Consider the following 72,089-nt stretch of genomic DNA (forward strand, 5'->3'; position numbering starts at 1 on the left):
GTCCCTCCTCTTATCATGACTATTGAAGACAAATATACCATTTGTCTTCTTCACTACCTGAGGTGAAACTTAGCAATTAATGGCAAGAAGTGGTAGATGTGTACCAGAGGCTAACACAGATTGTAATAACACTGGGTACTGGGGTATATTGCAGCAGATAGTGTAGTATACAAGAGAGACTGCAGCTGCTGGGAATCTGGAGCAATGAGCACAAAAAGCTGGAGGAACTCAACTGGTTAGGCAGCATCTATGGAGGGAAATGAACAGTCGATGTTTCAGGCCAAGACCCTTCATCAAGACTGGAAAGAAAGAGGGCAGAAGGCAGAATAAAAAGGTGGTGGGAATGGGAGGAGCATGAGCTGGCAGGTGATAGGTGAGTCCAATTGGGAGGGGGAAGGTAGGTAGGGGGAGGGGGGGGTGAAAGGGAATGATGTGAGAAGCTGGGAGGTGATCAGGTGCTCCTGGTGCAGCCTCCTCTACATTGGTGAGACCTGACACAGATTGGGGGATTGCTTCATCAAGCACCTTCATTCCATCCTCCATAACAACCAGGTACTCCCAGTGGCCAGCTGTTTTAATTCTGCTTCCCATTCTCACACTGACATGTCTGTCCATGGCCTCCTCTACTGCCACATTGAGGCCAGACACAGGTTGGAGGACACCTCATATTCCATCTCAGTAGTCTCCAACCTGACGGCATCAACATTTTTGATTTCTCTAACTTCTAGTAACCCCTCCCCTCTGTTTTCCTTCTCCCCCCTTTGTTTTCCCTCATTCTTGTGGCCCCTTCACCCCTTCTCTTTCCCCTCCCCCGCCCTCACGACCTGCCGACCTCCTTTCCTTTATTCCATGGTCTACTGTCCTCTCCTATCAGCTTCCTATCCTTTAGCCCTTTGCCCCTTCCACCTATCACCTCCCAGCTTCTCACATCTTTCTCTTTCAATCCCCTCCCTCACCTACCTCCTTCCTCTTCTCAGATAATGTAGTACATTTTTGTCAGGAGGAGACACTGCGCAACTGATTTAATTGAATTTATCAAAGAGGTAACAAAATGTATTGGTGAGGGAAATGGGGGGGAAGAAGGCAAATGAGATACTTGCCTTCAGGTGGACTAGTAAGGCTTTTAACATGGATCCACATTGGAGAGTATTCCAATAGGTTGGAGCCTGTGGGATACAGACAATCTGGCAAATTGGATCCAAAATTAGCTTGTAAATGGGAGACAGACATTGATGGTACAGGGCTGTTTTTGTGATTGGAAGCTTGTGACAGGTGCTGTACCACATGGATCTATGCAAGGACACTTGCTGTTTGTTACATACATTAATGATCTGGATATGAATGTGGAAGGTACAATGAGTAAGTTTGCAGATTCCATGAAATTAAGTGGTATCATTGATAGTGAGGAGGGGAGTCACAGGCTACAGGATGGAATTGATCATTTGTTAAGGTAGACAGAGAACTGGCAGATGAAAGGTAATCAGATGGAATGGAATGGAATGGAAAGTATGAGGTAATGCACTTTTGGAGGACTAAGGGTGCACAATGACTGAATGTATACAATGAAAGGTAGGGCTTTATGAGAGTATTGAGGAACTGAGGGACCTCAGTGCACAAGTGCAAGTATCCCTGCAGATGACAGCACAGGTAGATAAGGAGGTGAGAAGGCATATGGGATACCTACCTTCATTAGTTGAGGCATAAAATATAGGAGCAGGGAGGTTCCTTCTGCTTAGTCAATGTCCATATCCCTCATTTCCTGCACATTCGTGTGCCTATCTGAGAGCCTCTTGAAAACCCTTATCGTATTTGCCTTCACCACCACCACAGGCAGCGCATTCCAGGTACCCACCACTCTCTGTGTAAAAAACTTACCCTGCACATCTCCTCTGAACTTACCCCCCCTCTCAGCTTAATGCATGCAGATAGTTCAGCCCTGGGAAAAATATACCACCTATCTTCTCTATCTATTCCTTTCATAATCTTATGAACCTCTATCAGGTCTCCCCTCAGCCTCCGCCACTCTAGAGAAAATAACCCAAGTTTGTCCAACCTCTCCTTATAGCACATGCCCTTCAATCCAGGCAGCATCCTGGTAAACCTCTTTCAGGAAGAATGGTTCCATCCAGAGGGTGGTTGGAATCTGGAACTCATTGCCTGAGTACTCTCACAACATTTACAAAACATCTATATGAGGACTTGAATTGACAACACATAAAAGCTGCTTTTATGGGTTGTCTGTTTGGACTTGGTGGGCTGAAATGCCAGTTTTGGTGCTGCATGACACTATGACTTTATATTTTTTCTCCATAAAGGAATCCAGGAATACCCATTTTCAAACATAAATGGATTTCCAAACTTTGAAAAGTTCAGTAAAAGCACAAAATAATTAAGTTCAGTGTTGAGGAAGTTGTGCATGCATAGTTTTAAACTTTTATTTTGAAGTTATAGTGTGGGCTAAAATGTAGCCACCGATAGGGAGAAGATCTTAAGAGGCAGAAGAGAGAAAATTGGGGAGAAAGTACAACAAGTGGTTGAGATAAGAATTATAAAGGATGAGAGTTCTGAAAAGAAATCTGTGCAATAGTAATCTTCCATTGTAAATTTATCTTTCTGTTGCAACACCAAGTGCATTGTTTCTAGTGTTCAGCTTCTAGTGCTCAGGAAATTAATTATGTGGCCCCAAGAGCTTCAGGATGTTAATAAGATACATATCACTTTACTAGTTCACTTTGCCTTGAGTTTGATGGAACTGACTCATCTTTTTTCACTACACTACACTTTATAGCACTTTCTCTGAGTTTCAGCATTGCAGATTTCAAGAATTAACCTTTTGTTTTATAGGATGATATAGTGCACTTTGGAATTGTGAGCTACTGTAATATGCCTTTCACAGTACTGATATAATTTAGTACAACAATGAATCTTAGAACTGGGAAAGGTTAGACAAGGGTAGGGTTGGAAGGGAGAATAGAGAATAAAGGGAAGGTCTGCAGTAGGGTGAAGAGATTATGTGATAGAAAGGAATGCAATTGGTAAATTGATTTATTAATGTCACATGTACTTTGTTTTGCATGCTATCCATAGAGATCATTTCATCACATCAGGACATTGAGGTAGTACAAGGGAAAAACAGTAACAGTGTTGGTATTGGTATGTGCTTATTATTGTCACTTGTACCGAGGTACAGTGAAAAACTTGTCTTGCATACCGATCGCACAGATCAATTCATTACACAGTGCGGTTACATTGGGTTAGTACAGAGTCCATTGATGTTGTACAGGTAAAAACAATAACAGTACAGAGTAAATTGTCACAGCTACAGAGAAAGTACTGTGCAATAAGGTGTAAGGTTACAACAAGGTAGATTGTGAGGTCATAGTCCATTCATTGAATAAGGGAACCTTTCAATAGTCTTATCACAGTGGGGTAGAAGCTGTCCTTAAGTCTGGTGGTACGTGCCCTCAGGGTCCTATATCTTCTACCTGATGGAAGAGGAGAGAAGAGAGAATGACCCGGGTAGGTGGGGTCTTTGATTATGCTAGATACTTCACCAAGACAGCGAGAGATAAGGACAGAGTCCAAGGAGGGGAGGCTGGTGTCCATGATGCACTGGGCTGTGTCCACAACTCTCTGCAGTTTCTTGCAATCTTGGGCAGGGCAGTGTGCCCTGCCAAGCTGTGATGCATCCAAACAGGATGCTTTCTATGGTGCATCTAAAACAGTTGGTGAGGGTCAACAGGGACATGTGGAATTTTTTTTTGCTTCCTGAGGAAGTAGAGGCATTGGTTCACTTTACTGGCCATGGCATCTATGTGGTTGGACCAGGACAGGCTATTGGTGATGTTTAGTCCTTGGAACTTGAAGCTCTCAACGATCTCAACAAACAAAAGAGCTGGACATTGACTTCAAGAAGCAGGTGGCGCAATGCTCCTGTTTACATCAGTGATGCTGAGGTTGAGATGGTCGAGAGCTTCTGGCTCCAACTTTCAAGCTTCAAGCTTCGAGTTAGTCATGGAAGATAATGCAAGGCAAAAGAGGGTGGTAATGGGATGTGTAAAGAAAGAAAAGGCATGGAGATGGTGAGAATGGGAGAAACGGAATCTGATTTCATGAGCTTATGTTGAGGTTCACTGGGGCAATGGCTGAGATCAGAGTGGGAATGGGATGGAGAAGCATGGGGTTTCCCAATCTGGGGATAGGTTATCAAAGTAAAACGTTAATAGAAACAGAAAATACTGAAAATATTTAGCATGTCATGTGAAGAGTTTTCCTTATCATTCTAGTGAATTAGAAGATACAGATTGTCAGTATCTTTTCAGTACCCTGAGGTACCTGCTGTTGATTGTCCAGGTTTAAGAAGCATAAAGGAGGGCCAGGAGGAGAAGCATTCAAGATGGAATTGAGAACCTCGAGTCAATGCAACAAATGGGTAAACAGAAGAAGGAATTCATCACCTCACCTCCCTGCCTGCCTGTCCCATCAGGCACCGCCTGGCCCTTCCATAGAAAAATCACATTGGTCTCATTAACCACCTCAGAACCCCAAAACTGGGAGTGGAAGCTTGTCATCCTCCCTCCTGAGAGCAAGGAGAAGGAGAAGGAGATTAAGATGAAGATGAAGATGAAGAAGAAGACACAGAATATATTCCAGTTGTCGTACTTCAATGCCCATAATCAAGACGCAATTGCTGAAATCATCACTGAGTGGACTGGTTGAATCTTGAAAGACACAAATAAAAAGCAATAAAAACCTGCAGATCTTGGAAGTATGAACTAAATAACAGAAAATACAAAAACAGAACTCTTCATCAGAACATGTTGAGAACTTCATCAGAACAAAGTTTCATTCTGATCTGCTGCCTGACCAGCTAAGATTTCTAATATTTTCTGTTTTTATTTCTTGAAAGGCACAGCTGGAAGATTGGGTCCATGGCACCTGGTGAGATATCCATTATGAACCTACAACTCTTCATGCTCGCCATTCTGCTTTTTCCATTTACATCTATCCATGACAGTATTGATAGGAATGACCAGTACACAAACTTTATGGAGACAAATTCCTATCTCCACATCCAGGATACCATCTCGTACCACAGTTCCTCCGGGCCAAATCAGATAGACCAAACAGCCCTTGTTTTCTAAACACAGGATTCATTAAGTGCCCTGGGGCATCAGCAGCAGCAGAATTACAATCCACCACAATCTGTAACATCATGGCCTGGCAGCTTCATTATTCTGCTTTTCTATCAAGCCAGGGAACCTTCACTGATGAATGCATGCTATTTCATTCCACTCACAGCTCCTTAGAAAATGAATCAATACATGTTTACAAGTGGCAAGACATGTATAGGCTGAAATGTGACTAACTGCATTTGCACCGTACATTGATGTCCTCCAGTAAGAGAGTAAAGCCATCAATATTCAATGGTATTGTCATTACTGAAGCTCCCACCAATATCATCCTGTGGTTTACCATTTTCCAGAAACACATAAACACAATGGGCGGAAGAGTAGGTCAGGATCAGGGTATCCTGTGGGAAGTCAGTCACCTCCCGACAGCCCAAAGTCTCTTTATCATCTCTGGTGCATGTTAGGATGGTGTTGGAACATTCTCTGTTGTCTACGTCAGTGCAACTCCAACGATATTCAAGAAGCTCAACAACCTCTAGGATAAAGTAGCCCACTGATTGGCAGACCATTCACCACTCCCACCTCTAATGGTGAACAATGGCCCCAATATATACAATCCTCAAAATGGACTACTCCAACAGAACACCAAAACCTGGCACATCTACCAACAGGAAGTTTAATGGTTACAGGCACATGGGAGCAAAATATTGTGTATGATCCTCTGAGTTACAAACACCTTTGATAGTATATTACTGTTCATTCATTATACTGGGCTAATTCCTGGAAGTCCCTTCCCAACAGCATTCCCAATTGTGGGAATGCCTTCACCACAGGGCTTGCACCAGCTCAAAAAAGATCAGCACCAATTTCACAAGGGAATTAAAGAGGGATGATAAAGTTTGGCCATGCAAGTGACACCAACATTCCCAAAAGTGAATTTAAAAAAGTGATGGTGTGGGTGGAGGAAGGAGGAAGGTGTTATGGTTTGTGGAGCTTATGGAGAGAATTTGTATGAGTTTAATATTTAACATTTAATATAATTTGCAATGCAGTTGAATGTGATTGTATCTCCTTGACTAATAAAGGTTAAAATGATTACATGCAGATTATGCTATCAAAGTCATGAAGCAAAATAGAATAATTCTCAGCATTTTATGAAAGGAAACCATTCTGGGTTTTTCCTTATTTTGTAGAAACATGAACATATATGTGGCTGTGAATAAATTCCAGCATTTGTACCTTCATGCATGTTACTAAAAACATCATATCAGACTGTGAAATCATGAAGTTACATTTCAGGTAAGTGGTCATCTATTGTCATTTATAATATCCATCTGGTCCTACCTCAAAGATCTTGGGGAATCCAGCCTTCACAGTAACAACTGTGCTCAACCCACCAAGCTCAATCTCCACCCTCAGAATCCACGTTCTTTGTGAATGGCTAGCTGTTTGAGTTTGCATTTTAAAGTAATTGGCTCAGCTCTCTGAGCCTATTTCCCATGTGGCTTCAGCAAAGTAAGGGAAGACTGGAGACCTGCCATGACTTCTCAATGTGTCTGCTAACCACATTAGTGTGCCCCTGCTACAATGAGTCCAGTGAAAAGATCATTCTCTAAACTTTCAAGTAGATCTGGCTTATCAGAGTGTGGCAGGTGAATTCACCAAGATCTCTCATCCATGAACTGTACTGCAATGAAATATAAAAATTAAATACCAGAATGTCCAACTTATAGCCCACAAGACTAAGTTCCCCATGTTGATCCAGAGTGATTCTTCCTGATAATGCAACAGTCATTTGTGTTTTTCTGAAAGCATTTTAAGCAGGATTGGTTGCTTAGTGCATTGATAGTACACTTGCCGAATTTTACTGCAGTTCCTTCTTGCACATGCACAAAGGATGCTGGTCACATCAAAAGGTGTGGAAAGCTTATTTTGGTGGCACCGATGTAATATCGTTCCATGCAGACAAGGTTCCCAAACAGTGTTGGCCTCTCATGTTGAAGCATTTCTTAACTGGGGGGTTGAAGCATGCATTTGGTGTTACTTCAAGTGGCCCACCCTTACTTGGCAAGTTGCCTCCTGGTAGCTTCTAACTTAAGTCTTCTTTCTTAGTGATTACTACTTGTGCCTCTTCCCTGAGCTGCCCACCACACAACAGACTGTCTGAGACATTTCCAATCCTCCTCCAGCAACACATGCAATTCTGTTCTTCATGGTTATTATATGTACTGACGACCCAAACCTTATGATACCTTGATTCCTTCAAAAATAGTTGTCTTTAGAAAATTATTTCTCCATGGTTCCAGAAGAAAACTGCTCCCTATGTTAATGTGCAGTACCACATAAGTGTGTATTTCTCTGAATCCATACAGCCTTCTGCTTCATTATTCAGACCTGGATGAATCTCTCAGTTGGCTAGTGAACATCATGATGTATGGATACTTTTACAGACGGAAAATGATTACTTTGAGCTAAAGTTCCAATATGCAGCGCACTACAATAGATTTCTTTCTGTTTTGCATTTTACCTTTCGGAAACAACCATGAAAACCCTTACACTTTGCAGCAGAAGGCCGAAGCATTTGGTGGCACTGAGATATATTCTGTAATTCAGAAGGCAGATGGCAAATGTTTTTTTACAGTCAATGCATTTACAATAAATGGAGTCAACCATATATTTCATTTAAGATGTGACATGATGTTACATATGGTTCTGTTCTTTTCAATGTGATTTGAATGTGCACTGATGCAGAAAGTTTTATCCTTATTAATTATACCTGTTTATTACAAACTGTTTCAATGTAGAATAGAATCAAGTTAAATAAATATGCCTGACAATCCAGACACATTGTAATATATGATCAGAATAACTGGTGACTAGACAGAACTGCATTAATTCACTAACAATAATACGGAACAACAGCAAAATCCATCAGATAGCACCAGTTCTGTCAACTAACACCATGAAAACATGGTATTCAGTTTTCCCTGCTTTACCCAATAATCCACACAGATGGAGCTCTAATTTAACTTAATTGAAAAATGGCACTACTTAACAGGTTAACAAGTTTTTCAACTTTGAAAGCTCCAAAATTTTCTGCAACCGCCAACTGGGAGAATAGGGCAGGTGGCAGAATAATTGTTTCATTTCTCCCATGGCAGTAGGAAAAAGTTAACATAAAGAACATTTGCTCAGAACCCAGTCCTATGCCTCTGGCTTCATCTAACTTATCAATTGCAGAGAAGAACTGGCTGTTACTTAACAAGCTTGAATTTAATTGAGTGTGCTCATTGCTGGCACCAAGTAATGTTCTCTGCCTGGAATACTACAATTAATTGTCTTGACATTCCCCAAGGATACCAACATGAGCCTCAGTGGGTCAAATTAGATCACTTTGTCTGATTTAATTGAGTTATTTTTCCTCCTGATTGGACTGTACAGACCTCTACTGGAACAAGTACAATACTCATAATAAATACAGAAATAATTGTCAATCAATTGCTGATCTTGGGGGAATGGTTTATTGATTGAAGTAAGGATTTTTTTTATTTTGCAGCCCAGTGTGATCCTATTGATTTGACTATACCGGCAGTGTATTCCAGCTTCTCCCATACAATGAAAATGCTGCTGATCGGAGCTCTTCTCCTCTTGTCTTGTATCTTTCAAAATCCTTACAAGTCATTGTTTGACTAGGCTGGTTGCGTCATGCAATGCTTTATCAGACATGTAGCAAGATATCTGTGGCCTTTTGTTTGTGTGCCAGCGCTCCCAATATTGAGGCTTGTGACTCTGGGCACAACTTCTAGCAGACGCAAAACTGAACATAAAAGTAGATGTGTAGTGATCATGGGTTGACTTGTTTTGTTTTCTTGTCTGATGATTTAAAGTGTTAATGAATGCTTTTACAGTACAGTTAGAATTGAAGCAACTAACATTGAATTCCACTTCAAAAGTGGAATTTTAGTCTTTGATTTTCATTTTAATTATTTAACTTCTTTAAAAAAAACAACAAATAAAGAATCTTCATGTTTTGCCTTCTCCTCTGATTCTAATGTTCATGATGACTGTAAGTAGAACTTCTCTCTGCTCCTTTATTGTATGCAATCTTTATGATTGGTTCTAAAATATGATAGTTGTTAGAAATAACATACCCATTATCTTAAAAAGATATCTAGGACGATGATATCTTTCTCAATGTCCTCAATATATGGTCTTGTCCTTATCCTGTTCTATCTAATCTATCCAAGTTCTACTTTCAGACCAACACTTCTTGAAAATCTGCTCTTATTTACCCTACCCAAATGCATGGTGATCGATGCTATTCTTGCAACTACCTATTGCTTCTATATCAAACAAAATGCTGCAGGTTGCTGGTCTGCTGATATTCTGCAATCTTTGTTGCAAACTGCTGGAATTTGCTCTTGAGTTCTTGGTGAGCTATTTATAATTGCACTGCATGCATGTAAAACCCATGTTGACCTGGAATCGTATAATACTCAGTTTCCAGCAGATCAATACACTGATCTACTGTATCAAACTATATCAACAATGTTCCAGTACTCCTTTTCATTATCTCATGGTTGTCCAAGGCATTGAGTTCTACTAAACTCTTTCTGTCTTTATATCATTGACTCATTCACTCGTTATTCATTTTTTGTTGATCATGCTTCTCCAAAGTAACAAATTTTTTTCAGATTGCTCATACTCACAACACTCACTCCCTGCACTTTTAGAAGCTGAGTCTTTACACTCTGATCTTATTAAAACACATTAGATTCTGCAGAGGTTTTGAAACACTTAAGATTTGAGGGATCTTGAAACATATCAGATTGTGAGGGGATTTGACTGGGTAGATGCTGTGGTGATGCCTCCCTGGTCATAGGGAGCATAGAATCAGATTAAAGAGCTGAACACTTAAAACAGAGGTGAGGAGGAATTTCTTCCCTCAAAATGGTTGTGAATATTTGAAGTTTCTACTCTCAGAAAGATATGAATGCTGAATTCTTAAGTATATTTAAAGCTGAGCATAAATATTTGGACTATATATTGCACATGACTTCCAAAACAACATGCATTGATCATTGCATTCTAAACCTAAATGCACAAAATCCAATTTCTTAGTTATTTACGTGTTTCTCTCTAAAGTTCCAATCATTCATTTAAAGGAGGATTTGGAAGACTTGTGGATTGTGATATTCTCGGTACCATTGTACGATGCATTATTTATGTTCTTGGTATTTTGATTAATACCTTCAAATCTGGTTATGGTGGAACAAATGAAGATAAGATGTTTAAGAAACTTAATTCAGATACTTGAAGTAAACATCATGAAATCTAAAGGAAAATTATATACATCACATGATATACATCACCTATTGCTCTACTACTCCCCACCCCCAACCCCAGGCTCCCCCATGGGTGCCTTCCAGCTTGGTATTGAAGGCCTTTTATTACAACATAATGTAGGCTGCTTTGAGTTCCTCCCTTTCACCTATTGGATTTTCAGATGAATTCTTGCCTTTGATGTACTAGCTTCAGACTGTTGCATTCCACCATGGGTGTCCCAGTCTGGGATAGGTGTCTGTGGGGAAAATGGAAAATAGGAGTGTAAAGCCTCCAAATATGAGAGGAGAAATGTTGACTTCTTGAGGGATGTCAGTACTGTCATGTTCCACAAAGCCAGTGAAACTCTTAGGGGGATGGGTGGACATTATAATGCTGATCTGCTGTGACTCAGATCATACTCGTCTCATCACATCCTCCAGATCATCCACATTCAACCAGCACATTATGTATCTCAGCCATCTGAGGCCAAATCCTTCATTTTTCTTCCTGGAGCACAGTTTGCAGTGGCTGGGTAATACAACCATATTAACAGCTAAAAGTACAAACTGTGCTAGACTAACCTGGTGCAAGTTACCTGTCCAGTTGTACATATACAAGATTTCTAACGCAATCCTGATTCTACTCTAGTGATTCCTCATTGCCAACACTCACAATAGTTGAATCATATTACCATTGCTGCTTCTCTTAGCTTTCAGGCTGTGTTCCTGGTCATGAGTGTGTTAACTAAATCAGCTCTGTTAGTGCTTTGTTGAGGATAAACTAGTTACTACAGTTTAGTTATTGAACAGTGAGCCTGCAATGAGACCTAATATTAAGTTGCATGTAAACTGACAAAAATGAACTCCGAACCAAATCAGAGTAGGAGATGGAGTGGAAGAGGCTTCAGCTGGAGGGATGAGCCAGGCTGTGGCACACACTACTGGTGATGTGAGACAGGTTGTGACACACACTACTGGTGATGTGAGACAGGCTGTGGCACACACTACTGGTGATGTGAGACAGGTTGTGACACACACTACTGGTGATGTGAGACAGGCTGTGGCACACACTACTGGTGATGTGAAACAGGCTGTGGCACACACTACTGGCGACATGAGACAGGCTGTGACTCTTCCTTTTTGAAGAAGAGATCCAGGATTAACTACCTTGCCTGCCTCTTCCTCTCTTGGAGCATTTCTCTGTCACAGGGGGTACTATTGTGTACAATACTGTTCACTGAGGGGCTGCACTCCTAACCCTGATCATTCTCAGAATATACTTCCTCAATATTTGTGACGACTTTTGCCAGAATTTAATCTGAAATCTGAAGGTCCCAGGTTCCATTACAAAGACTTGGCTGTACCAAGGGCAGGACTGGCTGCTTTATGTTCCAGGGTTTAGATGTTTCAAAAAGTATAGGGAAGGAGGTAAAAGTGGGAGGAGTGACATTGTTAATCAGGTATAGTATCACAGCTGCAGAAGAGGAAGAAGACATCATGAAGGGATCATCTACTGAGTCAGTGTGGGTGGAAGTTAGAAACAGGAAGGGAGCGATCACTCTATTGCAAGTATTCTATAGGCCCCCCAATAGCCACCAGGACACTGAGGAGCAGATAAGTAGGCAGATTTTGGAAAGGCGCAAAAATAACAGGGTTGTTGTCATGGGAGACTTCAACCTCCCTAATATGATTGGCACCTCCTTAGGGCAAAGGTTTAGATGGGGCAGAGTTTGTTAGGTGTGTCCAGGAAGGATTCCTGACACAGTATGTGGATAGGCCGACTAGAGGAGAGGCCACACTGGATCCAGTACTAGGTATGAACCTGGTCAGGTGCCAGATCTCTTGGTGGCAAGCATTTTGGAGATAGTGAACACAACTCCCTGACCTTTCGTATAGCCATGGACAGGGATAGGAGCAGACGATATGGGAAAGCTTTTAATTGGGTGAGGACTAATTACGATGGTGTTAAGCAGGATCTTGGGAGTGTAAATTGGGAACAGATGTTCTCAGGGAAATGCACAGAAGAAATGTGGAGGCTGTTTAGAGAACATTTGCATGGGTTCTAGATAGGTTTGTCCCACTGAGACAGGGAAAGGATGGTAAGGTAAAGGAACCATGGTTGACAGGAGAGGTGAAATGTTTAGTCAAGAGGAAGAAGGAAGCATACTTGAGCTACAGGAAGCAAAGATCAGGCAGGGCTCTTGAGAATTATAAGGTAGCCAGGAAGGAGCTTAAGAAGGGACTTAGGAGAGCTAGAAGGGGACATGAGAAGGCCTTGATGAGTAGAATAAAGGAAAACCCCAAGGCATTCTATGTGTACTTGCAGGACAGGAGGATGACTAGAATGAGGATAGGACCACTCAGGGATAAAGGGGGTAATACGTGCCTGAAGGTGGAGGAGGTAGGGGAGGTCCTTAATGAATACTTTGTTTCAGTGTTCACTAGGGCAAGGGACTTTGATGAACATGAGGTCAGCATAGAACAAGTTAATGTGCTGGAGCATGTTAAGAAAGTTAAGAAAGTGGTAGTGTTGGAGCTTCTGAAAAACATTAGGATAGATAAGTCCCTGGGACCAGATGGGATATACCCTAGGTTACTATGGGAGGCAAGGGAAGAGATTGCTGGGGCATTGACAATGATATTTGCATCCTCCCTTGCCACAGGAGTGGTACCAGTGAGTCTTACGTCAGTGGTGGGCAAACCATTGGAGAAGATTCTTAGGGACCAGATTTATGAGCATTTGGAGAAGCATAGTCTTATTAGTGATAGTCAGCTTGGCTTTGTGAGGGGCAAATCATGCCTCACGAGCCTAATTGTGTTTTTCGAGGAGGTAACAAAACAAAGAGATGAAGGTAGAGTGGTGGATGTGGTGTATATGGACTTTAGTAAAACATTTGACAAGTTTCCCCATGATAGGCTCATCCAGAAAATCATGAGGCATGGAATCCATGGAGACTTGGCTGTGTGGATTCAGAATTGGCTTGCACACAGAAGGTAGAGGGTGGTAGTAGAAGGAGAATATTCTGCCTGGAGGTCAGTGATTAGTGATGTCCTGCAGGGATCTGTACTGGGAGTCCTACTCTTTGTGATTTTTTAAATGACTTGGATGAGGAAGTGGAGGGATGGGTTAGTAAGCTTGTGGATGACACGAAGGTTAGAGGGGTTGTGGATCATGTAGAAGGGTGCAGAGTAGGGCAGAGAAGTGACAGATGGAGTTCAATCCGGAAAAGTGTGAAGTGATACACTTTGGAAGAACAAACATGAAGACGGAGTACAAGTCTTAATAGCAGAATTCTGAGCAGTGCGCAGGAACAGAGGGATCTTGGGGTCCACGTCCATAGGTCCCTCAAAGTTGCCACGTGTTGATAGGGTGGTTAAGAAGGCGAATGGAGTGCTGCCCTTCATTAGTCGGGGGATTGATTTCAAGCGCCGCGAGGTAATGCTGCAGCTCCATAAAACTCTGGTTAGACCGCACTTAGAGTACTCCCCGGGTTATGAACGAGTTCCGTTTTTGAGACTGTTAGTAACCTGATTTTGTCTGTAACTCGGAACAGTGTCCGCGCATGCGCACTTGGCCCGGGGATCACGGCCGCGCATTGCCCCAGCCGCACATATGCACTTGGCCCGGGGTTGGCCCAAAGAAGGTGTACCGCTGCTGTGGTAGGATCGGGGGCTGGGCCCACTTATGAACCGAAGGTCGTTAAGACCACGAAGGTCGGTTCGTATGTACGAGCGTTTGTAAGTCGGGTGTTCGTAAGTCGGGGACTTCCTGTATTGTGTTCAGCTCTGGTCTCCTCATTATAGGAAGGATGGGGAAGCTTTCAAGAGGCTGCAGAGGAGATTGACCAGGATGCTGCCTGGATTAGAGAACATGTCTTGTAAGGAAACGTTGAGCGAACTAGAGCTTTTGTCTTTTACAGTTTACATTATATTTCATTTTAATTCTCATTTTATGATCACTGTTTAATAAATAATACTCTAATGCTCTATGTTTAACCTCAATAAAACACTCATTTATTACTCAGAGGTGAAAAAATAATGTTAGTAACACATCTCCATATATATAATGGCGTAATGTCACCTTTCAGAGTGGATTCAGTTAACACTCCTGTGCTTGAAAACACATCTTGAGTGAGGTCCCAGTGTATTGCACTTTCATTAGCCAAGCCACAACCGAGCAACTGTGAACAAGGTGGCCATGCTCAGAAAGCTGGTGGGCGGTTAAAATGAGAAGTTACAATGATCTGATGGCAGTGGCTTATGCCTCCACTTTCGAGCCAGTTTTGAGACTTGCTCTGAAGTTGGTTTTGGATTGAGGAACAATGGGATCTCATTATCAAAGAAAATATCAATAGACATTGATCTGAAGTAGCAGTACAGTGCTTGATATTTATTACATAATTTGTCAGCCGATAGATTCACCAGTTGATGACAAAAACCACACTGATATTACTGTTAGTTTTGTAAGTTAAGGAACCAAGAAAATTTATTTCAATTTTCTTTCTTCCACTGGTAAGCATGCTTCCAAGAATTATAATTCATGGAAAACAAAAAGAGGACAATAGGGGTGTTCCCAAGCTGGAAACCATGGATGAACTGGGAGATCCACTCCTTACTGAAGATGAGGACTTCTGCATTCAAATCAGGTGACTGTGATCTTTACAAGAAATCGAGATTTGACCTCCAGAAAGCTATCAGGAATGTCAAGAGACAATACTGGTTCAAAATAGAGTCCCAGACCGGCCCTCAGTTGTGGCAGGGCTTACATACTATGACGGGCTACAAAACGAAGTCAGGCAGCATAGTTAACAACAACGCATCCCCTCCTGATGAGCTTAACACATTCTATGTGCGATTTGAACAGAAGGGGAGTGGATTGTCACCACCCACCCTGACAGCCTCCAATGCAACTGAACCCGTGGTCACCATCAAGGACGTATGATCAGTCTTCTGGAGAGCGAACTCGAGGAAAGGATCTGGCGCAGATGGTGTCCCTGACCTGTGTACTCAGATTTTGTGTTGATCAGCTGAGAGGGGTATTTGCAGACATATTTAATCTCTCCCTGCTTCAATCTGAGGTTCTCATTTGTTTTAAGAAGACCTCTATCATCCCAGTACCCCTGAAAAACAAGGTAACATGTTTTAATGACTACCGACCAGTGGCTCTGACATCCACCATCATGAAATGCTTTGAGGGGCTGGTCATAGTACGCATTAACTCCAGCTTCCCAGACAACTTCGACCCAGTGCAATTCGCCTACTGCCGAAACAGGTCTACAGTGGATGCCATCTCCCTGGCCCTACACTCCTCTCTGGAGCATCTGGACAGTAAAGATATCTATGTTAGACTATCACATCAACAAACTCTGAGACCTGGGACTCAATGCCTCCCTCTGAAACTGTATCCTTGACTTTCTGACCAATAGAGTGCAATCAGTGAGGATAGGCAGCAATACCTCCAGCACAATTATTCTCAACACTAGTGCCCCACAAGGCTGCGTCCTCTACTCTACTCCCTATATACTCATGACTGCATGGCCAGATTCTGCTCTAATTCCATCTGCAAGTTTGCAGATGATACCACTGTAGTAGGCCGTATCTCAAATAACGATGAGTCAGAGTACAGGAAGGAGATAGAGAGCTTAGTGACCTGATGTCATGACAACAACCTTTCTCTTGATGTCAGCAAAGCAAAAGAGCTGGTCATTGACTTCAGGAAAGAGGGTGGTTTACATGTACCTGTCTACATCAATGGTGCTGAGGTCAAGCAGGTTGAGAGCTTCAAGTTCCTGGGAGTGAACATCACCAATAGCCTGTCCTGGTCCAACCACATAGATGTCACGGCCAAGCAAGCTCACCAACACCTCTTCTTCCTCAGGAGGCTAAAGAAATTAGTGAGGATCATAGGGCACATGCCATATGATCCTCACTAATTTTTATCCATGCACCATTGAAAGCATCGTATCTGGATGCATCATGTCTTGGTATGGCAAGTGTTCTGCCCAGGACTGCAAGAAACTGCAGAGAGTTGTGGACACAGCTCAGCATGTCGTGGAAACCAACCTCCCCTCCATGGATTCTGTCTTTACCTCTTGCTGCCTTGGTGAAGCAGCCAGCATAATCAAAGACCCCATCCACCCGGGTCATTCTCTCTTCTCTCCTCTCCCATCAGGCAGAAGATACAGGAACCTAAGGGCACATTCCACCAGGCTCAAGGACAGCTTCTATCCCACGGTGATAAGACTATTGAATTGTTCCCTTATATGATGAGATGGAATCTTGACCTCACAATCTACCTTGTTTGACCTTGCATCTTATTGTCTACCTGCAATGCACTTCCCTGTAGCTGTGACACTTTATTCTGTTATTGTTTTTACCCTGTACTACCTCAATGCACTGTGTAATTAATTGATCTGTACCAACGGTATGCAAGACAAGTTTTTCACTGTACCTCAGTATACGTGACAATAGTAAACAAATACCAATACCAATAACTCTTGGGCTCTTTCTTTGAGGGTAAAAGTACAATTACAGAAATGTTTACTGGATCAGTAATCCAGCTGCCTGGAATAATTACCCATTGATGAGATTTCAAGTAATGCCACAGCTCTTTAAGAATTTAGCTTGGACATAAAATTATAGCTTCAGTTCACAATCCAAGAAATTGCTGGATTATTGAAAAAATTCTAAATAATTTGCTAACCTTGAAGGAAACCTAACCTGAACTGCACAAGACTCCAATCTCACACATAATCGGATTGATTCTGAATTGCTCTCAGAACTGCTTTAGAAAGCTGTACAGTTGAATCAACTTCTCTCAAACTCGGTGACATTGACAGCCATTCACTGGGGATATTGAAATAGTGACTAACTGGATGAAATAGTATACATGATAACACTGTGCATTAATTGTTACATTTAAATAACCCTGCACATTGCTGCTTTCCACTTCTAAGTCAATTTTTGGTTCTACTGCCTCACTTACATGGGAAAAAGTTATTGGAGACACATGAGACTCCAGATGCTGGAATTTGGAGTAAAAGTGTGCTGCTGGAGGAACTAAGTGGGTCAGGCAGCATCTGTGGAGGGAAATGGACAGTCAACATTTTGGGTTGAAACCCCTCATCTGGGTTGACAGATGAAGGGTCTCAATCCAAAATGTGGACTGCCTATTTCCTTCCACAGATGCCACCTGACCTGCTGAGTTCCTCAGGTAGCTCGTTTTTTTGCTCATTGAAGTTCCTTTCTGTGTGGGTGAAGTTCTGAAAGCACATTGCCTGCTCAGCATGCATAATTTCAGTGGAAGTGCCACGAATGCCTAAAGGAGTTTTTAAAAGCTGCCTAACGTGTTTCTTTACAAGTTTATGCAGGTATTTTACCAAGAAATACATGATCTTCAGTCTTTGCTCTTATTTACCAGGAACCAAATAGTTTGAGAGCTGTCTCACTGAGTTTGGACTTGCATGAAGGTGATCTATTGGATATCCTGCTTACTTGTACACTGTTGTAAATTTAATACACAGGCTGAAGAGGAACACTGAACCTGTTTAAAAGGATGCAGACAGAATACAGGATGAAGTCTGCAGTATAACCTGATCTTTACAGTTGTATATTTTTTCTACTAGTTTCTAAATGGTTCTTTAATGTACTTGCAGCTAAAATTACACAAGATAATTGGAAAAATCACAAGAAAATTGTTTCCTAGTTTACTCAGTGGCTTTCAGCATGTTTTTACCACTGGTTTGACTTAACTCTATAATTTGCTGAGATTGAGTTTGGAACCTGTTTTGATCACCCACATGAGTTTCTTCCATGGTGTCTGCTTGGATTTGCCCTGGTGCTTATATTTGTTTGACTTCTGGTAGTGTTTCTTAACTTTTCACTCTCAATGTCAGTCACAACCATTATTTAATATGCTTTCTAGAGATCAATCAATGTCAAAAAAATCTGTTCCACTAAGTAACAGATTGCTGAAGAGGAAATATAACTGTGACTGTTGTCAGTTTGAAAGTACCTATCATAGGAAGTTAAATTTAATACATAACCAGTAACATGATGATTAGCAGGGCAGAAAGAAAACCTGTCTTTTCAATGTAATAAGAACGCTAAACACTGCAATCTGCTGGACTTTTGTCAGTATTACCAAACCATGAACCCATTTACACAAGAACATCTGCAGTCTTTTCATAAATTATATTTCTGCTGCATAAAAAGGTAATGCAGCAAAATAAATCAAAGAAGTCATAGTTTGGATATTGAAGAAATTAGAACACAACGTCAATCATTAACATGTAATAACATGTGCTTTCCAACGTTAATGATTTGCTTCTGGGTGCTCTGTGCATCTGCCATACTAACGTATGGAGATTGTCAGACAGGCACAGTGGCATCCAAAATTATTCAGTGCATGTTTGGATACCACTTCCACAAAGTCCATTCACTTATTTGGTCCATGGATGGTACAGGCCATTTATGCAACGGCAGGTCTTTACAATGTGAGCATGTTAATTGTGCTCAGGTGTTCTATTATACAGGATGCCTTGGGTCATGTATTCTGGTCCTGCCTACTCTGACTCACCAACATACTGACCTGACAGAGCAAAGAAAAAATTACAGATATATCATTTCAATGCTTAACAATCAGGACACAGAAACACAAACAAATCCTGCAGATGCTGGCAACCTGAAATAGAAGAGATGAAATACTTGGCATGTCAGGCAGCTTCTGTGGAGAGAAAAATAAAGTTAATATTTCATATCAATGACATTTCATCAGAAGCAATAAAAAAAGGTGTACTTACAAACACTGTCAGCAATAAGAACTTGCCATATGTATTCCTAATTACTTTTCTTTTCATCATTGGAGTGTTTAAAGTATTCAAAGCTCGTTAATAGCTTTAGACCTTGCCAACAGAATTCAGATAATTCTTTTTAACTATAGTAGTATTGTTAAAAAAGTGAGATCCTTAAATCCCAGCAGAGAAAGAAATAATGGAAGTATCTGTAATATTTATTATACATTCTCTGCACCTTCTTGGTATTGGTATTGGTATTGGTTTATTATTGTCACTTGTACCGAGGTACAGTGAAAAGCTTGTCTTACAGATCAATCTTACAGGTCAATTCACTACACAGTGCAGTTACATCAAGTTAGTACAGAGTGCATTGATGTAGTACAGTTAAAAAAATAATAACAGTACAGAGTAAATTGTCACAGCTACAGAGAAAGTGCAGTGCAATAAGGTGCAAGGTAACAACAAGGTAGATCATGAGGTCATGAGATCATAGGTCATAGTCCATCTCATTGTATAAGGGAACTGTTCAATATTCTTATCACTGTGGGGCAGAAGCTGTCCTTAAGTCTGGTGGTATGTGCCCTCAGGCACTTGTATCTTCTACCCGATGGAAGAGGAGAGAAGAGAGAATGTCCCAGGTGGGTGGGGTCTTTGATTATGCTGGCTGCTTCACCAAGACAGCGAGAGGTAAAGACAGAGTCCAAGGAGAGGAGGCTGGTGTCCGTGATGCGTTGGGCTGTGTCCACAACTCTCTGCAGTAACAAAAGTTACAAGTAACTTTCATTTTTATCCAAAGGTAATTCAAGTTCTCTTCAAAGATATTACTGCAGAGAATTATTCTCCAGGTAAGGACGAATGTAGTTATTGAGTTCTGATACTTTGACTTTCTTGGTACTTCGTTTATATAATATTCAGGTGAGGAAGGGAGTGAATTGATTATTTCTTCATGATTAGAATATACACCCATTATGTTGCCATCTCCTTGGCATTCGCTACAATATTCACAATCTTATAATCAATTCTACGAAGTGTGTATATGGAAGAAAATCTACGGGAAACATTGCTCAAGCTTCCAAATAAGAGATGATTTAGGACTTCGTGCAACGGGATAATCACTACTCCAATATATTCCAATCAAAAATAGTTGAAATGAAAACATACATTTCAACATGTATTTGCGGTCAGAGGAGGAAAGTTTGAAGGAGATGTCTGGGGCAAGTTTTTACACAGAGAGTGGTAGGTGCCTGGAACGGGCTACCAGGGATAATGATGGAAGCAGACGTGACAGTGGCATTAAGAGGTTGTTTGATAGACACATGAGTATGCATGGAATGGAGGGGTTTGGATCATGGACAGGCAGAAGAGATTTAGTTTAATTTGGCATTGTTTTCAGCACAGAAATTGTGGGCTGAAGAGTTTGTTCCTGTCCTGTACTGTTCTATCTTCTATGTTCTAAACTAAATGGAAGGACTTTCAACTCCAAAAACATGGTTAACTTGGTGGGAGGTTAAACGTTAGAAACCTTAAACAGGATTCTGGTTGCCATATTATGGGAAGAATGTGATTAAGCTCAAGAAGGTGCAGAGAAGATTTTTAGTTTCTTTTCTGGGGTAGGGGAGTCTAAAACTAGAGCGCATAGGTTTAAGGTGCAAGGGGAAAGATTTAAAGGGGACCTGAGGAGTAAGATTTTCACATTGAGGGTGGTGAGTATATGGAACGAGCTGCCAGAGAAGAGGTAGAGGTGGTGACAGTTACATTGTTAAAAAGGCATTCAGACAGGTTTATGGATAGAAAAGATTTAGAGGGATATGGGCCAAACATAGGTAAATAGGACTATTTCAGGAAGGCACCTTGGTCAGGATGGCCAAGTTGGGCTAAGACGCCTCTTTTTGTGCTGTATAAGTCCATGACTCTATGACAGGTCATGTGCAGAAGGTACTCCACTACTGTTCTGCAGGGAATCCAGGATATTAGACCTTAAAAGTGCTATTTTTAACCCTTGCTTGCTATCTTGGATTTGGAAATTCCAAGGTGTGAAAAGAGGTAGGAATGTAAGCCTTTGGGTAATGAGTAACAAGATTATCCTTTAATCCCCTGTGACCTGGTAGTTCTCTCTCTGCTAACATTCAGATTGCTACCAAAAGCATCACCTCATTCCTTCCAACTACAATATACCTCCCCTAACAAACTCCTCCACCACCACACCACATTGCCACATCCTCTGTCAATTTTCCAACATCTCCCAAATAGTTATCTTTCTCCTCCTTTAAAAAAAAGCATCTATCTCCTCACAGTTCCTGGCTACACAGCAAGAAGCATCAAGAAGGCACAGCATTTATCACTTGGTCTCCACTGTGAAACTTGTATTTCTTTTTTTGCCAATACAACTTCTTTAACCAGCATCATTGGTAAAGTTTGTGGGGTTGGGATTGCATCATGTGAGTCCATCACATGCAATGTCAGGTTCTTTCCTCCCTATCAGCTTCCACTGCATTCCCCAGTTACATCAGAGCCACTGTCTCATAACTTTCAGAGAAATTATAGCATTTTGTCAATTCTTCTGCATAATGTTCAATTGAAAAACCTTAAGGCACAAGAATTTGTATTAGAGAGCTCAAATGAAGACTGTAGTAGGAAAACCAAGACACTGGTAGGCATACACAATGAGATGTTTGGAATGTTATCAATCTTGCTGACCTTATGTGAATTATCAATGAGGTAAGAGAGCATAACTGCAATTTAGAGTCATAGAGTAATACAGCATGTAAACAGACTCTCAGCCCAACACCTCTCTGCCGACCATGGTGCCCACCAAGCTCATCCCACTTGTCCACGTTTGATCTATGTTCCTCTAAACCCCTCCTGTCCATGTACTTATCCACTGTCTTTTGAATGTTGTTGTTGCACGTGCCTCACCCACTTATCACAGCACCGTATGAAATGTTTGAAGCCTGTCCTTTCCAGAATGGAAGAATAAAAGTGGTAAATGGCTCATCATTTGTGGATCCCACTATATGATGCATTTGTTAGCTGGGGCCTCAGCTTCCACTGTAACAGAGATAGAAACCACCTAATGTCTGAATCATGCAGTGGGGACTCTCGATTCTACCATGACAACTCAGACTGCTGTCGTTATATCAGTGGTTACAAGTGTTTCACTCCAGCAATTATCCTCCAACAGATAACTAGAATTACTAAGTTTTCAGCCTTGGAAAGGCCTGGCAGTGGCCCCATGAAGCAAGAATTGGTTTCTTCATTCAGAGTGATAGCAATTGTGTCCCATCACTGCCACTTAATTTGTTGTTGCTAATCACCCTAATCCTTTGACTCTCTATGATAAGTTAGGGCAGTCCAAAACTGGGTCATCTAGGCCTGGTGCTATTCATGGTTGTCCTTTCAGGCTATCTGTGGCCACCTCCACTATCAGTGAGCTGCATTCTAGCAGTTCTAACTGGGGAACCATGATAGGACAGGTTAAAACACATGGAACATAGGCAGGAAGTGTTTGCATGAGATTGATTAGCCAGTAATTGAATGGATGTTTAAATGTGGGTTAGAATGATGATTGCCACATTATTGAGCCCAGGCGATTCTCCTGAATTCTCAGTGCCACCACTTGTCCCCAAAAGCACAAACAAAAAGGCTTCTCATTAGGGCTTCTTCCCCCTACTTGTCACTCTGCTTCTCCTTCTCTAGAGCCTCAGGCAAAGGTTATTACCAATTTAGTCAAGCCACAACAAAGCAAGGGATGAATATTCTGAATATAAATGTGGCTGCTCTCTGGATGAAACATCTGCTGTAGCCTTTACTGAGCAATTATTCACTAATTTAGTACAAAGGTTCTTGGTGAGGTAATTTCAGAGATTAGGGCCCAAGCAAGATAAACTATAAGAGGCAAAAGTTAGAAGTATATATATCGAATAATAGGTTCTCTTATGCACCGTGCAATCCACTTTTAGAGATAGATCAAACAAAATTGAAAATTGAGGAGCATATAAATTGCATGAAACCTGCATTTTTCATGTCTGTGATACACTAATGCATGGAGGGTGCCAGATATGCACCAGCTTGGAATGCACGACTGGACACTATTTTCAGAATTTTCTCGTGTGTGTGTTCTATACAGCGTGTCGGCTACTCATGCACCATTAGGCTTTCACAGGACTGACAAAACCTGATTTTGTGTGAGTTAAATTGAGCCTGCATGAGCAATGCTGAGAACCTGACTCTGGTAAGCTTTATTCAATACAGTTACTCATTTTCCCTTTGAATTCTATCGGCTGTGGTTGCAACCTTCACCCAACCTACCTCCCACTAATTGACCTGCTGATTCAGCCACCCACACTAACTGCAGCAGTCCCACAACAACTGCCACACCAGCTTGTCCACTGTCCACTCCCTGCCACTGACCTGCACTCACGACTTACAACCATTGTGATTGTTGATCGCATCCAAATACAGATGCTGCCACCATTCCCCAAAACCCTCACTACTCATGATTACACTTCTGACGTGCAATCCTTCATCCAAATACCAATCCTACCTCCTGACTATCAGGCCTAGACTCACAAACCTCTGCACCAGAACAACTAACTTCTTGGGTTTACAATGTAATTCACTGTTTGCAGGCATACACCCAAAGTTGCCATGCTCCACTGTATTATCATTCATGTCCTTCTCAGAATCTCCTAAAACACATGAGACTAATTGTTTTAAATTTTTTGGCAGGTGAGCATCACTGGTATGGCTTGTATTTATGGCCTATTCCCAATTGCCCTTGTAATGTTGGTGATCATCTACGTCATGAACCTTTGAGTTCCTGATGAAGGTTCTCCCATTGACTGAGGAGTTATAAATAGAATTGAATATTGTGCAATTATCAATGAACATCAACACTTCTGACCTTATTTTTGAAGGAAGGTGATTGATGAAGCAGTTGAAGATTATCAGGTCTAAGACATGGTCTGTAGGAACTCCTGCTGTGACGTTCTGGGGCTCTGATGTTTGACCTCTAACTCTAATAATTCATATTCTTTTGTGTAAAATATGATCCCAATCATTGGATCGTTCTCCCCCTGTTTCCACATTCAGCAATTGCTGACTTGCTGTCAAGGGCAGTTACTCTCACTTCACCACTGACTTCAGCTCTTTAGTTCAAGTTGATTATGGTTGTGGTGAGATCGGGAACCTTCAATTGACCTCAGCCTTGTAGTCACATAGACAGCAAGGAACAATCACTGTAACTTGCTCTTAACTTTGCACACTATAGCACATAGACTGGCAACCAGTGGGCAGTGATATTGCCTTAGAGTTCCCTGCCCTGGACGTAAGTGGGCAGGAACAGTTGAAAAGAAATAGATTCAGAGTTTAAACCTGGGTCTTATTACTCTTGGAAGACATAATGTCATATTTTATGAAAGAGCCTTTAAGGTAAAAATGCTTTGCATGCACTTCAGCTGCTGGATGTACTATTCTGCCTGTTTGGTAGCAATTGCAGTTTATTCCAGATGGTGAAAGAGTCGGCCGTTGACCACTATCCAAAATGAAACAGGAATTCAGGGTATTTGTAGCAGCATTTCTCAGGGATGCGCAGACAGGGGCATCAAGCTCTTGGCTCTGGCATCTTCTCTGCTTTGACAAGCCAATAGACTGAACATATTGCTGGCCAGGTGTCAGCTTGGGTCAGTGCTTCTAAGTCAGGCCTGTCAACAAGACAGTCAAACAAGATATCTGAAAAATATGAAGTTGATACTTTAGTTTTACCTTCTGTTTAGATGCACCATTGAATATGGTCATCTATACTTCTGTTATAGATGTACCACACTCAATGGTGCATCCGTAACAGAAGACTCTCTCTCTCTAATGTAAAAAGTTGCATGGCATTATTGAAAGGAGAGGAGGAGAAATATACTAGGTGACAAATATCCTATTCATTTGCAATAAAACAGCAAATGCTGGAAATACTCAGCAGTTCAGCAGCATATGTGGAGGGAGAACCAGAGTTATACTTTTGGATCTAGTATACCATGTTAGAGAGAAGAAAGCGTTTATGAGAGGTTTAATACTTTCAAACTTTTAATTAAACAGCACGGTAACAGGTCCTTCTGGCCCAAGGAGCCCGTGCCGCCCATTTACATCCATGTAAACCTGCTAACCCATACATCTTTGGAATGTGGGAAGAAACCAGAGCACCCAGAGGAAACCCACACAGTCACAGAGAGAACGTACAAACTCCTTACAGTCAGCGGTGGGAATTGAGCCCCGATCGTTGGCACTGCAAAGCATTACACGAACTGCTACACCACCGTGCCATACATTGTTACCATGTAACATATTTACCATACATCTATTGTCTTCTCCTGCATAGTTACATTGGTACAGAATCTAAATGTCCCATACCCAATGACTGGTTTTGATGGCCTTAAAGTATCAATGGAAGTTCAATTCTGAACAGGACTTTTTTGAAGACTGGTTCTCATTTAAATTAATTCCTGTTATCCACATAATTCCATAACTCCAGAATAATCTCCAACAGCAGCTACATAAACAAACACCTTTGTCTTAAAGGAAATAGGTCATCAGCTCACAACTATATTGAAATACCAGCCTTGACTAACCTAAGGGAGAAGAAGGCATCCACTGATGCTGTGAAACAACAGATGAAGGTCTAGGCATTGGTACCAGGCATCACACATTGTGAAATGCTAAAATATTTTGCACCGTTATGATACTGATAAAGGGGGCTCTGGGTCTCCAACCCCAGAAAGAGGTCAAGGGAGGTTCCAGACTGGCTATTCTGCCACTTCGCACTTCAAACATGGTCATGGGGATATTTGTCCTGTTAAACAATACTTAAGGTATTTGTGGCACCAGAGAATAATCCTCAAAACATGATTGTAAAATAAGGATGTTTGGATGGCTGGGTTTTGTTTTACACCTCCCCCCCCCAACGCTTTCAGAATATTGTGGTGAACTACCTTGTCTCAATAAAAGTTGGTCATATCCTTTAAGGTATGCTCCCACTTGTGAAGGCACGATGTCCAGGGAACCATTTTGCACATCCAACATACTGTAACTATTGAAATTGTCCTTGATCACGTTTTTCCTTGTATCTAACAGATACAAAAACTCAGTGTATTGGATGACTTTAAGTATAGGACTAGCTGTGGAAAAGGGTTGCAGTCAAAATCAAAATCAAAGTCATGTTTATTGTCATATACACAAGTGCATGTATGCAGAGGTGCAATGAAAAACTTACTTGCAGCAGCATCACAGCCACATAGTTACATAGCATCAGATACACGTAGAAGATGCAGGAACTGTTCCAGTGATATCATCTTCCTAGAGAGATCCATTTTCCATATACTTGATTCATCAGGTTGGTAGTGTTTACTCTTCTATTCTGTATATTTTTTAGGGAGACTGAGATTACTCTGAGGCATCTTTTTTTTAATTAGTAGTTCTCAGCTGCATGTTTATTTGTTTTTTCTTCTGGTCAGTGTCTCCTTCCTCCTCTTCTCTAGGCTTGGTTATATTGCCAGAAGGATCCTTACGTCAAAGCATTATGTTAACAGAAGTTACATAAATATTCTCACTAGACAAAACCTTTGAAAACTATCAGAAATATATCACCAAAACCTTGGCAAAATTCTCAATCACAGCAGGGAGCTATATCTTTAAATTGTCATTTAATTATTACATGAAAGTGCTTGGCCTGTTTCCAGCATAAGCATAACCACCTAATCAAAATCCACCCAAAAATTGGAACAAATTGGAACAAGGCAATTCCAGTATCATTTTCCCCATACCAATCATGATTAGAATGTGATGGGGCTTTCAATTTAATATAGTTGTCTATCAAACTGTGGGACACGTTATAGAGTCATAAAATCACAGAGTAATACAGCATGGAAACAGGCCTTTCAGCTCAACTGGTCTATGCCGACCACAGCATCCTCCCTGCTAGTCCCAGTTGCCCACTTTCAGCCCAGAACCCTCCAAGCCCCTCCCCTCCAAGTACCTCACCAAATGTCTCTTAACTGTTGTAATTGCACCCGCCTCGATCATTTCCTCTGACAGCTTATTCCAAGTGCTCACCACCTCTCAGGTCTCTTTTAAATCTCTCCCCTCTTATCTTGTATCTGTGTCCTCTAGTTATGGACTCCCCAATTCTGGGGAAAAGACTATGACCATCCACCTTATCCATACGCCTCATGATTTTATAAACTTCTATGAGGTCACCCCTCATTCTCCTGCACTCCAAGGAATAAAGATCCAGCATGGCTGACCTCTCCCTATAACTCAGGCCCTCTAGTCCAGGCAGCATCCTCGTAAGTCTGTTCTGCACCCTCTCCAGCTTGTAATGTCTTTCCTATAACAGGGTGACCAAAACTGTGCAAAATACTCCAAGTGCAGCCTCTCCGACAACTTATATAACTGAAACATAATGTCCCTACTCCTAAACTCATTGCCTTGACTGATGAAGACCAGGATGCTAAATGACTTCTTCACCACCTTGTTCACTTGCGCAGCCGCTTTCAGTGAACTGTGCACTTGTATTCCAAAGTCCCTCTATTTCACAACACTTGTCAGTGCCCTGCCAGTCACTGTACAGGTCCTACCCTGGTTTGAATGTAAAATGCATCACCTCACACTTATCTAAGTAGAAATCCATTTGCCATTCCTCAGCATATCTTCCTAACTGATCAAAATCTCTTTGCAATTCATTGTAACCTGCTTCACTGTTGACAAGTCCCCCAATTTAGTATGATCAGCAAACTTGCTAATCATGCCATGTACATTCATATCCAAATCATTTACATAAATAATGAATAACAGAGGTCCTAACACTGACCCCTGGGGCACCCCACTAGTCACAGGCCTCCAGATGGAGAATCGACCATCGACCATCACCTTATCATCGAACCAATTCTGAATCCACCTTGCCAGCTCCCCCCTGAATCTCATGAGACCTAACCTTCCAGATCAGCCTGCCAATGTGGGACCTTGTCAAAGGCCTTATTAAAGTCCATATGGACAATATCCACTGTCCTACCTTCATCTATTCCTTTAGTTACCTTTTTGAAAAACTCCAAAAACTCCCATGGTCAAAACCATATTGACTACTCCTGATCAGACCTTGACTATCTAAGTGATGGCAGATCTTGTCCCCCAGAATTCCCTCCAGCAACTTCCCTACAACTGAAGTCAGGCTCACCGGCCTGTTGTTCCCTGGCCTGTCCTTCCCACCATTCTTGAACAGTGAAACAACATTAGCCACCCTCCAGTCTTCTGGAACTTCGCCAATGGCTAATGACAAAGCAAATATCTCTACAAGGGCCTCTACAATTTCTTCCCTGGCCTGCCATAAGTTCCAGGGTTGCACTTGGTCAGGCCCTGGGGACTTGCCCACCTTAATGTGCTTCCAGGCTACAAATACCTCCTTCCTCCTAATATGCATGTGATCCAAGACCTCAGAACTTAAAACCTTCATTTCTCTGGAATCCACGATATTCTCCTTAGTAAACACCGAGGAGAAATAGACATCAAAAATCTCAGCCATCTCTTGCGGCTCCATGCAGATGCGGCCCTGATGGTCTTTGAGAGGACCAAGTCTCCCCCTAGTCACCCTTAGTAACATCTCCTCCTTGCTAACAATCAACACAGGAGCACCTCAAGGATGCATGCTTAGCCTCTACTCTCTCTACACTCATGACTGTGTGGCTAGGCACAGCTCAAACGCCATCTATAAATTTGCCGATGACACCACTGTTGTCGGCAGAATCTCAGATGGTGATGAGGAGGCATACAGGAGTGAGATAGATCAGCTGGCTGAGTGGCATCGCAACAACAACTTTGCACTAAGGCCAAGGAATTGATTGTGGACTTCAGGAAGGGGAAGACGGAAGAACACACACCAGTCTTCATTGAGGGGTCAGCAGTGGAAGGGGTGAGCAGATTCAAGTTCCTGTGTGTCAACATCTCAGAGGATCTATGTTGGCCCCAACACATCGATGCAATCATGAAGAAGGCACACTAGCAGCTCTACTTCATTAGGAGTTTGAGGAGATTTGGTTTGTCACCAAAGACTCTTGCAAATTTCTACAGATGTACATTGGAGAGCATTCTGACTGGTTGCATCACCGCATGGTATGGAGCCTCCAATGTGCAGGATCGAAAGAGGCTGCAGAGGGTTGTAAACTCAGCCAGCTCCATCACAGGTTCAACCCTCCCCACCATCGAGGACGTCTTTAAGAGGCAGTTCCTCAAGAAGGCGGCATCCATCATTAAAGACTCTTACCATTGGGACATGCCCTCTTCACGTTACTACCATCGGGGTGGAGGTACAGGAGCTTGAAGACCCACATTCAACACTTCAGGAACAGTTTCTTCCCCTCCGCCATCAGACTTATGAATGGTCCATGAACCCATGAACGTTACCTTATTATTCCTCTTTTGCACTATTTATTTATTTGTGTAACTTATAGTAATTTTTATGTCTTGCACTGTACTGGTGCCGCAAAACAACAAATTTCATGACATATGTCAGTGATAATAAACTTAATTCTGATTCTGATTAACCCTGCCTGCTAAATCCATCTCATACCCTCTTTTTGCCCTCCTGATTACCCTATTAAGCCTGGTCTTAAATTTTTTATATTTATCCAGGGATTCATTTGTACCCAGCTGCCTAAACGCAATGTACACTTTTGTCTTTTTCCTGACCAGAGCCTCAATATCTCTCATCAGCCAGGGTTCCCTGAACTTGGCATGTCTACCCTTCACACTAACAACAACATGTTGCCCCTGGACTCTTGATATGACCATTTTAAAAGCCTCCCACTTGCCAACTGTTTATTTTCCTTTAAATAGAGTCACTCAGTCAACCCCAGTTAGATCCCTCAAAGTTGCCCCTGCTCCAGTTCAGGACTTCAACCTGTGGACCTGTTCTATCTTATTCCATAACTATTTTAAAACTAGTAGAACTGTGGTCACTGGACCCAAAGTGCTCCCCAACTGCCACTTCAGTTACTTGGCCTGCCTTGTCCTTAAAAGGAGGTCCAGTATTGCTCCTTCCCTCGTAAGTTCCTTTATATATTGCATGAGGAAACTATCTTGGATGTACCGCACAAATTCCGACCCATCCAGGCCCTTTGCACTCTGGGTGGCCCAGTTGATACCAGGAAAATCGGAATAGCTCACTAGCACTACCCTACTATTCTCACAACTATGTGCAATTTCTCAACACATCTGCTCCTCAAGTTCCCGCTGACTATTGAAGGGTCTATAATATAGCCCTACTAAGGTGACAATCCCCTTCTTATTTCTAAGTTCTATCCAAATAGCCTCTTTGGATGATCCCTCAAGGATATCCTCTTTAAGCACTGCTGTTATGTCCTCCCTTATCAAAAAAACAACAGCCCCTCCATTCTGACTGTTCCTCTGTCACGCCTAAAGCATCAATATCCTGGAACACTGAGCTGCCAGTCATGTCCTTCTTTCAGCCACATTTCTGTTATGGCCACAATATCCCAGTCCCTAGAGGCAATCCGCACCCTCAGTTTGTCCACCTTACCTGTTGAGCTGCGTGCATTGAAATAGATGCAATTTAAAGCAGTGGTCCTATCGGCCCTTTTACTGTGAACATGGCTGTCCTGATTGCTGGATTTACACTCTTTGGTTGCTGCATGCACCCCTGTCTTCTCACTGACTTCGCTCTCTTGAGTCCCACACCCCTGCCAATCCGGTTCAAATCCTCCCTGGTGGCAAAAGCAAATTTCCCTGCTCAGATATTGGTCCCCCTCAGGTTCAAGCGCAACCCGTCCCTCTTGAACAGGTTGCCTCTACCCCAGAAGAGATCCCAATGATCCAAGAACCTGAATCCCTGCCTCCTGCACCAGCTGTTCAGCCATGCATTCATCTGGCCTTTCTTTCTATTCCTGAACTCATTAGCACGTGACATTAGGAGTAACCCAGAGATCACAACCCTCAAGGTGCTCCATTTTAATTATTTACCTCAATCCCTGTACTCATTCTGCAGGACCTCATCCCTTGTTCTACCTATGTCATTTGTACCAACATGTGCAACATCTTCTGGCTGTCCTCCCTCCCCCTCGAGAATGTCCCGCCTCTGCTCAGAGACATCCTTGACCCTGGCACCCAGGAGGCAACATACCATCCTGCTATCTCTTCTGTGGCCACAGAATCTCCTGTCCATCCTCCTATCACTATTGCCCTGTCTGACTGCACCCCTTTCCTCTGAGCCTCAAAGCCGGTTGCAGAGCTAGAGACCTGACTACTGCTGCAAGCCCTTGAAAGATCGTCCCTCTCAACAGTATCCAAAGAGTTAGTGAGGGGAATAGCTACGGGGGAACTCTGCACTGACTGCCTCCTCCCTTTACTTCTCCTGGTGGTCACCCATTTATCTGAAGGCTGTATCATGGGTGTGACCATCTCAATAAAAGTCTCATCTATGAAACCCTCGGCTTCCTGGTTGATCCTGAGTACCTCCAGATCCAGCTCCAGTTCTGCTGTGATGTGCTCCATGTACTCCATGTTGTGCTGTAGAATTACATGTACACCAGTAATTAAGTTGAAATGGACTAATTTCTTTCAATTTAGGACACTGGAAGATAAGATATTCTAACTAGATTTAACTACAGAATCTCAGAACTGGAAAGGCAACAAGGATAATTTGGCTTCTGGTAGTAATGTTGGCAGTGGGTGTATTCTGGAAAATCATGGTGTTCAATGTGTGATTTTTCTATTCAATAATTTAATTAACAGAAAATCAGGGACTAGAAGGACAGGTTTGGTCACTCAATCCTTTGAGCCTGTTTTGCCATTCAATTAACATCAGTTTGATCTTCGCCTCACCTTGATTTCAGTTTATCTTAAATCCACATTTTTTGAGGTCATTGAGTTTCAAACTTCTGTTAACTTATGTGAGAAATTTTTGCTGATTTTCTCCTCAATGGCTTTTGTCCTATGAAGGAAATAGGTTCTCGGTGTTAATCCTGTCAAGTCACTTAATCATTTTAAAAACCCTGAATATTACATCCCTCAATCTTTCAGAATGTCAGTCAGCTTTAAGCCATGGCATCATTCTGCTGAATCTGTACAACATCTGCTCCAAGCCTCTCACTGCATGTTTTATTGTCTTTCTACGGTCTAGAGTGACTGACTTTGCATTCTTCCATTTTGACCATCATCTGCTATAATTTGCCCAGACAATTAGTCTGTCCACTTTCCTTTGTAACATACTTCTTCCATCCAGACAACTTATTGTGCCTGCTGATTTATTATCATCTGCAAATTCAGTGACTATCTATGCCTCCATTCATCACTGATATAGAGGGTGAAATGTTAAAGCTTCATTACGGTTCCAGTTAACCATTTGTCAGATCCCCCATTCGAAGATCTAATTATCTTATTCACTGCCTCCCAACTACTGACTCACATCACATGGTTATTTCCAGTTCCTTCTCCATGCATTTTACTCCAAGTGTCCTATGTGAAAAGTTATCAAATGCTTCCTGAAAGTTCATAAAGATGGCAAACTCCTTTTTTTTCACATTGCTGGTGATCTCCTCAGATAATTACACAAGATTCATTCAAGTTGAGCCATCCTGCATAAGTCCATGCTGATTCTTCTGGATCATCTAATACTTGTTCAAATATTTAATCTACTTTTTAATAATGGAGTGAAAATTTTAATTTTTCTAATTTCACTTCTTCTTGAGTTACATAAACAATTTAGATGTGACGATGTTTTGAATCTTGATAAAATATGTTTGTTGCAATCCTTTTCATCCGATGCCCATGAAGAAACAACAGAAATGTTTCCAGGGAAATATTAGCATGACCCAATGCCACATATTATTCTGGAACCTTTACGTACTTTCATTCTGAAGCCTAATCTAGCAAAGACTGGTGCTGAAGAGTTTCAAACTCACCTTCAGCTTTCAGGACTCCTTGCTGCCTTTTTCCATTTAAATTTTTATCTTCCTGAATTTGATTTTGATTCACTGCTTGGTGTATAGCATTTATTTTCATTTTTTAAATATGTCCCACTTTATCCCATGTGAATAGAAGAGTTGTAGAATCAAAGAACAATGCAACACAGGAGGAGACCATTCAATCTTCATGCTTGTACCCTTCTTTGGAAAAGTTATCCAACTACTCCCCCTCTCCAGTTCTTTTCCCATAGACCTGACTCTCTTATTTTTGGATATTCTGTAATGTTAAGCATGCTGAATAAACAGCAGTTGTTTCTGCTATTATCTAATTCTGTTTCAAAAGGTATTCTTGAATCTGCTACCAACCCCATTTCAGGCAATACATTCCACATCATAACCAACTGCTCTGTATTCCAGTTCCTCAAAAGATCTCAGAATAATGACCTTACATTTATGTTCTGTGCTACTTCTGCTATTAGAGACTTTCTCTAGATTTATTATATCAAAATCTTCCAGGTTTTGAGTACATTCATCTAATCTCCCCTTAACCTTCTCTGCTCAAAGGAGAACAATAGTAATTTCTCCAGTCTTACCATTTAACTAAAGCTTGGTAGTACTTCAGTAAACTTCCTCTGTGCCCTCTTGAAAACCATGATGTTCCACCACAGATGTCATACTCTACCTACTAGTAAACATTTCAAAAGTTAGTCATGTTATTGCATCAATTCCTTTTGGTTTTTTTTAATGCGTCCTTTATTTGAAAATGTTATAAACAAATGCGATTCACTTAACAAAATAAGGGAACAGGGAAGAAATTTTAAAAAAAACAAGAGAAGGTTCGTAAACAGTAGGAAAAGCCACTAATGACTATGTAGAGTGAGCAGCTAAATAATCTAAACCATAAACCTGCAAGTTTCAGGATAATGTTGTTTTACTTCTTTAAAGTATTTGCTTGTCTTCCGCTTTCCAAAGTGCACACATGGAATGCAGTTATCCAAGGAGTTAGCTTACCACCTTCTCAAGGTCAATTAACTTTGGAGAATAAATGCTATCTTACAGCAACATCACATCTCAATTATCTGCAGAAAAATACAATCTAAAGAGAGATTCATTTGTGATGTTTCTATTTTTGAAAATTTGATTAACATTTCATTACAATTACAAATTGAGAAATCATGACTGCCATTCATATTATAATTTTTGCTAATGATACAAGGATTTTACTCTCATTGGCACTAAAAGGCTTTGCTAAGTGTGTATACGTGTGCCAGACATAAATCAAACCTCCAGCCACTTGTGTTACATTTTAAGAGTTATCTTCCAGCTGTTTTATTTTGTAGGTTCAGTTACTTAGACTGTTCCTGTCAGCAAGCAGTTACTGCCCACAAACTGAAATTTCCTCTTGCTTGCCAACACTTAGCAGTTGGGCAGTGAACTCAGAAACCAAACCAATTTCAGTTATCGGTTATGTTGGGTGCCTGTGTGCATGCACAGCATGTTACGATGTTACTTCAGAGCATGAATGTAACGATGAGGATGACATGTGGGAGGAAGTCCCTGCAACCCACAGCATGAAGAGGAGAGAGAGGAAGGAGAGGAAGTTGCACAGGAGATGCAGCAGTCAACCGCAGATCAAGGGGAACCTAATCAATGGCCCAGTGCTTTCAAAGTCTAAAAGTCTATTCATCAAAATTAATTCACAATACTTGCCTGCTCTGCCCCACTTCCCAGTCAGAGTTCCTTCACAGTGCGATGATACCTTCCTTAAATTTCTGTCAGCAGTACCTCAGATCTGCATCTTGCTCTATCAGATGTAAAACCTGGTTAACTGGCCGGTCAATAACCTTCCATCAGAAAAAGGGAAAACATTGGTTTTAAATTGCAGAGGAAGGGGAGGGGTGGAGAGAACAGAGGGAATTATTGTGATGTGGTGGAGACTTAAAGAAGATGATGAACAGGTGTTGTTGCTGCTGGCTGAGGGAGGATGGTTGAAGTGGAAATTTGGAATTTATGGAATAATACACTAACTAACTTCTACAGATGTACCATTGAAAGTATCCTGAATGGTTGCAATGGCCCGGTACAGAAATTACAATGCACAGGAAAGCAAGAGATTGCAGAGAGTTGTGGATGCAGCCCGGTCCATCATGGGCACAGCCCTCCCCACCAGTTACAGCATCTACAGGAGGCACTGCTTCAACAAGGCGGCATCTATCATCAAGGATGCTCACCATCCAGGTCATGCCCTCCTCTCACTGCTACTGTCAGGCAGGAGGTACAGAAGGCTGAGGTCCCACACCACCAGGTTCACGAACAGCTACTTTCCTACAACCATCAGGTTCTTGAACCTACCTGAACGACCCAAACCCTACCTCAGCATTGGAACACTCGGGACCACCTCTTGCACTACTGTGGACTTGTCCTTGATTATGTCGTTTTTTTTTGCACTAATGTCTTGCTTTTACACTGTCTTTTTTTCACTGTATGGTATAATTTTATGCATAATTTATATTTTGTGTGTTGTCTATACCTATGTGCCTGTGCTGCTGCTGCTGCTGTAAGTTTTTCACTGCACTGTACTTCACTGTACTTGTGCAGATGACAATAAATTTGACGTGACTCCGTAATAAGGCAAGAGAGTAATAGGGAAATAGGACAATGGAAGAATTAACACAAGTCATTACCCCATGCATACAAAGAGTCTGCAGCAGTATATAACTTGCAGTAACAATTCTTTGAACTAGACAACAGATTTGCTGGTACAGGACAAGAAAAGAAACACATAGATTCACAGTATGAGCTACAGTGGTAACAGCACATCCATGGAATGTCCTTTGCCAGAGACACTCTCATCACAACAGGGAGATGTCAGACTAAACAGCTTCAGTGTTTGTATATTTGGATATAATGGGGCTAACTCATGGGTATTACCTCTTTGCGGGCTGTGGGTTTGTGAGGAAGGTATGGTGAAAGATGCAGGGGTCCTTGTCACGGTTCCTCCCCAGCAGCTGCGTAACAGAGGATTCTCTGATCTACAGGCTGTTCCCGGAGACGCACACAGAGACGGACATCAACTGCTGCTGGAAGGTCATCAACTCGGTGAAAGATGCCCTTTGGTTTGCGCGAAACTTGTTGGTCTCCCAGCACTGCGAGATGTCCGTAGGGGAACGCTGCCGACTGGCACATTCCAGGCTGCAGGAGGACGTGCTGAGGGATGCACTGAAGCTGGGGGCAGCCAATACGAGGGCTTGGTGGGGAAGGACAACAGTTTAGGGTTCTTCTGCCACTGGGGAGGGAGGGGCAGGGTCAGCTGAGGAAGTCCCTTAATGATTGTAAATATGGGATTGGGGTATCACCGCAGGGAGCCACATGGGTGGCATCGGTGCTGTGGTTTTTTATAAAAAATAACGCTAATGATTGATCTGCACATGAATGTAAAGGTTTGCACTGTTTTATTATTGTATATAGTTTGTCTTTTATTATGAATAAAGTTTATTTTCATTAAAAAAAACCTCATGGGTATTAAAAAAGATTGCTCTAGAAACTTTCAAAGGTGATATGAGAGTAAGCTGAGACCTGGTTACAGCAGTTGCATACATAAAGGCTAAGACCCTATTATGAGAGCAGCAGAGTGTGGGGTCTCCACATGTGCTGTCAGAAACAACTAATCTCAAACTCATCTGTAATTACAAGCCCAGCGTTGATAGCCAGATGTATGTGCATTGGATTAAGATATTGTACCTTATCTTGAGCTGTGGGTAAGAAGGTTGTGTTTTGTACGATCAGAAAGAGTGTATGTGGACCACACCTGGTAAGGTGAACTTGTGAGTGTAAGATCGATGAAAATAAATGCACCTGTGCTTGTCCTGAAGATTCGACAGTGTGAGTGGTGAAGGCTGATCTGTCTAGAGGAGACAAATGAGAACAGAGGAGAAGGTAAAAACAAATAAAATTCTTGAACTGTGAGATTCAAGACATAGCAATAGCTGGAAATCTGTAATGCAACAGAATGCTGGAAGTGCCCAGCGGGTTAAGCAGCAAATGTGGAGAGAGAAAAACTGCAATTAGTGTTACACATTGATGGTCTTACATCAGAACTGGCCAGTGCTGACAAAGTGCTGAAGTTTTTCAATTGGACATCAACTCCCAAGACTGTAGCATGCTCAGATCTAAGATCAGATGCTGTTTCTTGAACATACATTGGACTTCATTGAAACAGTGTAAGAGACTAAACACAGAGCCATGGCTTTTCTTTGAGCCATGTTCAAATTGGTACAGCACAAATAAGATGAGAGAAATAAATGCACAGCTCAAAACCTGGTGTAGTAGAGGTGAGTTCCAGGTCATGTGGTACTGGGGAACGTGGGAGCTATGCTGATGGAATGGTCTACATCTGAACATGCTGGGACCACTCTTCTGGTAAGTTGTGGCCATGTGACTAGCAGCTAAACCTTTGCAGGAGAAAGGTAGATTGGCAAAAGAAACTAAAGCCAACTTTACATGAGTAACAGATTATTGCGAGAAAAGAAAAAGGGTTAAAAACAAATATCGCAGAACAGTGTTTTCAATCTGGACAGGCCTCACACATTAATAGCTAATGGTCTGTGAAGTTCTCTGGGAATGATAATGGAATTGATAATGGCTTAGCTGGAAGAGTATTCTCTGGTATTGATTGATTGATCACAGAATTGTGAAAAAGGAGCTGTTTTGAAAGGCCATCTGTTGCAATTAAACTGTGAGGCACAGACTGAAACCAGATCTTCATCAGACAAAGAAACAGTTGCATGTAACAGTCTCTCACTTTCAATATTCTTACTGGAGAGTTTTTGGCTTTTGCTGGGGCTCTAGTCTCAGAGGCCTATTAAATAAAAACAACAGGACACTGACCATTTGATTGCAGTGAGATAAGAAACTCCGAACCATCTCCCATGGTATAAAAGGCCGCAATAGCAGGTGGAAGTGTTCCTGATAAGGTGCTGCATCAACAGTTATGCAAAAAATGTAAACTCAGAATCAGAATCAGGTTTATTATCACTGACATATGTCATAAAATGTATTGTTTTCCAGCAGCAGTACAGTGCAAGACATAAAAATTACTGTAAGTGCAAAAGAGGAATAATGAGGTAGTGTTCATGGGTTCATGGACTGTTCAGAAATTTGAAGGCAGAGGGGATGAAGCTGTTCCTGAAACGTTGAGTGTGGGTCTTCAGGCTCCTGTACTTCCTCCCAATGTAGTAACGTGAAGAGGGCACGTTCCGAATGGTGGGGGTCCTTAATGATGGATGCCGCCCTCTTGAGGCACTACCTCTTGAAGATGTCCTCAATGGCAGGTTGGGTTGTGCCTGTGGTGGAGCTGGCTGAGTGTAAAACCATCTGCAGCCTCTTTTCACCCTGCATATTGGAGCCTCCATACCAGGCTGTGATGCAACCAGTCAGAATGCTCTTCACTGTACATCTGTAGAAATTTGCAAGAGTCTTTGGTGACAAACCAAATCTCCTCAAACTCCTAATGAAGTAGAGCCACTGGCGTGCCTTCTTCATGATTGCATCAATGTGTTGGGCCCAAGTAAATCCTCTGAGATGTTGACACCCAGCAACTTGAAGCTGCTCACCCTCTCCATCGCTGACCCCTCAATGAAGACTGGTGCGTGTTCTCACGACTTCCCTTTCCTGAAGTCCACAATCAATTCCTTGGCCTTGATGACATTGAGTGCAAGGTTGTTGTTCCGACTTCACTCAACCACCGATCTGTCTCCCTCCTGTATGTCTCCATCTGAGATTCTGCCAACAACATCAGTGAATTTATAGATGGCATTTGAGCTGTGCCTAGCCACACAGTCATGGTGTAGAGAGAGTAGAACAGTGGGCTAAGCATGCATTCTTGAGATGCACCTGTGTTGATTGTCAACAAAGAGGAGATGATACTATTGATCCACACTGACTGTAGTCTCCCAATATGGAAGTTGAGGATCCAGTTGCAGAGAGAGGTACAGAGGACCAGGTTTTGAAGCTCATTGATTAGTACTGTGGGGATGATAGTGTTGAATGGCGAGCTGTAACCGGATGCTCCAAAGCCGAGTGGAAAGCCAGTGAGATTATATTCACTGTACATCTATTGTGGTGGTAGGTAAATTGCAGTGGATCCAGCTCCTTGCTCAGGCAGGAGTTAATTCCAGCCATGACCTTATTTAGAGTAATTTATGAGTGTGGAAATCAGATTGGCCAGCTGACAGGAAACAGAATAAGTGTTATCCTGGAATGCAAGATGTAGCATGCAGGGTGCTGCAGGGATCAGTGTTGGTCCTCAGCTTTTTATATTTTATGTAAATGATTTGGATGAAGGCATCAAGATACAGTTGTCAAATTTGATGATAACATGTAAATAGGTATGAAAGTAAGTTGTGAAGAAGGCACAGAAAGATTATGGCCAGGTTAGGTGACTGGGCAAATATCTGGTAAGTGGTGTAAAATGGGAAAAAGTGAAATTTCCCATTTTGGAAGAAAAATAAAAAAAAGAAGCATGTTACCTAAATGGTGAGAGATTGCAGAATAGTGAGATTAAAGGGATATAGGTGTCATACTGCATAATTTGTTAATTGCATAATTGCTGCAAATAATTAGGAAAGATCACAGAACTTCACTGTTTATTGCTTGGGGAATTGACTGCAAAAGTAGAGAGTTTATGCTTCAGTTATATCTGGCAATGTTGAGACTACACCTGGAAGATTTTGCACAGTGTTGGTCTTCTTATTTAGGGCAGGATGTTATTGCATTGGAAGCTGCTCAGAGAATGGTGACTGGACTAATGCATGGAATGCAAAGGTTGGTTTATAAGGAAAGGATGGACAGGAGAGGCTTCTATCCACTGGAGGTTAGAAGACTGGGAGGAGGGTGTTGATTAAAATCTATAAGATCCTGAGGAGCATTGACAGGGTGGATGTGGAGAGTATGTTTCCTCTTGTGGGAGAATCTAGAACTAGGGATCACTGTTTAAAAATAAGGGGTGCCCATTTAAAACAGTAATGAGATGATTTATTTTTCTCTCAGAATGTCCTGAGTCTTTGGAACTCTCTTCCTCAAAGGACACTGGAAACAGAATTGTTGGATATTTGTAAGCCAGAGAGAGGTAGATTCTTGATAAACAATGAGATGAAATGTTACCCTGGGTAGATGTGGAAGTGGAGTTAATGTTACAATCAGATCAGTCATGATTTTACTCAGTTATGGAGCAGGCTTGAGGGGCTGAGTGGTCTACTCCTGCTCCTAATTCATATGTTCATATGTTTGTACGTATGTCAGAGTGGAGGTGGGATGGAGAATTAACATAATAAGGCAACAAAAGCTCAGGTTACCCTTGCAGATCAAACAAAGGTGTTCTGCAGAGCAGTCGTGCAATGTGCATTTGGTATCTCTAATATAGAGGAAACCATGTCATTAGCACCAAACACAGTACACTGAATTGGAAGAACTGGAAGTGAATCGCTTCTTTGCCTGTAAGGAGTGTTTAATTTGCTGGACGGCTTGAAGGGAAAAGGTAAGGTGGCAGGTGTGGCATTCCCTGCAGTTACGTGGATGGGTGGCACAAGGAGAGGAGTAGACATTGGTGAAGAATAAAGAATAAACCAGGGAATGACGGAGGGAATAGTTCCCTGGGGAAACTGAAAGTGGAGGGGAAAGAATGATATGTCTGGTGGTGAGATTTCATTGACTGTGGAAGAAATTATGGAGGATAATCTGTTGGAGGTGGTGGGGTGGAAAGTGAGAATCAATGGAATTCTTTCCTTACTCCAGGTGTGAGGAGTGGGACAGAGCAGAAGTGCAGGAAATTAATTAATGTTTTGAATTCTCTTTGGATTTATCTATTGAATTTATTCCTGCAGTTAATTCTGCTTGAAATATTTCCCAGATATTTAAAGATGTACCTTTAAAGTAATCACAGTTGTTTTTTAGTATAAAAAATTAGTTTTGTTGTGAACGTGCCATCAGAATGCTGGTAAGTATGACCATCTGATTTCTTCATTATCTAAGTATATTGTGGAGGGCCGTGGCTGTCATGTGACAGCACTGCTCACTACCTGGTCAAAAGACACACCACTGTCAATCAAAGCCTAGTTCCACCACACCAATCAGTGCACACCTGACCATTGGCCCTTTTAAACACCTTTGTACTTGGGCCATTGGCCTCCTGTGATCGATTAGTCCTTGCTGGCACCCGGCCATTGGCCTTTTTGAACTACCTGGGCTGGACCCACCAGCCCTCCAGCACTATAAAGAGTGCCATATGTGCCAGGTTCGCTCTCTTTGTTTGCTCTGAGGAATCATGAAACGACGCTGGAGAGACCACTGGCAAGGTGTGCACTTTGACAGGGTTAGGAGCATTCTAAGTTAGTATTCCCGGTAGTGTAGAGCTGTGCCTGCACTGAGTCAAGGGGTGGCGGGTAGCAAATTGCTTTTCCTTAATTGTTTGTACCCAGTTAGTTGTGTGTGCTTGAGTGTATTTTGCCCTTGTTGGGATTTTCCTACGCTCACTATCACTGTTGCGCGCGTGTGTGTGTGTGTGTGTGTGTGTGTGTGTGTCTGTCACCTCGTTACCTTTTCCCCACATTTGTCTTTGTAAATAAATCATTTAACTCTAAGACTGTGTTCAGAGTCCTTGTCCTTCGAGACCTTGAATCTGTTCCACAACACTAAGACAGGAAGAAGTGTTTTTTTCATAATAAATAATACATATTTACTTCAAGTTTCCTGTTCTTTCATGTCCATCTTTCAAATGTCAAGATCCTATTGCAGAAAGGTCTCTTTAAATGTGAAAGAATAACAATATTATTCTCGCAACAATGGTTATCCCAACCTGATTGTGACAATACAGTAAGTTCTAAATTTGTGTTGTCCGAGTGACTACATGTTTCAACCAAGAATCCATGAATCAAATGGCCTGATTCTAGCAGAATAGTCATCCATTTTGCTTTATAAATCAGCGTGTTCAATGCAGGAGCAGTGTACTTATAATTGGAAGTCTGATTTTGTACTGGTATATTCTTTTTAGCACCTTGCTGCTTTTCCAATATAGCCATTTAATTTCCTGTTAAATTCATTTTTAATGCAATTGTGAAACCCAAATTTATGAACTGTGACATGTTCCCAGAGTACCTTGCTTTTAAAGGTTTAGCATAACATGGTGTGAAGTTGCTTGATAATTTTCAAAGGAGGAAACATTGAAGGCATGCTCCATAATAAAAAGGTTTACATTTAGGTGTCCATAGTTAAATGACAAATTGTATCATGCTGCTGAGGGATATATTTGAAAGGGAGTGACTTATTTTGGAATGACTACTTGTATCTGTGATGAATCTCTGTGTGGTGCCTCAGGTTCTTTTTGCAATCTCTGGAAGCATGGCAGTTTTTGTTTTAAATCAATGTGTTTGTCAAAGTGACCTGAGTGAACCTGATCAACAAACTGGACATGTTCTGACATGGGATTCTGGTGGCATATTCCAATTTTATTTCAGTTCAAACAGGCAGCCAGAAAGAGCTGCCATAGGCTTTTATAATAAATAGACCACATAAATATGCAGTCTATGTGGGAAACTCATGCTCTGTATGTACATGATTAAGTTATTGTTAATTATAGTATTTAGGATAGCTTTTTCTGAATTAAAAATAAGTTTGAATTTCAACTATAATTAAGTTATCCAGTTGGACTTTGTAAATAGTCAAGAATATCCTTTGTTATCAAAATATGCAATATCTTCATCTTCCTTACCATCACTTTATAATATGTCTAGGAGGTATTTCTTACTACTATAAGGTGTTTAAGTGTTATGAGGTTTGATCAGGAACCACTCATCCACCATAGTTGTCATACAACAGCAGGCTGGGTTATCTTGGAGACCCCAATAACTCTGGAAACACAAGAGACTCCAATAACTCTGATTTGAAAGAAATCAGTTCAGATGATGCCCAGTCACTTCTGGAGATGTCAGCAGAATATCCCTTTAAATAATGACATAAAACAGTAAAACAGCACAATGTGTTCCTAGTTACATGGAGGTTATTCCAAAACAGCCATACAGTATGCATTTGAAATCCAATTTATGTTGGTGACAAAAAGGATATTGCATGAATTGTAAAGTCATTAGGTGTGCAACTGACTTGATATCAATAGCACACATGTGAAATAGCATATGAAATGCCCAGTCCTATTTTTCAATCAGCATACTTTCACCAGGAAATGATCACTGGCACAATGTATTTCAGGTTAAATTGATATTGGTCATGAAAAATGGGCACTAATCAATCCAATGTTTTAGCTACTGTACCAGGGCTGTCAATGAGTGAGAGCAGAATCCAAGGATTCAAGACACTTCCCCTAATCCCTTCGGGAGAGGTATAAAGCAGGAGTGACTCTTGCATCTTTAGAGGTCAGGAGGCCTTGCAAATTCATGCTCAAAGTGGAAATGGTAACAGATAGTCATGGTGGTTAATACCAGGAGTCAAGTCCCAAATACATGGGTACAGTGTTACTGGAAGTTCAATTACCTTATTGAGTTATAAAGGTCAGTGAATGCATTTTTGAATATTATATCCCACAAGTGGACTACTTACCCCAGGCACTTCTTAATCATCACACTTGTATCACTCAATTATCAACTCTTTCAATCTCTTTCAAAGGAGGTTCACATGTAACATCTATCGATTTCACCTCACTGCCACACAGTATCCCACACATTTATAGCTCTTCAAGGCCAGAGACGTCACCCAAACAAACTGCAAAATACTCACTGACACTCTTCTCCTTCTCTTGTGAGTCAGGTTTGTGCATAACAGCAGGGCCATCAACTAACCAGAGAGGCAAGGAAGTACCGCATGTCTGGATCTCTGTAGATGAATCATTTCAAGCTAGTTTTGGCGTGGCCTCTGTTAAGAATAGGACTGACACCATGAAAGATGATAAGATTTTCAAGTGTGATACTTTTTCTCATGTCCCACCTTCCACAAACTCTTCTGATTTGACAACTGCAAACGTACTTTCCCCCACACACTGCTGAATAATCGTACGCTAATTATTTTTTCTCTTTGGGTAGCCAATGAACCTGGCCAGGAGGTGAAGCAACAAGAGAAGCTACACCACCACTGAATTTTACAACTCAGGTTTTGGCGCTGTGCGTTATCAGAAGGGTAGACTGGAGTTGGTTGTGTGTTATTTGTACGTAAAAATGCAGATGAGTCAGAAGAAGATAAGAAATAGAAGCAGGATAAACAACCAAATCCATTGCAACCATTTTAAAGAGCACTTGTTATTCTTTGCCAAAAACACAAAATGGATCAACATGTGGGATCATGTGCAATAGCAGAACATACAATTGAGGAGCTGATATAGTACTTTTGCAAATGGAAGTCAGAGGAGTTGGTGTCAGGTAGCAGATCTTAATCATGTAATATCTGTTTGAATGCTTTATGAAGTGCAATGGCATCAATCATTTATGAATAATCCCACGCTGTTCCATTTCTAATTGCACATGTGAAAGGTGTGTTTGTATCCTTAATAAGGTCTTGAAGAGATAGGTTTCCAGGGTTGTTGAGACTTAATGATAAATCATTGCTAGTTATCTTGTTATTGAAGTATTATGAAATAAAGCATTCTACTACAGAAGTTTACTGTTGATGTATTACAGACTTCAGATACATTTGAGTTTGCTGCAGCCTAACTTGGAGAGAGTTAGAATGTCAACCGCTGAAGCAAAACAAAATCGTAATTTATGTCTTAATGATGACAGAGGAAGAGAGAAGCAATCCGGACAACACAAAAAGCAAGAGTGTTGAGACCAATGAAGAAAGAATGAATTACAAAAGTGAGATACTTATGAGATGATACAGATCTGCTGTATTACATGATATCTTATTCAACTTGAAAGAAATACCAGATCATATTGAAGAAATACATGATAATAAATTCAGTCCAGAATTGGATATAAAACCAGCTACTGAAGAGGAGATACAATTCAATAGCTGAATCAGGATATCACACGTTTGTCAGATCAAGAAAAAAAACACCAAAGATGCAAACACAGTTAAGAAGAGCAAAGCATTTGAGAAACCCAGTTAACAGCTTGAACCAGGAACTGCTGTATGCATGTGAAATACTCCTTCAATGTGGGAAGGTAGAGTGGTACATATGTATGTGGCATGTTTGCAGATGACATAATGGCATCATCATATGTTTGGTGTAAGTGCATTTGGTGGTGTGCACATGTTCTAAAGCTCCTGTTGTCTCTTGTTGTTGCGTTACCAGCTGCACTAGGATGTACAGAATCCAAATATACTACAGTAGGGCATTATACACAAGTAACCTGCAACCAGAACAACACATGACTTGTAACTAGAGTAAAGGGAAAAGGCAGCACATAAAGAAGCAAAGGATTATTTGTTCACAGGATAAACAGCTCATAGGTTGTGCATGTTTATTTGCAGGCAGCTCAATTGAGAATTTCATTAGAGCAGGAAACAGGAACAAGCTGTTTGGTAGTGGGAACTTTGCCAAGAAGTCTGTATGCAATATCATGGAACATGGAAAACTGCAGGAGAGTCAGAGGGTTTTTGCATTGAGCTTAGATCCTTTTCAGCATGGAATTGGAGACCAATCTGTTTGCACACTTGTGGTCCAACTAATGATGCAATGCCTGATGGCCAATGTTACAACTTCAGTTGCAGAAAAAGGAGAAACTACCCAACAGCTACATGGAAGTTCAGACAGCTGCCCGACAAGTTCAGATTGCTACCATATCTGTTTGGATTGCTGCCCAACATGACTGAGGACACCAATTCTTAAAAGGGTTTATAATGTGTCACAGCAGACTAGTCTCCCTGACAGGTTACCAGGACTGGTGAGTCTGCAGTCAGGATCAAAGACAGTGATGGACTGTGAGCATGTTGTTCTCCCAGGGTGGTAGATTTCATCCTTTCCACTCTGCCAATGTGCCTGTCAGTCAGCATACTCAAACTGTTAACCCCAATACTGGCTCCAGTCCTCAGCTTTGTTCTCCGGAGAGCACTGACTCATCAAGTCAACTTAAATCTCCTCCATAGAAAATCCCAACAGCAGTGCTGCTGTCATTGGGGCAGCACTGAGGAGCACCACAATAGGTAAAGGCGCATGATAGCTAAGTACATGGGAACTAATCAAGGGCGATATGATAGTTTTTCTTCATGCAATGTGGCAGGATTTTACTCACGTATGTGATTTTGATATTTATTTTGTGTTGATGTGGATTTTTTTGGTCAGGCGGGCACAGTCATGGTTAGAAACCAAATGAAAGTGTAGTACTGCCAATGAATGGGAAATTGAAGTCATGGTCACAATCACAAACAATCAATTGGTCGGGTTGTGAGGGGAAAAAAAGGCTGGGAATGTTGTCTCTTTCTTGTCTCTTCCTTCTCGACCTCATGTTCCTATACTTCAGTTACAGCAAGAGCTACATTACGTACAGCTACGTTATGTTACAGCAAGAGTTATCCTTCATAATGGTGACGTTCTGCTGCATGTAGTCTCTATCATGAGTCATGAAGCTGCTCTGCTGAGAACTACAGGGCTCCTCCACAGCAGTCCAGACAGCTGAAGCATTGATTCAGTGTTGCAATGACTGTTCGATAAGATTTTGTCTGACAGCAGAGTTTTCACTGCATCTATGATGCACATGTGTGGGAATCAAGTGAGGAAATGGAACTGATTGCATTGCTTTGGGAACCAGCATAGACTCAGTGGGCTGAATAGTTTCCTTCTATGTTGTAATGAAATATGTGTTAGCTTCCTTCTGGGCTGAAGCTGAAGATATTTATAACATATCACAGTTTGCAATTGACGATTGTTTTGAGGACTATAATGATATTATCTATTCAAAACAAGCCAAAAATACTTAATCCTCTATTGCTGGAGTGCAGAATCTGGAGTGATTGTGACTTTGCAGGGATTTCAGGATACCCTTCAAGCAATGTGCCATTAACTGCAGGCAGGTAGCTAAGTTGGCACATGGAAATTCTGAGATGCAATGCAAATGGAAGACATTCCAGTCCCTCACTTTTCAACAGAGGTATGACAATACACTGTTTATTTCCTCAGTACACCAGAGATGTGTGTGTATACAGGACACTAAAGGGGTGCATGTATAAAGGAAACTAGAGGGATGTAAGTATACAGGACACCAGTGGGGTGCATGTATACAGGAAACTAGAGGGGTGCTTGTAGGAAACCTTACAGCAGCACATTTGTTTGTACGTGTGTGTGTGTGTGTGTGTGCGTGCATGCGTGCGTGCGTGCGTGCGTGTGTGTGTGTGTGTGAAAGAAAACTTTCTAAGCAAGACCCAAGAGGGATAATAGTGTAGGAACATTTAACATTATACATAGAAGGGAATACGATCTATTTACCAGGTGACATAGTAGTGCAGTGAGTAACGCCTCTACCTATCAGGAGTTTTTTCAGGAGTTATAGGCTAGGGGTAGCAGCCAGTTCATACAAACAAGAACCAGTTTACAAAAAAAACCTGTTCACAATGTAACATTCATCAACACTTTAAGAGTGTTGAAACTAACCATTGCGTGTGAGATATTCTGGTTATGCGCGATTGTTACTATGCAGGGGAAGACTATAAATGAATATTCATGTTAATCAGCCCTAATTGAAACTCCCAGGATGAGATCAGGGATCATCTCCTGTCTTAACGCATAGTTCAAGACATACTTGTTTTGTCTATTAATATTCTTGGTGTTTGTATATTTAGGGAGCCATCCTTGAGGGATGCAACAACAGAACTATATTTTGGATGCTTGAGTTTTGTGTTTCAGAACCCTTTAGACCATCCACAGGTGTTTAGATATTCAAAAATGCATTGTCAGTTATGATATGCTCCCATTATAAATGTGTAATTCTACAAAGTTACCAGTCTACATCCAAAACGTTGTAGTTAAATAGGTAATTACAGCTACTTAAACTGCGTTTGATCACCTATTATTATCTGTGTTTAAAAAGTATAAACTCTCAGTACTGCAGAGATTCTGAGAGATAGATTCTTCAGAATGATTGCTTGTCTTGCTGAATAAAGACCTTTTACATCTATAGCTCTAGTTGCCGTGAGGCTCATTCACAGTCACAACATTTGGGGGTTTGTCCGGGATACATTCGTGACTCATTATTTGCCCATTGATCTCAGCATTCTAAGGGAATGAGTACTTTTATGCGTAGATCTCTAGGCCAATAACCACCAGACAACTAAGTATCACAGAACATGGCAGAGAGCTGGCAAGTTCGAAGTAAGGCTTTGATCGTGTGTGTCTGTGTAAGGGACGAGCTACTAGTTAGTACTGGGTAGTTTGGTGTGACAGGGTCACTAGTTTGTTGTCCCTGGTTGCTTGCTGTTCTTAATATTGGAGGGGAAGTGGTGGGGGTGGCGGTGTTTATACTCAATTGGTGGGCACTCACAACTGAACATGGGCACATGTTAGTGTAGTGTAGCTACTGAGAACGATCAGTATTGTGGGAGGTATCATTCAGGATGCCAGAGAAGTGTGTGTACATTTGTTCTGGAAACCTTGCAGAAGTACACTAGTTTGTAAGTGTGTGTTTCTGTGTGTGTAGAAGAAAACTTGTTTCAAGCCCCAGGAGGGACAATAGTGTAGGAACGTTTAACATTATATATGGAAGGGAATACAGCAGGAACCATGAGCTCAGTGGCATAAAAGGGGCAGCTTGCAGGGTACATAACCACTGGTTTTAAGTGTATGTTCCTTTATTTATCTCCTTCCCTTGTCTCCTGTTTGTTATGAGAATTAAAATGGAAGTACTTGAGGAAGAAGTTATCCACAATCCAGGAGAGAAGCAAAGCATTCTGTCCAAGCTGCCCTCACAGTTGCCTGTGGTAAAGCAGAACTTTGGCATAAGTTAGAAGAAATAATTGAAATTCGCCAGATGTACCTCAAAGACGTACATGTCTTGGTTAAAGCTAAATGCCCAAGAAATATGTGCTCAGGAGGTGCAGGATGATGCATGGACAATGAGGCCAATGCCAGTAATGAGGAGAGATAATGCAACTTTACGGGGAAGGTGAGGCAGTGACTAGGGGGAGGTGAGAGGAATTGGGGGATGATAATGTCAGTTGTTCAGAAGGATTCCATGGACTATGCCTGGCAGACGTATTGAGCCCACATGGAATACTCAGGGCTGGACAATCCAAGTCAAGATGATCCAGTCTTCCTGAATGTGCTCATGGAAAGCCTGAGATCAGCCCAACAGGAGGTCATGGAGTTTGGAATAGCAGAGGGATCCACCTACACCGCAGTAGTCTCATGGGCCAGGGAGATAAACTGGAAGAGAGGGAAGAGAGGTCATAAGGTAACTGTAGTGAACATAGTTGCTGTGAAGGCACAGAGAACTTGCTTTGTGCCAATGGCTAGCAACGGACCATTACACTAGACATAGAAGAGCAAAGGAGATGATATGTTCCAATTGTGGCCTCCTGGGCAATGGGTGGAGGCAGCTTCCTAATAAGGCAGGAAGGTGTGAGAGTCAAACCCCCCAGAACATCAAGAACTATAGCAGAACCCTCTCTGCCCACCCTCACTGCTGACCATATTATGGAATTAGTGAGGCCAGCATCCAGGTCAGATAAACAGCTGGTGGTGGCTCCCACTGGCAGCACTGGTGACCCACGATTGTACACAACAGCTTTAGTAGGGGTCTGGTAGTACAACATGTTTGTGGACTGAAGGGCATCAATATCAATAACTGACCTACCTTTGCCCTGGCCCATGAGACTACTGCGGTGCAGGTGGATCCCTCTGCTATTCCTAACTCCATGACCTCCTGTGGGCTGATCTCAGTCTTTCCATGAGCACATTCAGGAAGACTGGATCATCTTGACCTGGATCATCTTGACTTATGTCACAGGTATAGGGGAAAAACCAATGAAGGCAGAGAGAAGTGAGCACCAGGGTACTTGAGATAGAGGGAGTGCGCCTTCCAGTAGATTTCTGGTTATTCCCAAACAATGAGGCAGGCACTATCATAGACTCAGGGAAGGGACACATTGCTGGATGAGTCAGGGTCAGCTGACTGGAAGAGAGGCCACAAGGTAGGTGCAGTGAACGTAGCTACCATGAAGACACAGAGAACTTGCTTTGTGCCAAAGAACAGGGCACCGGGGTACAATCCACAGAGCAGACAACTTGGCCCACAGAGCCACAGCAGCCCCGATCAGCAGGAAGCCAGAGCAATGTATTGTCAAGGATTACAGTGTGTCAAGAGTTTCCGAGGTGTGGGCTATACACAAACAAGACTGTGGGCAGGTCAGAATAGACCTGATGAGAATAAAAACATTTTTATCCATACACACGTATCCCAGATATCAACAGAAACAAAGATCTGGAATGAAAGATGATCCAAGAAGGATGAATTTTAATTGTTCTAAAACCACACTCATTACCCAAGATTGTAAGACAAACAGATCATATAATCAGATTTATATCACGAATGAGAGATGGGCATGTGAAAAAGCTCAGAAGTTTTGGAGTTTTAGTTGATGTAGGGATGTTTGAATCGTTGCTTGTACATGACTAATAACTTCCAGCATTCTTTTGTTTTTAAAGACTTAAAGTTCAAAAGACTCCATAATTTGTGTATGATTGTATTTTAAACTGCTTTGTAACTGTTTAACCATTGAACAGTAAGTCATTTTCTGAATTGTTTTGAAGAATGAGTGGTCTGTGAGTTTTAAAATGTTGCGTGAGGTTTGGCAACTTGTGAGTTCATTTTGATTTCCACAAAGAGAGGGAAGGAATGCATGAATAAGTGAGTGAATGGGCGCAAAGGCTCTTACATGTTTGTTAAATGTGTATTGGGAGCATGCTTGAATTCACTCTGTGCTCCGGAATAATAGGATATAACCAACTGAAGGATTCTTTTATTCCATGAATTTGCATAACCTTTTGTGTTTCAGCAACAGTGTCTGTTAAGAAGTTGTGTCAATGTGTGTGTGTGGGGGGGAGGGGGGAGGGGGGGCCCATTCATCTTTTCTTTTCCTTTATTCTTTGGAATATGTGTAAAAGATTTTCACTGTGGAAATTAACTAATTATGACAAGTTTTTTCAGTTATTTTCAAAGGTACCAAAGGAAAAAAAGTGCAAGTATGGATTTTTCTTTTGTCTTACCTGTGTTTTAAATTTGTGTTCTTTCATTTCTTTCCTTTGGAATTGATATAGAAAAGAGTGAGAAAGGCCCAGATTCCACTCCAGGTCAAGGTGTTAAAAAGATGAGTGTCTCCATTCCAGATACGAGATTCCCACATTCAAGGGAGACTGGGAAATTAATGATATTGGGAAGTCGTGATTAGTGTACACTCATATTGAGAATATGAAATTGGTATTTTGGGAGAAAGATTGGAATAATTGGGGAGCAATCATGAATTTTTATTTTCTTAACAAGAATGTTTTTCGAGGATTAAAGATGTTGCACAAGACTTTTTGGCGCACTGAAAGCTGTTTTTTGATGTAATCCCAATGTTTTCTCATGTAAAAAATGGAAATGAGCAGCCAGGATTCAGGTCAATCCTGTGACCCAGAATGCAAACGTATCTTGTGCTTGAAGTTCAGCATGTGTTTGGTGAAACACAGATGAGGATTCAGTTTGGATCAGCTACTGGGCTGCAATCTATCTGGGCTTCAATCCATTGCTGATCATGGGGAATCAGAGAAGGAGAAAGAGAGAGAGAGAGAGAGAAGGCAGACCAAAGGACCCACTAAATCTCATTGCAGGAAAATCAAGTACCAAACACCCATCTCCTGTTTCTCATCTGACCACTCCTGACAGAAGTTAGATTCTTGAAGATAGCCAGTTAGGGACCACAGACAGTGTAGATGTAGGTCCAAACTGGGGTATGCTTTTGTAGTAGACAAGGGAACTGGGGAGGGGATCCATGGTGTATGGGCTTTTTTGCCTTATTTAATTAAACCTTCTTAAACTTTTATATTCCCAGGACAGACTTCTATCCTGGAGACAAGTAAGAGGGGTGTATGTTATGGACCATTAGGCAAGAGACATCTTTCAGGATAGGGGTAGCAGCCAGTTAATACAAAAAAGAATCTGTCTTCAGAAAAATACCTGTGAACAATGTAACGTTCATCAGTACTTTCAGGGAATTGAAATTAGCCATTGGGCATGGGGCACTTTGATTCTGCACAATTGTAACTACTCAGGAGAAGACAATAGATGAATGTTCATGTTAACTGGCCTGTATTGCAACTCCCAGGAACAGGTCAGGAAAGCGGCCATCTCCTGTATTATCGCAGACATATTCCTGCCTGTGAACACATAGTTCAAGACCAATTTATTTTGTCAATTAATATTCTATTAATATTCTGGGTGTTTGTATATCTAGGAGCCATCCCTCAAATCGGATTCCTTGCAGTACTTGACAGATCTGATGCCAAGATTCATAGTGGTGTACTGTAGGTTGTCAAATTTACCATCGTGAGGGCACAGTCCTTGCCAAAAGCTACATAATTGCAACTGCACAGCTGCTGATGGAGGGGAAGAAAGTCAAAGTCAAGTTTATTGTCATATACAGAAGTACACGTCTGCACAGGTGCAATGAAAAACTTACTTGCAGCAGCATCACAGGAACATATAAGTAACATTCACAAGAAAAATATATATTAAATATTAATTAGGCACAATTTTTACAAAAAAGAACACAATTAAAACAAAAAAAACAAGGTCCATTTTTGTGCAAAGTAATCAAAGTGGTCATAGTGTTGCTAAACTGCAGTGATTAGGGTTGTTCCGGTTGGTTCAAGAACCAAATGGTTGAAGAGAATTAGCTGTTCTTGAATCTGGTGGTGTGGGACTTCAGGCGCTTGCACCTCCTGCCCAATGGTAGCTGCGTGAAGATGGTTTGGCTTGGATGGTGGGGATCTTTGATGATGGATGTTGGCTTCTTGAGGCAGTTCCTCCTGTAGATACCACCAACAGTGGGGAGGGATGTGTTCATGATGTATTGGGCAGAGTCCACTACTCTCCGCAGCCTCGTATGTTCCTGCACATTCAAATTGCAGTAACAGACCATGATACAACCAGTCAGGATCTGTTGTTACAGTGTTCAGCAACATTCCAAACCTCCTTAACCCCCTAAGAAGGTAAATATGCCGCCGTGCCTTCCTTGTGATTGCATTGAAGTACTGGGCCCAGGACAGGTCATTGCCTGGTTAATGCCCAGGAATTTAAAGCTGCTGACTCTCTTCACCGCCAATACCCCAATGTAGACTGGCACATGTTCACCCTCCTCCCCCTTCCTGAAGTCAACAATCAGCTCCTTAATTTTACTGACGTTGAGCGAGAGGTTGTTGTTGCGGCACCACGCAACTAGGTGTCCTATTTCACTCCTAATTGCTGATTCATCACACCCCGTGATTCGTCCAACAACAGTGGTGTCATCAGCGAAGATATATCTGGCATTGGAGCTGTGTTTAGCCACACTTTCATGTGTGTATATGGAGTAAAGCAGGGGGCTAAGCACGCAGCCTTGACGTGCACCTGTGTTAATGATCAGCAAGGAGGGGAGGTTGTTACCAATCTTCACTGACTGAAATCTGCTGATGAGGAAATCGAGGATCCAGTTGCAGAGGGAGGTACAGAGGCCCAGGTCTTGAAGCTTGATGATGAGTTTGGATGGGATGATTGCCTTTTACGCTGAACTGTTATCGATGAACAACAGCCTGACGTATCAGTTCCTGTTGTCCAGATGGTCCAGAGCAGAGTGAAGAGCCAGAGAAATCACATCTGCTGTTGTGGTGGTAGATAAATTGAAGCAGATCCAAGTCACCTCTGAGGCAGGAGCTGATTTGCGCCATATCCAACCTCTCAAAGCACTTCATTATGGTTGATGTAAGTGCTACCAGACAGTAGTCATTGAGGCAGGTCACCACCCTCTTCTAAGGCACCAGTACAATAGATGCCTTTGTGGAGCAGGTGAGAACTTTAGACCGGAGAAGTGGGAAGTTGAATATGTCCCTAAATACTCCAGCCAGTTGGTCTGCACAGATGTTTAGTACTCGCCAGGTACATCATCTGGACCAGACGTCTTTCATGGATTCACCCTCTTGAAGGATGCCCGGTGGAGTAAACATGTGTAGAAAAGGGAAGACTGCAGGCAATCTAGATAGCCCTTTCTTGAACTGTTTGTCTGTGAACAACTCCTGACATAAACATACCCTCGATTTCCCAGTCATCAGAAACCCCACAACATTTCTTTCTTCTGTCATTGATTATCACAGCATCAATTCATCATAAAAAAATAAAAACCAATACTAGATGATGAGGTCTAAAGTCGGGATGTTTTTGGGTTCTTTGTTCTGGCTTATGGAAAGTACATTGCCTCTCACATGAGCAAAATCACACAAATATATACAAAAGTATTGCGTTAATCAGCATCTATACTGCCTGACCCTTTGAATTCCTCCAGTGCTTTGTGTGTTGCTCCAGATTCCTGTAACTGCAGTCTCTTCAGTCTCAATATTGTGTTAATGGTTGGTTTTGAAAAGTCGCCACATGATTTATTTTTTAAGTGAACTTTTAGAAAATATTTCTTTTGAAAAGTAGCTATCTCATTTGAAGTAAATGCATGAAGCAAAACTCTTAGTGTTATTTTCTGACTGGTGGAAAGAAGGAACCATGATCATCATCAGCAAGTTAATTGTTAGACTTATGATCGGTGCGGAAGAAACTTGGATGTCTATGTCCTTTATACCTTCCCTCAACTGAGGAAAAGAAATAGGCCAGCGAGTTTTTCAAGTAGGTGCATTAGTTGTGGTATCAGTTGACAGCTTGGTGTTCTAGGAGCATAGTGTTATTTGGTAGCTGGTCACATTCCTGACTTGATATGTTATACAGTATTACAAGGAGATCTTTGAAGTCCTGTTGTTGGAAGAATTTTAATGGCTGTGTGATAAATTATTGGTTGCATTCAATGTCTGTTAGTGAAGATGTGAAGATATGGGTTTTGTTGCTACAAGCAGGGTTGATGGGGCTAGTTTTTTGCAATAGCGCCACTAGTGACAAACCCACTATCATCCACTAATGGTTAAAGTCAATCTCTTGTTCCCTTAATATATTGTATATAAGCTTAATGATTATAATTAGTTCAAAAACAAAGATGAAAACTAGATGAAGATGACAATAGCTCTAAACTTGTTTTTTTTTACAATTTTACTTACAGCGTGGTAACAGGCCCTTCCGGCCCAACGAGTCTGCGCCGCCCATTTTAAACCCCCAAATTAACCTACCCGTATGTCTTTAGAATGTGGGAGGAAACCGGAGCACCCAGAGGAAACCCACACAGACACAGGAGAACGCACAAACTCCTTACAGACAGCAACAGGAATCGAACCCCGATCGCTGGCGCTGTAATAACGTTGCGCTAACCGCTACGCTACCGTGCCGTGTTGAAGTGAGGCATCTCATGGACCACGCTGTTAGACTTCTTCATGCACCCTATGATAGAAACATAAAGCAAAATCATTATACTTATTAAACTAACTGCATTTTGGAGTGAGATTGGACAGTAAAAAGGCATTGCATTAACAATTATTATGTTCTAAAAAAGGTATTTGCAACCTTAATTTCCAACACTGAGATTCTGTGGTGAGTTTAATTGGCAATTAATATTCAAATCCAGAAAGTTCTTATGAGTACTGGCAGGCTAAAGAGACTATGCCATTTGTGTGAAGTAAACAGCAGAAAAGTGTCAAGCCTCCAGGGTCTTCTGGAAGTTTGCAACTCATGACATATTTCTTAATCACATCAACTTGATAGCTACTTTGTGCATTTGTTATTAATGCAAAATTATCTTTCCAGTGGGATCTGAGCCAATACTAATCAAAGAAAGGTTGACATGTAAATGCACAATATGGACCTAACATGAAACAGATAGAGAAGATTCATAATTCATTCATTATTGTATAGTCATGCATTCACAATAATATTATTAATAAAACCTTTCCTAACCTGGGCAGATACCTATATTAATTGGTTCATTGATGTATAAGTGGCTGACTTCCATACAGCAAACGTGCTGTGGCCTTAAAAATGCTGCAGTATCTGAAAGTCAGCATGAGATAGTTTAATGAGACATCGATGCAAAAGGGGGGATTGTACAAAGTAATGTCTCAATAAGTGAGATTTGTTGCAATGTTTTCTCACTTATTGGAGGTTTTTATTTGTAGTGCAGTGTGACAGCTTTTAATGCTGTGAACAGTGGCCTTTCTGATTTGCTGAACTTTGATTAGAATAGAAATTTAATTAAATTTCCGATACAAATCTTGATCTTATATTGCAATGAATTTTTTCTGATTATACTAGAAATACTGGGATAAATCATTGCATGAGATCTATAAAATATTTATTACAGTTTATTCATTTATATAATGCCAGAATGCATTCATTAGGCACATTGGTTAAAAACAGTTTTGCCAAAAACAGTTCATATAATTTTCAAAATTAAGAAAGCTTGCTGTTATAAATACTCATGTGAACTCACTAATGACATTTAATCTGACTTGATATAGTTCATTAAACCATCCATCATACCAACATGGTATCACTAATTAGGTGTGAGGATTAATGACCAAATTTTCTGCTCTCCCAAAAATTCAATTAGCATTTTGTTATTCAGCAAGAACTTTCAGTATTTTAAATTATTTATGTAACAATCTGATGCATATTTTAAACATAAGCTTTAATTTGGTCACTAATGCATTAGCAGCAAAATTAACATATTTTTCCAGGGGCATTAACAAAACAAATTTAAATGACAGTAAATTGCATCGTAATTATAAAAACATGAATCATTTTAATTGTGAAATGTACTTCAGTTTCAATCACTCCTTTTTTTATAGAAACTACAAGCTCTTCTGATGTGCAAGCTCTGTAAAAGTTTTTCTCAAGCTCATTCTCAATAAATTTAAAACATGACTGAAGTCCAAACAAGTGCTACGTCTCAGCATGCACCATTACCTTAATCGACAGCAAGCTCTGAGTGAGGAGTCATTACCAATGGTGTCACTTAACACAGTAGTTCATGGAAGAAAAGTTAACTTTTATCCTTCAAAGAGCTGGACAGATAATAGTTTGGATGAGTTGTAATGATCTGGTAAAAAATATTTCATTTGTAATGATCAAACTTTAAGAAATACAAAAAGATTTAATTATTTTCAACTTATTTTCTGCAAGTGTCTTTTGTGATGAAGACAACAGATAAATTACTGTAAATTTTCTGTAGAAGATCCTTATAGAACATTGGGAAACAATATTCTTGTTCCACCTCTCAATTCTTTGAATAAAATGACAAAAATCTAATTGTCCACTCCTTGTCTTATATCTGATGTGAGCTCAGTCCAAACATCAGAAATGAAATTAATACAAGTGATGAAGGTTTTGAATAGCACATTTGACACATTCTAAAATAATATTGAAAAATTTCCCAAACTTTCAAGCACTCTGCCATAAGACAGTCAGAGGAATTTGTGTGTGCGTGCATTTAATCATGAAGTTGTAGCGACTCACCGCACCGACATCGAACTGGCTCACGACATTGCGACGTCGTCGGAGGCCCCGATCAAAGATGGCTGGGAAAGCCCGTGTGCGGGAAGGTCAGGTGACCCACACGTGACGTCAGCGCGGGAACTGTAGTGCGGGAAGTTTTCGACTATTAAAGGCGCACCGCGCCCTGGGTTGGCATTCGACCTTTGATTTCGAAACCAGCGACTCTGTGTCTTCATTTCGTGGTGTGTAACTAGCCGCTACATTGGTGACCCCCATGGGCCCAAACATTTTTGGACCCACGATGTCTGCACAGCAAGAGGTACAGGCAGTAGCCCTTAAACTGCCCACCTTCTGGACCCTCCGGCCCAGTGTCTGGTTCGACCAGGCCAAGGTCCAGTTCCAGGTTCGCCAGGTCAACAGGGACGACACCAAGTACTATTATGTGGTGGGAGCCCTCAACCAAGACACCGCCGCCCAGGTCGAGGATTTCATCCAGGTGCCCCCGGAGGAGGAGAAGTACGATAAGTTCAAGACCCTCCTTCTTGAGACTTTCGGCCCTTCCCGACGCGAACGAGCCTCCCGCCTACTCCACCGTGATGGGTTGGGCGACAGACCCCCCCCTCTGTGCTCATGAATGAGATGTTGGCCCTTGCAGATGGGAATAAACCCTGCTGCTGTTTGAGCAGATCTTCCTGGAGCAGTTACTTAACGACATCCACCTGCTCCTGGCAGATGCCGATTTCAGCGAACCCCAGAAGGCGGCCGCCTGGGCGGATGTCCTTTGATGGGCGAGAAAGGAGAGCGGGGCATCCGTCGAGTGCGTTGCCGTGCCACGTACCCAGTGGCACAGCAGGCCGGCCACCATGCAGGTTTCCGGGAAATACCAGAGCCAGCCACCGCTGATGGCTATGGCGGCTGGCCACCCGGATAGCCTCTTGCATGTGTGGGATAGGCGTTCCAGACGTCAGTTCCTAGTGGACACCGGAGCCGAAGTCAACGTCGTGCCTCCCAACGGCCGCGATACTCGCAACTGCACACCAGGACCCGCCCTCAGAGCCGCCAATGGCAGTGCCATTCGGACCTTTGGCACCCGGTTGGTACACCTCCAGTTCGGCACCTGCAACTTTACTTGGAGGTTCATCCTGGCCGCCGTCGCGCAACCACTCCTTGGGGCAGACTCCCTTCATGCCAACAGTCTGCTGGTTGACCTGCGGGGTAAGCATTTGCTACATGCCAGGACCCTCCAAACATTCTCGTTGGGTGGGGTCAAGCTGCCGGCCCCACACCTTGACTCCGTCACCACGTTGACCAACGAGTTTGCCAGTGTCCTGGCAGAGTTCCCGTCCATACTAATGCCCCAGTTCTCCACTACCTTGTCCAAGCACGGCGTCCAGCATCACATCCCCACCCAGGGCCCTCCCCTCCATGCCCGCGACCGGCGGCTACCCCCAGACAAGCTCCGCCTCGCGAAGGAGGAATTCAAAAATATGGAGGAGCTGGGGATCATCCACAGGTCGGACAGCCCATGGGCCTCTCTGCTACACATGGTCTCCAAGGCAGCCGGAGGCTGGCGACCCTGTGGCGATTACCGCCACCTCAACAACATTACTATCCCAGACCGGTACCCCGTGCTGCACATTCAAGACTTTGCTGCCAACCTACATGGGCGGTCCATTTTTTCCAAGGTCGACCTCGTCCGCGGGTATCACCAGATCCCGGTGCATCCAGACGACATTCCGAAGATGGCACTGATCACACCTTTCGGCCTCTTTGAATTCATCTGGACGCCCTTTGGTCTCAAGAACGCTGCTCAGTCCTTCCAACGATTCATGGACGCAGCCGGGTGTGACCTTGACTTCGCCTTCATATACCTCGACGACATCTTGATTGCCAGCAACAGCCGCCAGGAATATTTCACGCACCTCCGCCAACTCTTTTCTCACCTGAGGGATTTCGGCCTGACCGTCAACCCAGCCAAATGCCAATTCAGGCTGGAGACGATCGATTTCCTGAGTCATCGGATCGACAAACACGGCGCTACGCCCCTGCCTGCGGAGGTCGACGCCATTCGCCATTTCGCCAGACCCACCTCCATCAAGGGCCTGTAGGAATTCCTTGGTATGGTAAACTTTTATCACTGGTTCATACCATCCGTGGCCCACATCATGCGCCTGTTGTTTGCTCTCCTGTCCGGCGGAAGCAAGGACATTGTTTGGTCAGAAGAGGCTCACACTGCTTTTGTCGAAACCAAGCAGGCCTTGGCAGACGTGGTCACGTTGGTGGATCCGCGCATGGACCTCCCGACTGCCCTCATGGTCGACGCCTCCAGCACAGCGGTGGGAGGCGTGCTAGAACAGCTTATCGAAGGGCGTTGGCAACTGCTGCCGTTCTTCAGCAGGCACCGTCGACCACCAGAGCTCAAATATAACGCCTTCAACCGCGAGCTGTTGGCATTGTACCTGACCATCAGACACTTCAGTTACTTCTTGGAGGGCAGGCCGTTTACAGCTTTCACCGACCACAAGCCGTTGACCTTCGCCTTCAACAAGGTCTCAGATCCCTGGCCAGCACAGCAACAGCGGCACTTGTCATACATCTCAGAGTTCACCACTGACATCCGCCATCTGTCGGGGAAAGAGAGCGTGGTCGTCGACGCACTCTCATGGCCCACCATCCAGGTTTTGTCCCAGGGGGTGGATTTCGACGACTTAGCAGAGGCACAGCGAATGGACATGGAGATGTCCAGCTATCGCACCGCAGTCTCGGGCCTGCAACTGCAAGACCTTCTGGTAGGCTCCGGTGAGCGCACCCTGCTCTGCGATATCTCCACGGGTAGACCCCGCCCCATCGTCCCAGCTGCCTGGTGCAGACGGGTGTTTGATGCCATCCACGGCCTTGCACACCCATCCATCCGGACTACTGTCCGGATGGTGTCAGACAAGTTCATCTGGCATGGCCTGCGTAAACAGGTTTCCAAATGGGCCCGGTCCTGCACTCACTGCCAGACCTCGAAAGTACAGCAGCACGTCAAGGCCCCCTTGCAGGATTTTCAGCCTACCCGCCAGAGGTTCGACCATATCCATGTCGACCTGGTCGCCCCCCTTCCAGTCTCCTGAGGAACGCAGTACCTCCTCACAATTGTCGACCGTTTTACCCGCTGGCCTGAAGCCATTCCCCTCGCAGATACCTCCACCCAGTCCTGCACACGGGCCCTTTTGTCAGCTTGGGTGGCCCGTTTCGGTGTCCCGGCACATATCACTTCAGACAGGGGAGCTCAATTCACCTCCGGCCTGTGGTCTGCCGTCGCCAACCTGTGGGGTTCCCGGATCCACCTCACCACTGCCTATCACCCGCAATCCAATGGGCTGGTGGAGAGGTTCCATCGCCACCTGAAGTCAGCCCTCATGGCCCGCCTTAAGGGGCCCAACTGTGTAGACGAACTCCCCTGGGTCCTGCTGGGGATACGCACAGTGCCAAAAGAGGACCTGCATGCCTCGTCTGTGGAGATGGTCTACGGAACGCCCTTAGTCGGGGGCCAGAGGAAGGACCTGCCGTGGTGCTAGACCGGCTGCGCAAGCGGCTTGGAAGTCTGGCCCCGATTCCCACCTCGCGACATGGACAGGTCCCGACCCGTATGCCGACTTCCCTCCAAGACTATAAGTTTGTCTTTGTCAGAAGGGGCGCGCACCGATCACCGCTGCAACGGCCGTACGAAGGGCCATTCCTGGTCGTCAGGAACAATGGATCTACGTTCGTGCTGGAAATTGGGGGGTGCAAGGAGGTGTTTACGATTGACCGGCTGAAGCCGGCTCATTTAGACTCGGACCAACCCATGGTGGTACAGCGAGCGCGGCGCAGGGGCAGACCACCCAAGTCATAGTTTATTTAATTCTGGTTTTCGCGACGATATTGCCCGTTCTGGTGTGGGGGTTATGTAGTGACTCACTGCATCGACATCGAACCAGCTCCCGACATCGCGACATCATCTGAGGCCCCGATCCAAGATGGCGCGGGGCCCTCCTTCTTCCCCAGCGTTGGGCTGGGAAAGCCCGCGTGAAGGAAGGTCAGGTGACCCGCACGTGACGTCAGCGTGGGAACTGTAGCGTGGGATGTTTTCAGCTATTAAAGGCACACCGCGCCCCGGGTCGGCATTCGACCTCTGATTTCGAAACCAGCAACTCTGTGTCTTCATTTCGTGGTGTGTAGCTAGCCGCTACAAAGTAAACATTTTTTTATTCATTGATGGCATGTTGACAACACTGGTTTGGACAACATGTATTGTCCATACCTATTTGCCCTTAAGTTGCATTCTTGAACTCTGCTCTCCTTCTTGGGAAGGTACCCCCACACTATAGTTGGGTTTAGAGTTAGATCTGATGATGATGAAAGAACAACAATATATTTCTAAGTCAGGAAGGTGTGTGAGTTGAAGAGGAACATAAACCTTTATCTTTCTTTGCAGTGAAATTTGTGATTTTGGGAGAAGTTTTGAAGAAGCCTTGGAAAATAATAGTGGTGTATTTTGCAGATAGTACACATTGCAGCCGTGGTGTGGCAGCAAGTTGGGAATATATAGCATATACTAAATACTGGATGAATGTTTTGGTGGAGTGTTAGCTAGTCCTGGATAGTGTTGAGTCACATGAATGTTTCTGGAGCTGAACTCATTCAGGCACATGGAAAATGCCTGGTAGGTGATAGAAAGACTTTGAGAAGACAGGAGGCGAGCCACTGGCCACTGATCTCTGATCTGGACTTACATCCAAAATCTTTTTATATAACTGGCATATGATGTGCCTCAAGAGATTCTGCAGACAGTCGAATCCAACAGTACCCTTGACATTTAATGGCATAACTATTATCAAATACCCCACCATCAGCATACCGTGGGAGTCACATCATATACAAAATGCTGGAGGAACTTAGCAGGTCAGGCAACATCTATGGACAGAAATAAACAGCTTACATTTCAGGTCGAGACCCTTCCTCAGGACACAGCAGTCCTAATGAAGGGTCTCGACCCGAAACGTTGGGTGTTTATTTCTCTCCATAGATGTTGCCTGACCTGCTGAGTTCCTCCAGCATTTTGTATATGATGTGACACCCACAGTAGTTATGCCATTAAATGTCAAGGGTATTGTTGGATTCAACTGTTTTAAGTAGTTTATTAACATGCATAGTGTTTAATACACCTCAAGTGGCTGCACAAGGAATGGCTGCTTCCTAGTTTATTGGTTTGTCCATCAGGTGAATACATGTTTTCTCATTGGTTGGTTTTGCCACAGGTATCTAATAGGTTTTCTGACTGGACTATTGTTAGCTAAGGAGTACTTCTTATCTCAGGCATAAAAGGTGTCGTTTTTTTTGTTTATCAGTCTCTTGTTCTCTTCCCCCCACCCACTGGCCCTATCTCAATTTTAGTTCCTTTGTCTCAGCTCATTTCCTAGTAGTAAAGCTAGTGCCATGTGCTCTGTGACTTTCTTTGTTTTAAACTTTTCCAGTAAAACCTTGTGAAGCACCAGGTTATTTTCAACTCATTCCTGGACTCCTGAAAGAACCTGCGGATTCAAAAATAACCAGATCCAATAGTATACTCTTTCATGATAGGACATTTTCTCTTGCATTTTTTTATTATTTAAAATTTGAATGAATTGGAAAGCAATGCAAAACTGGTGAAGCAAAAGATAATCTTAAATGAATTGAAAATCTAATATTTTGAACCTGATACTTGATCTTGTAAAATTTGATAAAGATAAGCATTACTTGTAAGACATGTAGATAGTGAACCTCTGTACTGCACTTAGTAAATGCAAACTTCAAGCAAGTATAACGAAATAAACTAAAGTGAAAAAACAAATAAAATGCAGTAAAAAAATGATTGAGCCAGTAAAATCCTCGAATCCATAAGGCAAAATATGGAAAAATGGAAATTAAATTTCAAAAACTAAACTCTTTCAAAGCATAACTAAGGAACACTTTCAATAGTTACTCTGCATATTTACAATGTACTCCAGGAAATGTTGACTTTCAAAGCTTGGCACTGAAAAATGCAGTTTGCTGAGGCTGAATTTCTAGTCTACTCTTTCTGCAATGCTCAGAATTGATAATATTGGTGTTTATAACTGGCACCACAGTCACACAGGTAATTCTCTTACCTTCTGCCCCACTGATTTGCCCAAAGAAGGAAGAATAATGCTTTATCTCATGGATAATTACATGCAGTCCCTGGTATCCAAACTGCTACTTCATGTTGATCAGGTTTTTTGGAACCTTAGAAGCAAACCACCAAAATGAAAAATATGTTGAAATAGGCAAATAAATAAATGCACTCTGGACCTCGAATCTAGGTGTACAATGCAAAACTGCAACAAAAAATCTCACAAAAAGTCGTGGTACCAACAATAACATCTGATTACATTACGCAAAAGGGAACAGAAATAAGATGAAATGTTTGTCTATTGTGGAACAAATTTCGACTTCAGTAATTATGAATGTTTCCAAACCTATGCGTTTTTTGAACAGGATTTGAAGTCCTTCAGTCCCAAGGCTCCACTCTCCAGCGCATCTGTTGCAGATCATGCAGTTCTATGCACCAGGCAAAATCATATTATGTACTCAGATGATCCATTTTGGCAGCATAATACATGTAAGCAAGGCAGTGCAGTGTTCCAGATATTTACATTTGTTCTCTGAATGAGATGGATAAAAATAACATCTCTGGTAGATTGAATCTTACTTTTTGGGAAAAAGATAAATAGGTAACATTCATCAACACGAGTGAGGAACTTAAGCAAGCCCTGAGGGAATACCTTGAACAGTCTGATGCAGGGATAGAACTCCTTCCAGAGAAGTTGAAACAGGTCCGAACATAAATAGCGAGCACCCATAAAACTTTCAACCCAATTATCCAACACATCAAACGTCTGAGGGATAAAATAAAAGAAATCAAAGTCACCAACTGCTGGGATGACTTCTGGAGCTGGGACTCAAACATATAAATTTATCCATGGGTCTGCTATCTTTAAGACTTGGCCATCATAATCAATGTCACATTGCTAGTATACTTCACCATACTGGCAGTCAAGATTAGAACATAGAACATAGAACAGTACAGCACAGGAACAGGCCCTTCAGCCCTTGGTGATGTGTCAAACTAATTAAGCTAATGACACCTAATCTCTTCTGCCTGCACATGGTCCATATCCCTCAATTCCCTGTATATTCATGTGCTTATCTAAGAGCCTCTCAAACACCTCTGTCGTATCTGCCTCCACCGCCACCCCCGGCAGTGCATTTCAGGCACCCACCACCCTCTGTGTAAAAAAAAACCTGCCCTGCACATCTCCTTTGAACTTTCCCCTCACCTTAAATGCATGTCCTCTAGTATTAGAAATTTCAACCCTGGGAAATAGATACCGGCTGTCTACTCTATCCATGCCTCTCATAATCTTATAAACTTCTGACACACAAGAGATTCTGCAGATGCTGGAATCTGGAGCAACAGACACAAAATGCTGGATGAACTCAGCAGGTCAGGCAGCATCTATGGAGGGAAACAAACAGTCGATGCTTTGGGTCGAGATCCTTCATCAGGTTTGGAAAGGAAGAGGGCAGAAGCCAGAACAAGGAGGTTGGGGAAGGGGGAGGAGCACAGGCTGGCAGGTGACAGGTGAGTCCAGTTGAGAGGAGGGAAGGTAGGTGGGTGGGGGAGGGGGGATGAAAGAGAATGATGTAAGAAGCTGGGAGGTGATAGGTGGAAGAGGCAAAGGGCTGAAGAAGAAGGAATCTGGTAGGAGAGGACAGTAGACTATGGAATAAAGGGAAGGAGGTGGGGAATAGATGGGCAAGTCATGAGGGTGGGGGAGGGGAAAAAGAAGGGGTGAGGGGGGTCACAGGAATGAGGGAAAACAAAGGGGTGGGGAGGAAAAAAATGTTGGGGGGAAAGAGAGGAGGGGTTATCGGAAGTTAAAGAAATCGATGTTGAGGCCGTCAGGTTGGAGACTCCCAAGGCGGAATATGAAGTGTTTTCCTCCAACACCTCATATTTGCAGGTCTTAGGAACAATACCTGCCAGCCTATTCTCCTCCCTCTCGCCAAACTTCTTATTCTGCCTTCTTCCCTCTTCCTTTCCAGACCTGACGGAGTATCTTGACCCAAAACATCGACTGTTTATTTCCCTCCATGGATGCTGCCTGACCTGCTGAGTACCTTCAGCATTTTGTGTGTGTTGCCCATAAACTTCAATCAGGTTTCCCCTCAGCCTCCGCCGCTCCAGAGAAAACAACCCAAGTTTTTCCAACCTCTCCTTATAGCACATGCCCTCTAATGCAGGCAGCATCTTGGTGACCCTCTTCTGCACCCTGTCTATAGCCTCCACGTCCTTCCTATAATGGGGAGGGGGCAACCAGAATTAAATACAATACTCCAGATGCAGCCTAACCAAAGTTTTATAAAGCTGAAACATAACTTCCTGACTTTTGAACAGTGCTTCAACAAATAAAAGCAAGCATGCCATATGCCATCTTTACCACCATATCAACTTGTGTGGCCACTTTCAGGGAGCTCTGGACTTGGATTTCAAGATCCCTCTGTACATAAACGTTGTTAAGTGTCCTGCCATCAACTGTGTACATTCCCTTTTCATTTGATCTCCCAAGGTGGAACACCTCACACTTCACACTTGTCTGGATTAAACTCCAAATGCCTTTTCTCAGCCCAAATTTTGAACTGATCGACATCCTGCTGAATCCTTTGGCAACCTTCTACACTATTCTTACTAACTAACTAAACTTACTAACCCACCCATCCATATTTTCAACCAACTCATATATATCACAAACAGCAGAGGACCCAGTACGGATCCCTGTGGCACACCACTGGTCGAGGACCCCCAGCCAGAATACGACCCATCGATCACTACTCTCTATCTCCTCTGGGCAAGCCAATTCTAAATCCAAACGGCCAAGTCAGCATGCACCCCGTGTGTCTTAATCTTCTGGATAACGGTCCCATGTCCAGTGCCTCACTAAAATCATGTAGACAACATCCATTGCTCTACCTTCATCAATCATCTTCGTCACCACCCCGAAAAACTCAATTAAGTTAGTAAGATGTGACCTGTCCCACACAAATCCATGCTGACTGTCCCTCATTAAGTGGTTTTCCAAATAGGCAGTGGTTTTCCAAATGTCCCTAAGAATCCTCTCCAGTAACTTCATTACCACTGATGTGAGACTCACCTGTCTATAATTTCCACGATTATCCCTATTTCCCTTCTCAAACAGCAGAACAATATTAGCTCCACACCAGTCTTCCAGATCCTTGCATGTGGCAAGAGAGGATACAAAGATCTTGGTCAAGGCCCCAGTAATCTCACCTCTTGCTTCTCTTAATAACCTGAGGCATATTGGTTCAGGCCCTGGGGACTTATCCATCTTAATGTTCTTCAAGAGATCCGACATTACCTCTTTTTTTTCTCAAAATGCTCTGGTATATTAGCATGCTCAACACTGATCTCACTGTCCTCTCTGTCCTCCTCTTTGGTGAATACCAATGCAAAGCACTCATTTAGGATCTCACCCACATCCTCCACCTCCAAGCACGTGTTCCTTCCTTTATCCTTGAGTGATCCTACCCTCTCCCTAGTTATCCTCTTGCTCAATGTATGATTAGAATTCCTTGGGATTCTCTTTAATCCTACTTGTCAAGGACTTTTCAAGGCCCCTCCTGGCTCTCCTGATTCCTGTCTTGAGTTTTTTTCCAGCTTCTTTATATTCCTCAAGGGTCCTGTTTGATTTTAGCTTCCTAAACCTTACATATACTTCCATTTTCTACTTGATTAAATTCACAACCTCTCTCATCATCCAAGATTCCCTTACCTTGCTACTCTTGTCCTCTCTCCTTACTGGAATATATTGGTCCCTTTGTCTTTGTATTTGGTCTTTAAACATATGTCAAATATGAACATGCTCAAAAACAGCTGTTCCCAAGTAACTCTCCCTAGCTCCTCTCGTAATCCGCCCTTCCCTAATTTAATACTTTCCTACAAGTTCTATTCTTATCCTTATTCATAGCTATCTTAAAACTTAAGGAATGTAATCACTCTTTCCTCAATGTTCCCCCACAGTAAGATCAGTCACCTGGCCAAGCTCATTTCCCAATACAAGGTCCAGTATGGCCCCCACCTTTGCTCAGACTATCCGCATACTGTTTTAAGAAATTCTCCTGGATGTACCAAAGAAATTCTTTTGCACTAAGGAGGTCCCAGTCTACATTGGGGAAGTTGAAGTCACCAACTACAACAATCTTATTGTTTTTGCACCTTTCCTTAATCTCCCTGTATATCAGTTCCTTGATGTCCCGGTGGCTATTGGTGGAGTCTGTAGTATAATCCCATCAGAGTGATGCACCTTTCTTACCCTATAGGTTCATTGGATCAGCTCTCCATTATGTCCCCTCTGAGTACAGTTGTGATATGGTCCCTGATTGGTAGTGCAAATTCTCCACCTCTTTTACCTTCCTCTCTTTCTCTTCTGAAACATTAAAACCATAGAACATTAAGCAGCCAGTCCTGTCCCACTCTCAACCATGTCTCTGTTCCATGCTCTAAGTTAATACACATTGTGTGGCGACTCACCGTCTAGTCGGGCGAACTGGCTCGGCAGTTGGGTCGCGCGGTGTTGGAGCGACGAGGCCCAAGATGGCGGCGGGCCTCATCTTTCCGAGCGACGGGGAGAACCCGCGCGTGGGAAAGTCCTGATGACGTAGGACTTACGTCATTGCCGGTTTTTTTTGGGGGGGAGTTTTCTCCCTTAAAGGGCCCACGCAAGGCGGGAAAATAAACCAGTTCTGTTTGGCAACCCTCCGAGTAGAGTCTTTTTTTATTCTGCGGTAGCAACTGCTACATTGGTGACCCCGACAGTCCAAACGGCTTTTGGACCCGCGAAATGGACGACAGCGCAGCAGCCAACGCAGTGGCCCTCAAGCTGCCCACCTTTTGGACACTTCGGCCCAGCGTCTGGTTTGACCAGGCCGAAGCGCAATTCCACCTTCGGCAGATCACCTCCGACTCCACGAAGTACTACCATGTGGTTAGCTCCCTGGACCAGGAGACAGCCGCCCAGGTTGGAGACTTCATCCAGTCGCCTCCAGAGGAAGATAAGTACCTGGCTTTCAAAGACCTTTTGATCCGGACCTTCGGCCTCTCCCGTCGTGAGCGCGCCGCCCGCCTGCTTCATCTGGATGGCCTGGGGGACAGATCCCCATCCGCCCTAATGAATGAGATGCTGGCATTGGCCGAGGGACACAAGCCATGCCTGATGTTCGAACAGGCCTTCCTCGAACAGCTCCCCGATGACATCCACTTGTTGTTAGCTGACGCCGACTTCAGCAACCCCCGTGAGGTGGCCGCCCGGGCAGATGTCCTGTGGAGGGCCAAGCGCGAGAGCTGTTCGTCCGTCAGTCAAATCACCAGGCCGCGAGCCCAACGCCCGCCTCGCCCAGCCCCAGCAACCGAGCAGCCACGCCCCAGGAACGCAGACGATGACACGGGTGACCAGCTGTGCTTCTACCATCAGAGGTGGGGTGCGGAGGCCCGTCGATGCCGCCCACCCTGCAAGTTTCAGGGAAATGCCAGGGCCAGCCGCCGCTGATGGCTACGGCGGCTGGCCGCCGACAGAGCCTCCTCTTCGTTCAGGACAAGAAATCTGGACGGCGTTTCCTCGTTGATACTGGAGCGGAGGTCAGTATTTTGCCCCCGACAGGCCGCGACACTCGTGACAGGCCACCAGGTCCTCTACTCAATGCCGCCAACGGTACAACGATACAGTCTGTCGGCACCCGTACCCTTCAATTACACTTTGGTGGCAGCCGTTTTACCTAGACCTTTACCCTTGCCACAGTCGCCCGACCACTCCTAGGAGCCGATTTCCTTCGGGCCCACAACCTGTTAGTCGACCTGCGAAGGAAGCGGTTAGTTCACTCTAGCACTCTCCGGACCTATCCCCTGGGAGAAATCAGCCCACCAGCCCCGCGCCTGGACTCCATTTCCCTTTCTGGCGACGATTTCGCCAAGCTCTTAGCCGAATTCCCATCGATTTTGGCACCTTCGTTTACAAATTCTAGGCCCACACATGGGGTACGACACCACATCATTACCACAGGGCCACCCCTTCATGCCCGAGCACGGCGATTACCTCCAGACAAGCTCCGCCTGGCAAAGGAAGAGTTCCGTCACATGGAGGAGCTGGGGATTGTTCGCAGGTCAGACAGCCCCTGGGCCTCCCCCCTGCACATGGTCCCCAAAGCCACCGGAGGGTGGAGGCCCTGCGGCGACTACCGCAGGTTGAATGACGCCACCACCCCGGACCGCTATCCCATCCCTCACATCCAGGACTTCCCAGCGAACTTACACGGGGCCCGCATCTTTTCCAAAGTGGACCTCGTTAGGGGATACCACCAAATCCCGGTCCATCCGGATGACGTCCCCAAAACTGCGATTATCACCCCATTCGGCCTGTTCGAATTCCTTCGGATGCTGTTCGGCCTTAAGAACGCCGCGCAGACCTTCCAGCGGCTGATGGACGCGGTAGGCCGAGACCTGGACTTCGTGTTCATTTACTTGGACGACATACTGATCGCTAGCCGTAACCGCCAGGAACACCTTTCCCACCTCCGCCAGCTGTATTCCCGCCTCCGCGATTTCGGCCTCACGATTAACCCATCCAAGTGCCAATTCGGACTTGACTCTATCGATTTCCTTGGCCACAAAATCACCAGCGACGGGGCAACACCCCTACCCGCCAAGGTGGATGCTATCCGCCATTTTGCCCGCCCCGACACAGTCAAAGGCCTACAGGAATTCTTTGGGATGGTCAACTTTTACCATCGTTTCATCCCTGCAGCAGCCTGTATCATGCGCCCTCTGTTCTCGCTGCTGGCTGGTAAGGGCAAGGACATCATCTGGACTGACGAGGCTACGGCTGCTTTCGTTAAGGCCAAAGACGCCCTGGCAGACAACACGATGCTGGTACACCCCAGGACTGACGTCCCGACTGCCCTCACGGTAGACGCGTCCAACACCGTGGTGGGTGGGGTACTGGAACAGCTACTCGAAGGCTGCTGGCAACCCTTGGCATTTTTCAGCAAGCACCTTAGACCGCCCGAACTGAAGTACAGCGCTTTTGATCGGGAACTTCTAGCGCTGTATCTGGCGGTCCGGCATTTCCCATACTTTCTAGAAGGCAGGCCTTTCACCACTTTCACCGATCATAAGCCTCTGTCCTTTGCCTTCTCCAAAGTCTCCGATCCCTGGTCAGCTCGTCAGCAGAGACAATTATCCTACATTTCCGAGTTCACAACTGACATCCAACATGTCTCCGCAAAGGATAATGTTGTTGCTGATGCACTTTCCAGACCAACCATCCACAACCTATCCTTGGGTGTCGACTACACGGCCCTAGCTGACGCACAGCAAGCCGACGACGAACTGCCCAGCTACAGAACCACAGTCTTGGGTCTACAGCTCCGAGATTTCTTGGTTGGTCCAGGTCAGCGGACCCTACTTTGCGACGTTGCGACTGGTCAGCCCCGCCTTATAGTCCCTGCAGCCTGACGAAGACGCGTTTTTGACTCGGTACATGGGTTGACGCACCCGTCCATCAGATCTACTGTCCGACTGGTCGCCAGCAAGTTTGTCTGGCATGGCCTGCGCAAACAGGTCAGTGAGTGGACCAGGACTTGTCCGCACTGCCAGACGTCAAAAATCCACCGACACACCAAGGTCCCACCACAGCAGTTCGAGCCTACCCATAGGAGGTTCGACCATATACACGTCGACCTCGTGGGCCCTCTGCCGGTTTCAAGAGGAGCCCGGTACCTCCTTACCATCGTGGACCAGTTCACGAGGTGGCCTGAGGCAACCCCCCTGACTGACATCACAACTGATTCCTGCGCCCGAGCACTGCTCACAACTTGGGTCTCACGTTTTGGCGTTCCGGCCCACATCACTTCAGACAGAGGCACCCAATTCACTTCCAGTCTCTGGGCTGCATTAGCGAACCTGCTAGGGACGCAGCTGCACACCACCACGGCCTACCATCCTCAATCAAACGGGTTGGTGGAACGTTTTCACCGCCATCTGAAATCGGCCTTGATGGCCCGCCTGAAGGGTCCTAACTGGGTTGACGAGCTGCCTTGGGTCCTGCTCGGCATACGCACTGCCCCCAAAGAAGACCTCCGCACTTCGTCAGCTGATTTCATACCTGCCCTTCGAGACCAAGGGGAACAACCCCCAGCAGTC

The sequence above is a fragment of the Pristis pectinata genome, chromosome 11, assembly GCF_009764475.1.
Source record: "Pristis pectinata isolate sPriPec2 chromosome 11, sPriPec2.1.pri, whole genome shotgun sequence".
Classification (NCBI taxonomy): Eukaryota; Metazoa; Chordata; class Chondrichthyes; order Rhinopristiformes; family Pristidae; genus Pristis; species Pristis pectinata.